The sequence below is a fragment of the Myxocyprinus asiaticus genome, chromosome 4 (assembly GCF_019703515.2).
Source record: "Myxocyprinus asiaticus isolate MX2 ecotype Aquarium Trade chromosome 4, UBuf_Myxa_2, whole genome shotgun sequence".
Classification (NCBI taxonomy): domain Eukaryota; kingdom Metazoa; phylum Chordata; class Actinopteri; order Cypriniformes; family Catostomidae; genus Myxocyprinus; species Myxocyprinus asiaticus.
Genome location: NC_059347.1, coordinates 58,589,981 through 58,662,069, shown reverse-complemented (window position 1 = coordinate 58,662,069; position 72,089 = coordinate 58,589,981). Strand labels below are relative to the sequence as shown.

At 36.1% G+C, this 72,089-nt stretch overlaps 2 protein-coding genes across 2 annotated transcripts in view; both read right to left on the bottom strand.

The window, feature by feature from the left end:
• LOC127440056 (BCL2/adenovirus E1B 19 kDa protein-interacting protein 3-like) overlaps positions 1-2,401 on the bottom strand; it is a 15,887-nt gene extending 13,486 nt beyond the window's left edge. The window contains exons 1-2 of the mRNA XM_051696438.1: positions 2,246-2,401; positions 250-385 (exon numbers count right to left, since the gene is read on the bottom strand). Of these exons, the coding sequence (XP_051552398.1) occupies positions 250-385; positions 2,246-2,288 (179 nt within the window). The 5' untranslated portion in view covers positions 2,289-2,401. The remainder of the gene's footprint in view (positions 1-249; positions 386-2,245) is intronic.
• A 15,248-nt stretch (positions 2,402-17,649) lies between these two features.
• LOC127440038 (RNA-binding protein Musashi homolog 1) lies at positions 17,650-71,502 on the bottom strand. Its single transcript, XM_051696414.1, has 14 exons — positions 71,392-71,502; positions 70,806-70,846; positions 70,061-70,142; positions 69,862-69,946; positions 46,221-46,262; positions 44,400-44,492; positions 34,441-34,489; positions 31,134-31,216; positions 29,454-29,571; positions 28,850-28,930; positions 26,426-26,482; positions 23,470-23,529; positions 22,998-23,143; positions 17,650-22,353 (listed from the first exon to the last, which is right to left on the bottom strand). Exons 1-14 carry the CDS (start codon positions 71,451-71,453, stop codon positions 22,312-22,314), a joined length of 1,041 nt encoding a protein of 346 aa, XP_051552374.1. The 5' UTR covers positions 71,454-71,502; the 3' UTR covers positions 17,650-22,311.
• Positions 71,503-72,089: the final 587 nt, after the last annotated feature.

The following is a 72,089-nucleotide window of genomic DNA, read 5'->3' as shown; positions in this document are numbered from 1 at the left end:
AAAAAAAAAAAAGGCAAAGTCACGGTTGCAGTAAGGCACATACAAACATTAAAATACACACTGTTTCAATAGTATAGCCACAAGACATACAGTAAACATTATATGAGGTCACATAATTTTCATGTGATCAAATCGCATGCTGAGATTACAGGGTTTACCGTTACATCTTCATGACAACGAAGTTGTAATACTGGATATAACTTTAAACAGATAAGGGTAGTAAGCGATTTTACACTTTATGCTACACACCTTTCAGTTTGACTACTCTCACACTCCAGCTGAGCTTCCAGCAGGATTCTCTCTAACTCCCCCTGCAGCATGGAGGTCGTTGTGTCCTGTGGTCCCGCTGGGTCATCTCTCTGACCCTCCAGCTCCACCCAAGACACTGAAAGAAAGAAAATGATGTCAGTAAGTGAAAATATCAAATAACTGACATGGACTGGAGGTCAGACATCTGAAGAGGTTACTTTGGATTAATATAATAGAGTAAAAATTTATTTATCACCATATGAATGCGGTCAGTGGGAATTCCATCCATCCGTCTGCCTGTCTCTTTCTATCTATCTACCTGTCTGTCTGTCTGTCTATCTATCTATCTTTATTACAAGGCTCTTTGGAATACTCTAATCTGATTGGTCAATAGTGCCATCTAGTGGTCTAATATTTCTCAGGAACAACCGCACATCCACAAATCAGACCGTTCATCCGGGTATTGCAAACTTTTGAGTTAACTTTCCTGCTTGTCAGATCACTGTGTGAGCTCTACATGTAAGCTAATAAAATAATTTAAACTAAAATCAATGTTTCATGTGCATTTATTTATTTACTGGCAATTAGTCTTGTAATAAGCTGGAATGAGCAGTCACACGGTCATTTGCACAGAAAAATCACCATCAGAACTCCAGTGCAAACTGGAGGTTGATTTCAGCTGTTTAGCGATTTCTTTCTTCTCACATAATTACATAATTTCAACAAATCAATATTTTAAGTCAATGTATTTATTTGTTTGCTAAGTAGCTGTGTAATAAGGGGGATAATATACAGTCAGCTGGTTGTTATCGCAAAATAAACCCCTTCAGGATGATACAAGAACACCCTGATCACTCTGTTGAGGTTTATTTTGCGATAACAACCAGCTGACTGTACATTATCCCTTACTTATTTCTGTCTATATTTCTTATTTCTATCTATATGTTTATCTATCTATCTATCTGATTGTTGACATAAACACGTGGAGAATACAGTGTTGCTTGCTGACCAGGCACTTGCTTACATAAGCATTTTATTTCTGTGATTAGCCAGTCACCTCTCTCGCTCTCGCTCTCTCTCTCTCTCTCTCTCTCTCTCTCTCTCTCTCTCTCTCTCTCTCTATCTCTCCATCTCTCTCTCTCTCTCCTTCCTGGTCTTTTTTATTTATTTTTTATTTATTTTTTTTGTTTGTGAGAGATGGGTGAAGGAATTGTGCCAATGCCCCAGATTTTCTACCATGTGGAAGTGTGACATAACACCAGACAAGGGCTGCGTGTCACGTATACCTAGTGTACTCTCCCCTGCGGACAGTTTAAGCCACTGATCAAATTATAAGAGCTGTTTAACTCTCTTCACAGTAATTGGCTTAGAGATACAAAACAGACGAGTCATAGAATTTATTTACACCACAATGTAATAATAACAAAGAATTATGATGTAACATGCACTGAAATATATGCATTGTAAACACCTATCTAAATGGCAACATTTTACACTTTGAACAAAAGTGAATCTGTTGTTTCAAAAGAATAAATTAGAGTAAAATAAATGTATATAATGTATTATAAAAATGCATACAGTACATACTTATATAAACAAAGACAAATATAAATATATAAGAGTCTGAAACATTTAAAAAAAATGTATTGTTATAAATAAACTCATAATTGCACATTCATTTAAACATTTTACAATTTATTTAACAAACTTAGATTGTAATTTTTAAATAATTAATCATTTTATAAAAATTACATTAACTGTGTAATTCTATTTTAACTATAATTTATATTAGCATAAAATATTTTTAATAAAATCAATTCAAGTATAAAACAAATCATTTTTAAATAAAATTATAAAATAATTGCAATTCTAAAATTAATTCAAATAAATTTATATTAAAATGTAGAAATATATATAGTATGCCTAGTAAATTAAATGTGCACCATCACAGGTTACAACAACAAAGCGGTGTTATGTAAACATGCATTTGTCTTACTGTGCAGAGCATCATCCGGTGATTGAGATCCTGAAAGAGCCATGATGGGACAGATGAGTTCAAGAGGAGACCCACTGAGTTCAGCTCCTCACTGTGTCTCTGTTTATTTAACAGCTCTCTCTCTCTCTCTCTCTCTCTCTCTCTCTCTCTCTCTCTCTCTCTCTCTCTCTCTCTCTCTCTCTCTCTCTCTCTCTCTCTCTCTCTCTCTCTCTGTGTGTGTGTGCGTGTCGGTCATTGAGCGGCAAATGTTGCCAGTTTTCCTCCAGGGGGCGCTCAGTGGCATTCAAATCTCATGATGTTTTTGTATTATTAGAGACATTCATACACCAAAAAGTACAATTTTGTGAAAAGTTCATTATTATTAGAAGTACCTGATATTGAAATTGAAATACGACTCAAAAATTTCTATAAAATCAATTAGGGAAAAAAAATAAATAAAAAAAAATCATATCGACTGTCGTTGGTTCTGACCAGCTCTGAGAAAAGCAACAGTTACCACGTGACAATACCGTATATGCGCTATTTATACAGCGGTCTGGATAATAATTTACATATTAATAATTATATTTATTAACTTTAATACAATTTAAAACGAAAATATACAGTGAAAACCTGACCAATCAGAAACAACGCCCAGGCCGCTATGCTCCGCCCCGCTGGTTCGCCTATTTATTGTTCTACAAGATTCTGTTTCTTTGACGTACAGTAATCTCTCCTCTCCCCGATTTGTTTCAAAAGAAGGTAAACACAACCCCCTCCATTTCCATATGTGTCTATTTCGGTCTAAACTGGACCAAAACGCAGCCTGTTAAAGAGTTGCTCTATATATATATATAGTGGTATATAGTGGTCAGATAATCTCAAATAACACTTTGTTGTTTCAGTAACAACAAAGTACCATGGTAATACCACTTTTTGACATAGTAAAAGGCTACCCTGGTTTTTGGTCATGGTAACATGGTCAAGCCATAATTTTGTTGGACATGTGTCTTGGTCAGTGTTTATTGGTGAAATGCATGACGTCAATGTGTTTTATGAATGACGTTATGCAGCTCGTACGTCATTGAGCGGCTGTTCAATATACCAACACGAGGGGGAGACAAAACAATTTACAATGTTTCAGGCTTTATTGTAGACCTTGAGTAACACTCATCTCCAGTGTCTGTAACTTGTTTTTTATTTTTGCAGTTCCCACTATTCAATAATCGTATCATCATTATGGTCTAATTATGATCTATACCATGACGGTGAATGATTAATATAGGCCTATCATGGTATTTGCACTCCAAGGTACTTCAAAGACATAGTGACGTCATCACACTACTAACAAAAATAAATTAAAAAAAAATACTGCTTAAACTAGCCTACACTGGCTTTCGCTGGTCTTCCAGCCTGACAACCTGAAAGGGGCCGAAACCTCACTAAAATCAGCCAAATGAGACAAGCTAACAGCCAACCAGCCTGGGATGTTTGTTTTGTTTTGTTACTTAGCGGGGATATTTGTTTCATTTTATTTTATTTTTTTATTTTATTTTTTTATTTTATTTTTTTAGCAGGGATACACTTACCAGCTTAGGGTGTTTTTTTTTTTTTTTTTTTTTTGTCTCAGCAGGGATATTTGTTTTGTTTTGTTTCTTAACAGGGATATTTGTTTTGTTTTGTTTTGTTTTGTTTCTTAGCAGGGATATTTGTTTTGTTTTGTTTCTTAGCAGGGATATTTGTTTTTAGTTTAGTTTCTTAACAGGAACATTTGTTTTGTTTTGTTTTGTAACAGGAACATTTGTTTTGTTTTGTTTCTTAACAGGAATATTTGTTTTTAGTTTAGTTTCTTAACAGGGATATTTGTTTTGTTTTGTTTCTTAGCAGGGATATTTGTTTTTAGTTTAGTTTCTTAACAGGAACATTTGTTTTGTTTTGTTTTGTAACAGGGATATTTGTTTTGTTTTGTTTCTTAGCAGGGATATTTGTTTTTAGTTTAGTTTCTTAACAGGAACATTTGTTTTGTTTTGTTTTGTAACAGGAACATTTGTTTTGTTTTGTTTCGTAACAGGAATATTTGTTTTGTTTTGTTTCTTAACAGGAATATTTGTTTTTAGTTTTGTTTCTTAGCAGGGATATTTGTTTTGTTTTGTTTCTTAACAGGAACATTTGTTTTTAGTTTTGTTTCTTAGCAGGGATATTTGTTTTGTTTTGTTTCTTAACAGGAATATTTGTTTTTAGTTTTGTTTCTTAACAGGGATATTTGTTTTGTTTTGTTTTGTTTCTTAGCAGGGATATTTGTTTTGTTTCTTAGCAGGAATATTTGTTTTGTTTTGTTTTGTTTTGTTTCTTAGCAGGGATATTTGTTTTTAGTTTAGTTTCTTAACAGGAACATTTGTTTTGTTTTGTTTCATAACAGGAATATTTATTTTGTTTTGTTTCTTAACAGGGATATTTGTTTTGTTTTGTTTCTTAACAGGAACATTTGTTTTTAGTTTTGTTTCTTAGCAGGGATATTTGTTTTTAGTTTAGTTTCTTAACAGGGATATTTCTTTTGTTTTGTTTCTTAACAGGGATATTTGTTTTGTTTTGTTTTGTTTCTTAGCAGGGATATTTGTTTTGTTTTGTTTTGTTTATTAGCAGGGATATTTGTTTTGTTTTGTTTCTTAACAGGAATATTTGTTTTGTTTTGTTTCTTAGCAGGGATATGTTTTGTTTTGTTTTGTTTTGTTTTGTTTCTTAGCAGGGATATTTGTTTTGTTTTGTTTATTAACAGGAATATTTGTTTTTAGTTTAGTTTCTTAGCAGGGATATTTGTTTTGTTTTGTTTCTTAGCAGGAATATTTGTTTTTAGTTTTGTTCCTTAGCAGGGATATTTGTTTTGTTTTGTTTTGTTTCTTAGCAGGGATATTTGTTTTGTTTTGTTTTGTTTCTTAGCAGGGATATTTGTTTTGTTTTGTTTCTTAGCAGGAATATTTGTTTTGTTTTGTTTCTTAGCAGGGATATTTGTTTTGTTTTGTTTCTTAACAGGGATATTTGTTTTGTTTTTTTAGCAGGGATATTTGTTTTGTTTTGTTTCTTAGCAGGAATATTTGTTTTGTTTTGTTTCTAAGCAGAGATATTTGTTTTGTTTTGTTTCTTAGCAGGGATATTTGTTTTTAGTTTAGTTTCTTAACAGGGATATTTCTTTTGTTTTGTTTCTTAACAGGGATATTTGTTTTGTTTTGTTTTGTTTCTTAGCAGGGATATTTGTTTTGTTTTGTTTTGTTTATTAGCAGGGATATTTGTTTTGTTTTGTTTCTTAACAGGAATATTTGTTTTGTTTTGTTTCTTAGCAGGGATATGTTTTGTTTTGTTTTGTTTTGTTTTGTTTTGTTTCTTAGCAGGGATATTTGTTTTGTTTTGTTTATTAACAGGAATATTTGTTTTTAGTTTAGTTTCTTAGCAGGGATATTTGTTTTGTTTTGTTTCTTAGCAGGAATATTTGTTTTTAGTTTTGTTCCTTAGCAGGGATATTTGTTTTGTTTTGTTTCTTAACAGGGATATTTGTTTTGTTTTTTTAGCAGGGATATTTGTTTTGTTTTGTTTCTTAGCAGGAATATTTGTTTTGTTTTGTTTCTTAGCAGGGATATTTGTTTTGTTTTGTTTCTTAACAGGGATATTTGTTTTGTTTTGTTTTGTTTCTTAGCAGGAATATTTGTTTTGTTTTGTTTCTAAGCAGAGATATTTGTTTTGTTTTGTTTCTTAGCAGGAATATTTGTTTTTAGATTAGTTTCTTAGCAGGAATATTTGTTTTTAGTTTTGTTTCTTAACAGGGATATTTGTTTTTAGATTAGTTTCTTAACAGGAATATTTGTTTTTAGTTTTGTTTCTTAACAGGGATATTTGTTTTGTTTTGGTTCTTAGCAGGGATATTTGTTTTTAGTTTAGTTTCTTAACAGGAACATTTGTTTGGTTTTGTTTCGTAACAGGAATATTTGTTTTGTTTTGTTTCTTAACAGGAATATTTGTTTTTAGATTAGTTTCTTAACAGGAATATTTGTTTTTAGTTTTGTTTCTTAACAGGGATATTTGTTTTGTTTTGGTTCTTAACAGGAACATTTGTTTTTAGTTTTGTTTCTTAGCAGGGATATTTGTTTTGTTTTGTTTCTTAACAGGGATATTTGTTTTGTTTTGTTTCTTAACAGGGATATTTGTTTTGTTTTGTTTCTTAGCAGGGATATTTGTTTTTAGTTTAGTTTCTTAACAGGAACATTTGTTTGGTTTTGTTTCGTAACAGGAATATTTGTTTTGTTTTGTTTCTTAACAGGAATATTTGTTTTTAGATTAGTTTCTTAACAGGAATATTTGTTTTTAGTTTTGTTTCTTAACAGGGATATTTGTTTTGTTTTGGTTCTTAACAGGAACATTTGTTTTTAGTTTTGTTTCTTAGCAGGGATATTTGTTTTTAGTTTAGTTTCTTTACAGGGATATTTGTTTTGTTTTGTTTCTTAACAGGGATATTTGTTTTGTTTTGTTTCTTAGCAGGGATATTTGTTTAGTTTTGTTTTGTTTCTTAGCAGGGATATTTGTTTTGTTTTGTTTCTTAACAGGAATATTTGTTTTGTTTCTTAGCAGGGATATGTTTTGTTTTGTTTTGTTTTGTTTCTTAGCAGGGATATTTGTTTTGTTTTGTTTATTAACAGGAATATTTGTTTTTAGTTTAGTTTCTTAGCAGGGATATTTGTTTTGTTTTGTTTCTTAGCAGGAATATTTGTTTTTAGTTTTGTTTCTTAGCAGGGATATTTGTTTTGTTTTGTTTTGTTTCTTAGCAGGGATATTTGTTTTGTTTTGTTTTGTTTTGTTTCTTAGCAGGGATATTTGTTTTGTTTTGTTTCTTAGCAGGGATATTTGTTTTGTTTTGTTTCTTAGCAGGGATATTTGTTTTGTTTTTTTAGCAGGGATATTTGTTTTGTTTTGTTTCTTAGCAGGAATATTTGTTTTGTTTTGTTTCTAAGCAGAGATATTTGTTTTGTTTTGTTTCTTAGCAGGAATATTTGTTTTTAGATTAGTTTCTTAGCAGGAATATTTGTTTTTAGTTTTGTTTCTTAACAGGGATATTTGTTTTTAGATTAGTTTCTTAACAGGAATATTTGTTTTTAGTTTTGTTTCTTAACAGGGATATTTGTTTTGTTTTGGTTCTTAGCAGGGATATTTGTTTTTAGTTTAGTTTCTTAACAGGAACATTTGTTTGGTTTTGTTTCGTAACAGGAATATTTGTTTTGTTTTGTTTCTTAACAGGAATATTTGTTTTTAGATTAGTTTCTTAACAGGAATATTTGTTTTTAGTTTTGTTTCTTAACAGGGATATTTGTTTTGTTTTGGTTCTTAACAGGGATATTTGTTTTTAGTTTAGTTTCTTAACAGGAACATTTGTTTGGTTTTGTTTCGTAACAGGAATATTTGTTTTGTTTTGTTTCTTAACAGGAATATTTGTTTTGTTTTGTTTCTTAACAGGAACATTTGTTTTTAGTTTTGTTTCTTAGCAGGGATATTTGTTTTTAGTTTTGTTTCTTAGCAGGGATATTTGTTTTGTTTTGTTTCTTAACAGGAATATTTGTTTTGTTTTGTTTTGTTTCTTAGCAGGGATATTTGTTTTGTTTTGTTTCTTAACAGGAATATTTGTTTTTAGTTTAGTTTCTTAGCAGGGATTTTTGTTTTGTTTCTTAGCAGGGATATTTGTTTTGTTTTGTTTCTTAGCAGGGATTTTTGTTTTGTTTCTTAGCAGGGATATTTGTTTTGTTTTGTTTCTTAGCAGGAATATTTGTTTTTAGTTTAGTTTCTTAGCAGGGATATTTGTTTTGTTTTGTTTCTTAACAGGGATAATTGTTTTGTTTTGTTTTGTTTCTTAACAGGAATATTTGGTTTTAGTTTAGTTTCTTAACAGGAATATTTGTTTTTAGTTTTGTTTCTTAACAGGGATATTTGTTTTGTTTTGGTTCTTAACAGGGATATTTGTTTTTAGTTTAGTTTCTTAACAGGAACATTTGTTTGGTTTTGTTTCATAACAGGAATATTTGTTTTGTTTTGTTTCTTAACAGGAATATTTGTTTTGTTTTGTTTCTTAACAGGAACATTTGTTTTTAATTTTGTTTCTTAGCAGGGATATTTGTTTTTAGTTTTGTTTCTTAGCAGGGACATTTGTTTTGTTTTGTTTCTTAACAGGAATATTTGTTTTGTTTTGTTTTGTTTTGTTTCTTAGCAGGGATATTTGTTTTGTTTTGTTACTTAGCAGGTATATTTGTTTTGTTTTGTTTCTTAACAGGAATATTTGTTTTTAGTTTAGTTTCTTAGCAGGGATTTTTGTTTTGTTTCTTAGCAGGGATTTTTGTTTTGTTTCTTAGCAGGGATATTTGTTTTGTTTTGTTTCTTAGCAGGAATATTTGTTTTTAGTTTAGTTTCTTAGCAGGGATATTTGTTTTGTTTTGTTTCTTAACAGGGATATTTGTTTTGTTTTGTTTTGTTTCTTAACAGGAATATTTGGTTTTAGTTTAGTTTCTTAGCAGGGATATTTGTTTTGTTTTGTTTCTTAGCAGGGATATTTGTTTTGTTTTGTTTCTTAACAGGGATATTTGTTTTGTTTTGTTTATTAGCAGGAATATTTGTTTTTAGTTTAGTTTCTTAACAAGGATATTTGTTTTTCTTGTCCTGTTTTTGTTTTATTTTTCAGCACGAATACACATACCAGCTTAGGATATTTTTTTTCTACTTTTTTCTTTTTTGAGGGATACACATATACCATGGTATTTATGGCATTCCAAGGTACTTCAAAACATGTTGATTTCATTACTGTGGCAGAAGACACGTGTTTGAAGATTTGCCTAGAGAATTAACTCAACAAACACTAATAATAGAGAAGCTCAAACTGGGTTAAATATACAGAGCCAAGAGGACAGTCTGTTTTTGTTTTTTGTTTTCTTAAGCTGTGTTCTCTGTTCTTTAATAATCCTTTGTTGTGCCACTGCAGATTTAAATGTTACACTTCTGTTTGGAATACAGGCAATTACCTGGTAGACCTTTACTTCTGTTAAACCAGTAAACTCACCTCGTGGACAAGAGAACAGTGTTCCACTGTGTTTGATGACTGGAACACTGCATAAATCAGTCAGCATTCAGTTTAATAAAAAGGCAATGGCAAAAACATCTACAAAGAAACAAAGGAAACCAAAAAAAAAAAAAAAAGGTGCTGAAACAAATAAACTATTTCTAGTACATAAGTTTGTGTTTGATTGTGTGTTAATTTCTTGCTCACCTTCGTTGCTAAAATCACTTTGATAGGATCAGGCACAGGTGTGGTCATATCCAGGGCACAGTTCTAGTTCTAAAGTTCTCAGGTGACTTCCTATCTGTTTACTTGAAGATGGAAAGGAAACATCCGTTTGTCTGTCTAAAGAACACCTGTTTTGTGAGCTGCTATGTTCACTATGTGGCATTTGACCTCAAGATTGTTGCTCTAGATCATGTTGCTCTAGCCTCAAGGCAAAGGTGGGAAGTTGAGAAGATTATTGACGGCATTATTCATTGACTGATTTATTTTTTTAAGAGCTAAACCAGCAAAATTCTAGGAGAAAATGAAAAGCATCCCAGACAAAATGTACAGGACAGTATCGGACAGCTAGAGTCAACCAGTTAGAGATCCTTTGTTTGTCTTGACAACCCATCAAATTTCAATATAAAAGGAATCGGCAAATGGCACATCTCTGTTATGATCCATAATAGAGAATTGTGTTGTGGCGATTGAGTTTCCATATTAGAGTTGAATGGATCAGTTGGTCTTTGCTTCCAGAGTGAATCACATGAACACTGTTCAAATATCCAGGTCATATTTCACCCCAAAATCAACAGAAAAAAATATGAACTTTTATTTAGCAAGAAAAGAAAGTAAAACCTAGAACCAATAAGATTTTCTGCATGAATATTATTTGCATGACAATCAAGCACATCTTTGTCCGGACATCTTAATTATTTAATTTTCATAAATGTTGATGTTTTTTTGTTTTTTTTCTCTCACATTACTGTGATAAGAATTTGGAAGGAAATGTGCTTAACTGTCATGAATAAAATGCAGAACACCTTAATGATTCTAAAACAGAACCATTTTCTTTATGCAAAATATAATTATTTTTTATTTTGGGGTGAAATATGACTGGGACTTTAAATCTGTTATTGACAATTTGTTTAAATGCTTTGTGAACTTCAAGCAATTGGACTGAAAATGGCCTACTTAGTTCAGTTGGCATCAGTGATGTTTTCTAGCCTGTATTGAGTTGCTGTGAGTCTCCAGATCCTCCAGACCGTCATATGTTCTCACACTCATCGTGTTCCTAACCTGAGCCTGAGCTTCCATAACGACTGTCTCATTAGAACAGTCCTGCATCAGTGGCATGCAGTAAATTAAATCTAACTTAATATAACAATAATAATAATAATTAATGTTCAGAAATGTCATGGGTTATATATTTTCTTGTCAATTATACTCAATTACATGTCATTTATTATTAAGCACAACTAAGAGTTATACTACCAGAATTGACCTTGTTATCTATTACAATTATTAGATTTATTTATTTATAAATAACAATAATAATTATCATGTACAATAACACATTTGACATTTCAGTTGTCTCAAGTGTCACCCACACTGGTCTCAGCCTGTTTACTGGGTTCAATTATATTCTTTTAAGCGTGCACACAGATGCTGATTTGAGGAGTTTGAGGACCCGCTCATGTTTATCAGCACAGGCATTGCTGAGTCAGCTATCTGTGCCATGTGTCCCTGCTGGCGGAATCATGCTGGGCAAACCAGAGGCCCCTGACACTTCAGCATGCGACTGGGATCCAGCACTATATATAACACAGGGGGGTTGGGGATCCCCCTGGAATCGACGCACCAATATTGGATCTTGAAAAGTGTGTGTTACATTCCAGAATGGTTGCGGAGCAGGAGTTTAAAAGTAAGATGGATTTGTCAGCCAAAATCAAAATAAATATTTATGTCCAAATTCACTATTTTTGACAATACATAAACAATACAGACTACAGTATTATATATTTTCAAGCTCAAATACATATGGAGCCTGATCTGTATGTTCCATAAACACAAGCATTTGTTATAAAAAGTAAGACATTTAATGTTTGCAACCTGGTTTCATAGAGTTACATTGCTATACCAAAATGTTCAAAATAATTTTTTTATGTGCCTCGTTGTGTGCATCATGACAGTTTCATGGTGAAATGAACAGTAGTCAACACGTGAGCCGAAAGTGTCAAAATGACATGGTTGCTTCAGCGACAGCGTTTTCATGTCACATTTGCTTTTATGACAATGTCGGTTAGGTTTAGGTTTAAGGTTTAGGGTAGGAAGGAAGGAAGGATTTGATGATTTAAACCTGTTTGGAAGAAAATTTAACTCGCTTTTAGCGCCACTCAATGGACATTTCAACTCGGAACTGCCACAAAACATGTAAGGAACCGTGTAATATAATTTTGCTAAAATGTCACGTAATTTTTGTGAGATTGTTTCACCAAAAAGCACAAAAGATAATTATTTACATATTTAGTAATTCCATTCATCTAGCCCACTTGAACTCATAATATTCACTGATTTTAAAGTGCATATATTGAAAGTGGTGGATTATTAGTGTTTCTGTCTGTGAACTATGATGAGTTCAGTCCTTGGGCTTCTCATTGTTTTCTTGACAAAGGGATTTTTTATGCCCCTATTGTGTTAGAGAACAAAAAATAATAAACAGCAATAGCATTTAATTTTATAAAGCCCTGCCCTTCACCTCTCTTTGTACCTTCTCTATATAAGCAGATCTGAGGAGAGCCGATGTCCAGTCATCAAGTCCTTGTTTGGGTTTATACCGAAAACCTCAGTTTCAACTCTTAGCGATTCAAGAGACAGGCTGAATGGGCCTCCTCCCCTTAGGAGACATCTGACCAAACTAACATCATCCTAGACTTTAAAAACTATTAGTTCATAAAAACAAGAATGAGATACATGGTGTAGTCACCACCAAAATATATATACTTGACACAGTAAACAGGATGTTACCGTGGTAAAATGCACCACAGAGAAGATGGTGATGATGAGAAGACCAATGGTTATGGAGGCGATAGGGAAAATTGCTCTCTATGTCTCTAAACGCCTCGAGCCCTCATAATCTCCCTGATCATAACTGTTTCTGAACTAGAGAGAGAGAACATGTACGTTATGATTAAGATCATTTAGAAATACAAAACTTGCAAGCCTCACACTCTTTCTGTTTGTGTGTGTGTGTGGGCGGATTTGGGTGGTTTACGAGGACTTTTTTTAGGTTACAAACTGGTAATTACAAGGGTATTATGCTATAAATGTGGTTTATGAGGACATTTCTAGTGTCCCCATAATTCAAATCGCTTTAAAAACATACTAAACAATGTTTTTTTTTTGTTTTTTTATGTAAAAATGCAGAAAGTTTTATGTGAGAGTTAGGTTTAGGGGTAGGGGATAGAATCTATAGTTCGTACAGTATAAAAATCATTATGTCTATGGAGAGTCCCCATAAGGATAGCTGCACCAACATGTCTGTTTGTCTGTGTGTGTGTGTGTGTGTGTGTGTGTGTGTGTGTTATGCCAACAGAGATTTAATCCAGCTAAACAAACAGCTGCAGTCATCACACTAAACATCTCTCTTTTACTCTGGTCTGATCATAAGCACATACACACAAAGAGACATACAGTATACTGTATATACAGACACTGTTTCAGCCTTGCAATATAACTAGATCAAGAACAAAAAATCAATTTTTCCCTTTTGAACATAATGTGATATAATGTGAACATATAGTGACATCATAATTTTAAGCTACTGTGAAGTTATAATTAAAACATACAGAGATGTCATAATTTATACATATTGGCATTTCATTATTTTAACATACTGTTATCATAATTTTAACCTACCGTGACATCTTAATTTGAACATACTGTGATATTGTAATTTAAACATCCTATGGAGCATAATTTTAACCTATGACATCATGATTTAAACATACTCTGATCTCGTAACGTGAACATAATGTGATGTCATAATACAGGGGTTTTTACTTTTATTTTTAATTCCAAGGACCCCCAATTACGACGATCCCTTAACAAGGGACCCCCTTCCAAAACAAAAAAAAAAAAAAGGCAGCAATATATTTTCATGTATAAAGACCCATTTATACTGTGTGAGAAAAATAGTAAGCGTGATATTGTTAAATAATTAGAAATCATTATGAAATAATAATAATGTAAATAAATTATTACATTTAATATTAACTTAAACATTTGATTTTATATTGTTGATAGACAATAGATAGAAATGAAATATCTAAAATAAATAAATATCTGGAAAATATTTACTTTCTATTAAGTTGAACACATATCTTTTTTTTTCTATCCATTATTAGAGTAATGTTACATTCAAAAAAACCTGAAGAAAAACATTTTCAATTCAAATCCTTTTGTAGTCCTTAAAAAACAGAATAAAACAGTAATAATGTATAATATGGTAAATGTTAAATTTTTAAAAATGTTAAAAAAAAATTCTGAAATTTTCCACAGACCCCCAGTGCTCCCTTGCAGCCCCCTGGGGGTCCCCGGAACCCAGTTTGAAAACCCCTGTCGTAAAACATTGATGTGAAGTCTTGCTGAACAAGAAATGCATAGAGAAAATGTACAAGATGGTGAAGATACAAAATAAAATGGCACAAACTCAATCATTATTAACCAATACAGCCTTCATGACAGAGATTAATATGACAGCGGATTAAATCACAAACTATTTCCTATTTTAGTGCAGACCATCAAAGCACACACATAGGCTACTTTAAGAATAGAGTCCAGCCAGATATCATTGTCGACTCACCATAACAGAGAACACCAGGGCCAGAATGTTGACGGGGTTGGCCGGGGAGATGCAGGTGAGGATGGTAAGTAGCAGGTAATTTCGCAGAAGGACACGGGGTCGTAGAATCGAACCAGCTCTGATATAAATTCACACTCCCTTTCAGAGAGCCCGTCACATCAGATTGCGAACCACCCAGTGCCATGTTAGCAGGCGAACACCAATGATCCCAGGTAGAATAAATGGTGTAAAATGACACCAAGATGGCCCATCAATGTAGACTAATAATAGAGTCAAATGCAGACATGCCGAGAAATCCCCAGTGGAAAATATTATTTCTTAGGAAAAAAAAAATAGACACAAATGAGACAATTGTTGAAAGACATTAGAGTACAGTACTTTTTTGTGGCTATACTTTTGAAATAATGTGTATTTTTCTGTTTATGTAGTGGCCTCATTCACTTCCAATGTAAGTGCCTCACAGTCTTTGCTTTTAAAAGAAAAACAGGGACGAGTCAAAATAATTTTTTGTGGAAAGCAACATTGTGCCACAAATGCTGTTGAAGGTGCTGTAAGCGATTTTAGCATTCTGAAGCTTTCACGTGACTGGGCTATTGAATTTGTCACGCTCCCTCAATCCAAAACCCTGCCCTCCAAAGATAATTTTGAGACCAAAACCCAGCAAAAGAGCAGCATTGTTTGTACCTGTGGCTGTCAAATTCAAGTGGCACAATAGCGCCCTCAACTGACAAACATTATGAATCACAGCCTCAATGATCTGCTTCAAAAACAACACTATGAGAACGAGCAAAATGATTGACAGGGGAAAAGCGCCAATATCCGTGGTGCACGGACACATTTTTGTTTGCTGTTTACAAAGTCTACAGGTGTCACAGAGACCGGTGTGATGTCTCAGGACATTTCATTAATATCTTTAAGGGAGTAGGAACATGTTTTGCATGCTTTTCCATGAAAAAAAACAATCGCTTACAGCACCTTTAATTGAGCTTAATTTTTTTACTGAACCTGGAACGTTAAAGTTAATGATATCATTAGTATAAGAAAATTCCTACAAGTCAAGAGAAACCAGCGCAGTGGTATGGTGTGTTTATGTGTGTGTGGGTTTGCATGGGCGAGTGAGTGGTATTGGGGTCACAGAGTATCAGGTGTGTGTTATGGGGCAGATATGGACATGGACAACGTCTGTTGCCAAGTCTTGGTGCCTTGGTGTTATGGTCTCTGAATAATTGATGCATTATCGTTTGTAAATTTAATTAAACTGACAACAAAATATTTAAATATCTACATCTGCAAGTTACTAAATTGTTATGTTAAATGTTACTTAAAAGACCTATAGCCATTTTAGCTAACTTGTTAGAGATCAAATGGAAACTTAAAATATCTACTAACACTTACTATTTCAGGGGGAAAACAACAACAACAACAAACCACCTCAAACGCTGTACAAATATGATGTAAGTTTCAGAATTTTAGGTCTGTTGACATAAAAGCTTTGTTATGTTTTTAAATGGTAAATTGTTAATTGCCTAATATATATATATATATATAAAAGAAATTGAATATTTCTATATCAATGTTGTGATTCTATTTCTATTTATGAAATGTTGGAGGCTATAGCTTGGCGTATCTCAGGCCATTTCCACACTAAACCGTTTAAGTTTGAAACCTCTGTTCTCAGTTATCTAATGTCATTGTTTTCCAAAGTACAAAGAAAATAAATAAATACATTTACGCATTTCAATTTCATAACAAAATTCAAATTGAGTAATATTTAACAAAATACGATAAAAGTTTTATTAATTCAATTTGATGGAATTTTATGAAGCTGAAATGCGTGAATCTTAAAAATAGGCTAAAATATTTTCTGTGTATGTGGTTAAGGAGAGCGTGTTTGGAAAAAGGAAAGGGGAAAGTGCTGTTGCAGTGTGAAGAGAGGCATAAACTTCAAAATCAATGCATTTCACACAGAAAAACGGAAAATGGAGACTTTTGAAAACCTTCTCTTGCTCTGCATACTTTGGAAAATGGAAACCAAGTTTTCAACCAAAAATGTATTCAGCCCAAATAGGTCTGTTAATCGATTAGTTTTTTGTTTGCTAATTTATTGCAGTTTTCTGTGATTAATCGTGAGTAAATTACGGCACATGATACATTACAACAAACATTAAAAAATCATCATAAATACGTATATTTACTTTATACTTTGTCTGCAAGAAATAGGTTAGTCATAATTTATATTAATTATTTAAATATGTACATTATTATTGTTATTTTTTTGGTGGATAGAGTTAATTAGAATACAGATATTAATCTTTGATACAAGTACATGTATACGGCATCAAATCAGTGGACATGTTGTAATTACAATTTGGTCAAAATCCTCTACCGTTTTCCAGTCCACTATTTTTAATATTAGGATCAAATGGTTAGATTCAATTCATATCAAACTTCATTGGCAAGAGAAACTTAAGTGTACATTGCCAATGCATTATTAGACACTATAAAAACAGATATAAAACACATTGAATGCTGAAGTTTAATTTATTGACGTCCAGGTCTATCTCAGTTTCGGTATCGCTTTCAACACTGGTTCAGATGAAAGTACAAGTGAGCATTTTCGGAGATACAGCAGCTTGCCCGTATCTCTTGCTCACCTGGTTCACTGCTTGCGGGTGAAGTCTCCATTCTCCATACATTAAATCCGTGCCCGTGTTTATAATGCTGTGTTTATATATGCATTTATTATGTACAATGTACAAAGGTGCCTGGGTTTGTTCCTGGCAGGCAGCAGATGCCCTAACCCCACAGGCTGAGTAGCCTGGCAGAAACAACTCGAGACCCCTTTCTCATATTGCGTAAAGTTTCAGGAGGTAAAACAAAAAATGGATACTGCATTAATTGTGTAATTTTTTTTAACGCATTAAAAAAATATAAATCGCAGAAATTAATGCATAAAATGTCAGCGCAAGTACGCATTGCATTCTCAACGCTGCCACAAGAGGCGCTATAGTGAAAATAGTGTGAAGTGTCCGCTTCTATGGCGAGTATTCTCTTTCAAGTCAACTACTGTCATGTTGGAGCAGTTTGTAGTGCATATTGCTGAGCAAGTCAGTATATTTTTAGCAACTTGAATAATAACACATCCATTTTTTATGGCACAAACTTGTTAAGGTAACTCTATGGGCCCCTTAAGTACTGAGATTTGTTACTGCCACAGTAATGCAAGAATGTGCATTAGGCCAAAAAACCTACTTTACTCAAGTAAGCGGACACAGATGGGAGTGCTGAAGCCAACGCATTGCCAATGCGCGGCCCGGTTGAACATATGTAACGTGCATTCTTGCGTTACTGTGGTGGTAACAAACCTCAGTAATCAACGGGGTGATAGAGTTACCTTCCCAAGTGAAACATGACAATCTCTATCCACACTGAAAAACATGATAACAGAGCCCATCAAATTAAATGTTTTTAAATAATTTATTAGGATTTTTTTTTTTTTTTTTTTTTCAGAAGTGAAAAATAAAAAATACAGTAAAGAGACAGTGGATCAGCATATTTGAGCATCAGTTCACAGTGTTGACATGCTGCTCCATAGTAACGGGGCAGAGCACCGCCCAATGACACTTTCCAGTTTCCAAAGCCCCGCCCCTTTTACAAATCATCCAAACAGGTATCGTAACATGTAGTGTAAAAATCTGAAAAACTTTCAAGGGGTTAGAAAGGGTGTTGAAAAATATAGCTTTTATTCTAAAAAATAATTCTTAATGCCACATAATCGCAGTCATATTTGTACCACCATTAAAAGCGTACATTATTACGAGTTTAAAAAATAACTTATTGCTTTTTGTTGGTTAAATAATTACAGTGTGTGCCGTGCAGTAGTTTTGTGAGGTGTCCCTGTCAGTCGGAGGTTAACCATGGTAAACCACAGTTGTGACCACTGCTCCAAAAAGAGGCAATTGGAAGACTGTACATCAAAATGTAAATAAACAACAATAATAATAAAAAAGACCGAATTATCAATTGCAAGTTTTTCTTAAAAGTATTTTTGTTGCATGTGCCAAATGAACTCAAATTAGCCTAAAATCACTCAAGTTATTAATCAACTGTAATTTCGTTTTCTCTGAATGACTCCATCTGAGCTGTGATGTCAACTGTACCTCTCCATTTCTGACAGAGACAAACAGTTTTAAAGGTGGCAGTTGAACGCATGTAAACAAGCTATGTGTACATCCATACATCAGTCTATGCTGTGCACAGGAAGCAATAGTACACACACATTGACGCGTGTACACAACAACTTACACTCTCACCGTTGCGCATACACACATGTGCATATCCACATACAACCAGAATTAACAGAAACAGGATAAAAATTTAGATGTAACAGCGCTCAGTCTCCTTTGCTTGGTAAATTTGTCCTTCATTTCTTTAAAAACAGCATTGTACCATCAAAAACACAAAAAAAAAAAAAAGAAAAGAAAAGAGAGGGACAGAGAGAAATTTACAATGTATATATATATATATAATATATATTTCCAAAAAGAGCATGAAGAGAAGCCAAGCAGCCTTGCCCTTCCAAATGAGGCTACTGAATGGATTTCAGACCCATAATACGGTCCGTTTCATTATTCCAAAAATGCAACAAATTCTTTATTCTTATTGGAAAACACAACCTGATTTTCACAAACGTGTTTTAACACCTCATAAGCGACAGCCAACATCAAAAACATAGTTTCCGATTCGTTTAAATTTCAGCCTAAGCTGGTTTACTGGTCTTAGCTGGTCTCCCAGGCTGGTCTGGTTTGCTGGTTTTAAATGAGTTTTGGCCACTCGTCAGCCTGACAAGCTATACTAGATGTAAACCAGCTTGGACATGCTGGGAGATCATCTTCAATCTGCTAAGACCAGTAAACCAGCTTAAGCTGGTTTCTTTTTCACTAGGGAAACATGAGGATTCATATATATATATAACCTCAAAAACTGAAGTACTTTTTACAACCAAAAGGTCTGGGTAATTCAGAGCCCAAAGAAAATTTCATTTAGAAAGTTTGAAAAAGCCTTAAAGTGTTTACGTTATAGAAATGTAAGTTTAAATGGAGGAAAACAAAAGAATTGCACCTGCACTGTGGAAGCAAATGAGCTGGTTACCATATTTGCAAAATACATTCTACATATTGCATTTCATGTCAGAGCAAGTTCTGGCCAATTGTTTAGGCACAAAGTAACAAACAATTTCCTGGGTTCATCTTGAAAAAAAAGGTCTAGGGCTCTGTTCCAAAACCTTGTTCGCTGTCTATTGCCTACATAGGCAGCTGCCTTCTAAGGCAGCATCTGAAATGGAAATGGAATGCTCTACTTCAAGTAATAGTCCAGGTTCAATACAGGTTAAGCTCAATTGAAAGAATCTGTGGCATAATGTTGATTAACAGAAAATAATTTCGACTTCAGAAATCGAGCTTACAGTGAGGAACTTACAATGGAAGTGAATGGGGCCAATTTTTAGAGTGTTTAGAGGCAGAAATGTGAAGCTTATATTTTTATAAAAGCACTTACATAAATTCTTCCGGTAAAACTTGTGTATTATTTGAGCTGTAGTTTTTTTATATCTTCATTTTTACGGTCATATTAGGGATTACGGCGTGACATCATCATCGCAATGAAGTTGTGAAACTGAACATAACAGAAAAGGTTAGTAAGTTTTCGTCTCATGGCTATACTTTTGAAACAGTATTTTAACGTTTACGGATTGGCCCCATTCACTTCCATTGTAAGTGCTTCACTGTAACCCAGATTTTTTTTAAAGGAGGGGCAAGTCGAAAATTTTTTTGTGGTAATCAACATCATGCCTGAAATGCTGCTGATTGAGCTTAACTTGTATTGAACCCAGAATATAACATAAAGGCCAAAGTATACTTCGGTTTTCCGTGTGCCAATACGTCTCACGCACAGTCTGCGTGATGCAAATTTCGCCATTAGGACAGTATGCCTTGACTGTCCGCTTGCAGCATTGTTTTTCTAGACATACGGGCATTCTGCATCTTTGCGCATCGTCGACGCATGCACCTGGTGTTGACTGTGCTAAAAGAGTATCAATAAGCAGACATAGTGCGTAATGCGTCAAACTCGATGTTGAAAGAGTATAAGTTGAAAGGCGAGTGCTCAACCATGCGCAAGACAGAATGGCAAAGTAACAAAGTAAATTGTAGAATTTAGGCAGCAACTCGGGAGACTCGACTGACAATTTAAAGTTTCTTTCTTAGCTAAAAGAGGTAGGCCGATATATCAGTTTTACCAATTAATCGGTGCCGATAGTTGCTTTTTGGAATCGTTATTGGTAAAAATCTATGATGATAGTTGCCGATAGTTTTTTAATAATTTCTTAATTTCAAAATAGGAGTCCCCGGTATGTTTCAGGCTTGATTAAACTTATATAAGTCCCGTGTTATGCACCAAATCTTCATTTTTTTTGGTTATTTTTGGGATTTTGGTTGAACAATAAACTGCATCTGGAATTTTGTTCATTTAGGAATCTTTGTCTGTGCCCTTTAAAATAAGGAAAGAATAATTTTTTTTTTTTTTTGACATTCTATAAATCAATTTTAAAAGCTAGCGGCCGATTAATCGGTTATCGGCCCACCTTAGTTATTGGTAATGACAAAATCCACTATTGGTCAAACTTCAATTGCAACCATAAAATGCTGGCTATACAGGCAGCTGACAAGGTTTTGGAACAGAGTCCAAGTGAAAGAACTATCAAAGAAGCAAATTAGTGCAGCGGTGCAGACTCGGTTATAAACAGTTTCAGAATGCTAAGTTTCAATGTGAAGAAAAATGTTTGCAGTTAAAAAAACAAAAAAACAAAACAAACAATCCCCCCCACCCCCAGTCCATCATTTAAAGACCCCTCCCAAAATCCATGCAATATATACAGTATCTACAAAAAGAAACCAAACATTGAGTCTCAACATGACCGGAACAAAATTCTATGTAAATTGTAAGTAAAAAAACAAAACTAAAAGCCATTCTTATACACAACAATGAGCATGTTTACATGCACACCACTATGCTGATAACTACCAAAAATCAGCTTATCCAAAAAAATCTGACAAGGCAAGAAAACCGTTTACATAAGAGTTGAAATCATCAGACATTCTGTGCTTTTGACACCAAACAGTAAACAATCATGTGCACATCAATTGCGCACACTGGATAAACTGGTAGGAATGCTGGTTAAAATGCTTATATGCAATGCAAAATATGTGCAAAATTTACCAGTTGTCTATCGGTTTATGCTGAAACCATTTCGAATCTTACGGCATTTCCATGACCACATGTGTTGTAAAATCATGCGTGTGTAAGAATGGCTTTACAAACAATTTACACTGCTCGTGTTTCATGTTTGAAATCCAATGTTTTTTTTTTGTCTTGTAAAAAAACAATTATTATACGAAAAAAAAAAATAATCAAACCGATTCACCTTACGACGATTCGTAATAATATTACAAATGATGTGTATTTAAAAACGACCAAAATATACATTTTTTGTCCTGTCTTTTTGTTTTTGTTCAGTAAATTTGATTCTCACGCATTTGTTCATGGTTGTTTAGATTTGTTAGGAACCTTAACGCATAATAAACATTAAGAAAACAAATCCCGATCTTTTCAGTTTTGTTTCTCTGTTCCCTCTCTCTCTCTTTCTCTCCATCACTCCATTCATTACAGCATGTGTACGATAAAAAGATAGAATACAGTGAGCAAAAACATTGTGACAAATTCGGAAAAACGGGTCCAATAAAATCCCGGGGAAACAAACTTCCTTGCACGTTTCTCTGAGTACATTCAAAAAATATTGTTCTGACAATGTTTTTTGCTTCATTTTTTGTTTCAATAGATAGAAGGCAGCAAATCATGAACGAGTCACTGAAAACATTACACGTCAAAAATAAAACGAGCGATGAGGAAAACAAAAAGGTGATGTTAGTAGAGAATAGAGGAAATGAAGTGGAGAAAAAGGCCTAACTCCAAAGTGGAGTTGAGAGGGACCGCAACCGCTCATGGGTTCGTCCCATATGACGTTGCGTCGTCAGCAGTGGTCGCGTTTCACAAGCTCGTGAGTTACACCTCCCATGCTGGATGCTGATTGGATATCCCTCAGTGGTAGCCATTGGTAAAGGTAGTTGCAATCAAAGGACCCTGGGTGAAGAGACAGAATGTTCCAGGTTCAGTACGGTATTTGCGGAGGGCTATTGCTTACCACAGACAATAACAATTCCTAACAAAAATCACATTTACAGTAAAGCTCGTACAATGGAAGACTACAGGCCAAGGCATTCCAGACCGGAATATCACACTCTTATTTTGTTAAAGCGCTTATGTTAATCCTTTCATACAAAAAAGCTTGTTATTTGAACTGTCAATTTAAAATAAATAGTATAAATTGTTATTTTAATGGCAGTACTACTTTTCTAGGCGGATGAACTTCTGATTATGCTGATTATAACGTCCCTTTCTGGTGTCCTTGTGCGTATCGTGCAGAAGTTACCATGTTTACTGGCTTTACATAATCATGACAGGAGTTGATATATTGGATCTAACTTTACAGAAACAAGGTAAGTAAGCAATTTTATCATATTAGTCTCATCTAAACGCATATACTGTAATTTAAAGTTTTGTGGCTATTGAAACAGTTGGTATTTTAACGTTTATCACAGTGCAATTCCTTGCCACATAGATCTTCATTGTAAGTGTATAACTGTAAACGTTTTTCATTTTTTTGTTAAAACTGAGGGACGAGTTGGAATTATTGTTTATATGTTTATATGTCCGATTTTACCAACCCCAAGCCCATGTCCGAACCCTGTGCTGGGGGCGGGGCTTGCCGCACTGATATAGCTGCTGACTCCTGTATCCTGATTGGCTGCTGCATACAGGTCTGCCATTGGCCCGGGACTGCTGGTGCCCAGGAAGCGTGAGGGGGTGGAGCCTACAGCAAAAAGTCATTCACAAGGTGCGTTTGCCACATTAAAAAACGATGCTAAACTAACTTGAACTGAAATCTGATTTATTTACTGTATATGTTTCATCTAAGAGTATAATTAATTAGGAACCGACACAAAGGAAATTCAAACGCACTTATAATGTATTTAAATGTACAAACTTTTGGAAGATAAAAAGTATTATTTACATCAGTAGAAACTAAAGCCCGAGGTAATTTTCCTTTTTACATGCTGGTCTATATTTAAGTACAAATAAAACATCAAACATATGCTAATGTCTTAATCTCCATGCATGTGTTTAATTGTTCAGTACCTCTGACAACTGCTGCAGCTGCGGCCGCTGCCATTGGTCCATAGGCTGTCAGTGGAATGGCTGCAGAACAAAGAGAGAGACACACAAAACGTATTATATCCTGTTTGTTTTTATAAATGAATTCAGCAATAATTAGTTTGTAACACTTAACTATAAGTTTGTTTTCATTAACATTAGTTAACACAAAAATTAACATGAACTTATGGTGAACAACAACTTTACAGAATGTATTCATTTTGGTTAATGCTAATTGATATACTAATACATTCACTGATACATATAAAGTAGTAAAACATTTTTCAAAATAAATATTATACATGTTAACATTAGTTAATGCACTATGAACTAACAATAAAAACATTTATATTTTTCATAATTTCACATTTACCAAGTTTAATAAATGCTGTAAAAAATATTGTTCATTGTTAGTTCTTGACAACGAATGCGTTAACAAATGTTAACAAATATAAACTCATTGTAAAGTATTTCCAATCCATTTTTGATCATTAACAGATACTTCACATATCCTTTTTTAACATGATTAAACAAATTCTCCAATATCAATTTCTTCATAAATAACTTTTGTTCTCTAAAAGTAAACATTAAATGAAAATTGACTCAACTTATTTTCTTCATGTTGCTAGTCTTATTGTGCTTTTATTGTTATTTTTCATGATTCAATCAAATCCTGGTGGATAAAATCATGTCCCACCTTATTTTATTGCCCATTTTATAGTCACATTATAGATGTTAAATGCACTGTGAACATCGTCAGCATTGATTTAGCTAATTTATGCCTCTCATCCACACTGGAACGGAATTTTCCTCCACCAAAAATGGAGGGTTTTGAAAACGCTCTCAATTACGGCATACTATGGAAAACTGAAAACTACAAACTACATTTTCAAAGGAAAGCTAATATGATTTTCAAAAACGCTCTCTACTACCACATACTTTGGAAAATTATGACATAAGTAGGGGCCTTTTTTTCCAAATTCCATTTTATTTAAATGTTTTTAAATTCTGTGTTTTCTGTTTTATTTTTCAGAATTCTGTGTTATAAAGTGTAATTAATTTTTTTTTTCTTTTTTTTTTTCAAAACTGTCTAATCAAATGCATTCATAGAGCTTTAATCAAATGAAAACAGAACAATTACTTTTCAAAATACCATTACATTATTATACACAACACTGGAGTTTTTATCACAGTATTATTGAAATCTTTGATGAAAACTTATATTCTGTACAAAAGCACTCTTTCTTGTGAAATATTGATTACATTTTGGTTTATCATTATTATTATTATTAGATTAAAATATTTAATTTTACTATACAGTAATAATATATTTCTGTCACAACTTCTTCAATTACATAAGTCTAGTTTAATTGAGCTTTTACTTTGGTGGAAAGCTGAATTAAGCACTTTTTAATCTGTTGTTTTTGAGGACAGCTTCACACCCCCGGATAAGCAGTTCGCTATATGGCTTCATGTGCTTCTTAACCGCAAAAGGCTGTGATTTAACTATAAAAATATACTGTACAGTCTGCATGTGCTGCGCACTTTAATGTTAATAAGCACACTGCTCTCTGTCATCTACACACATAGCAAGCGTGATGATGAGGTTTTATCGGTATATGAGCGGCTGGCTTCACATATTCACTTTAAAGTGTGCGGGACATTCAGACTGGGTATTTATTTTATAAATGTATGGCACCTTGGGTGAAACCCGCTTCAACATGCCCCCAATGGGGGGGGGGGGTCTGTGTGGGTGCCTCGTACCGCTCCCCCACAAGATGCTGCCCTTTCGCCCATGCCTAAATCCGCCACTGCAACCTAGTCTCATAGAAAGAACATTACTATAACTACATTTTTGCAAACTGAGTTTAACATGCCACAGTTTCCTGCTAATTTAACACGAGGGGCTACAACAACTGTGCGTTTTATTCACTTTCACACAAATCACAACTACAACGGCAGATTATGACTTTATAAACATGTATTTTTTGCACTACTACTCACACACTGCTATGTTATGATCTCAAAACACTTTTACTATAAGGTATCATTTGAAAAATGATACATTTTAACACTTGTATTACAGACCCATCTACATTTACACACTTTTTCCAATTGGATTAGATTCCGTGGTAGCTCACCTGATAGAGTGTTGGATTTTAGACTAGGAAGAGGTTTGAGCATAGCCAAGCAAACGAGTTGACACGTGAGACAAAAGTGTCATAGATGCGTCAAGAAATGATGTGGTTGCTTCAGAAAATGTGCTAACTTTAAGTAACTAACACTATCAATTAGGTTTAGGCTTTGGTTAAGGGTAAGATGTCTGTGTTGTTCACTTCTCATTTGCTTTAAGAACACTATTGGTTAGGTTTAGGTAAAAGTTTTAGGTTAGGGAGGTATGTTTTACTCATTAAAACCTCCATCTAGAATTCACCTTATAAACTTTGTCTGATTACGACATCATTTCACTCACTTTTGGCACCCCCTGCTGGTCATTGCACTGGAAAACCGCAGCAAAATGTGTAATGAAGCACGTAATTTTGTTTTGCAAAAATGTTGTCATGGTCACGTAATGTTCATGAGATCAGGCTGGCCCTACATTTGGAAACTGAAAGTGGATTTTCCAAACTAAAACTGATACATTTGAATTTGAAAACGCATTGATTTTGCTATGTTAATGCCTCTCATCCACACTGTAACAGTGTTTTCCTCCACTCCAACAGAGTATTTAGAAAACACTTTCCATTACCGAATACTATTGAAAACAATGAACGTTAGGAAATGGATTAGTGTGGACGTGGCCTTAGTCTGATTGTTAAGAGCATCAATTTAGACAAGGGGAAAAAAAAACATTGACTCAGTGTGTTTGTGTACATGTGTACATGTGTTTGTGTCCACATGCACACAGAGAGCTTCTTGTAAAGCCAGAGGAGCAACAAACCTGTGATCTCAGGGGGGTGTGAGGAGGTCAGAAGAGGTGTCCGCTCTAAATGGAACTCTAGAACAGAAACGGCACAAGAGAGGTTTGTGAATACACATGTCGTAAACAAACACACCAACACACACACAGAGTGTTTTTCCACATGTAGTCCTATCTACACAAAAACACACAAGTCCACCATGAAAGGAGTCTTTCAAATGAAGAAAACACACATGTATGTGCACAGAAACACACACAGGGAAGCAACTTACAGCCAGGTGTACGTAGCTGCAACAGACGAGAAAGGATTGAGAGAGATTGAGGTGCAGAAGGACACAAGGAACAAAACGCACAAGTAAAAGAAGAGAAACGAGGGGATGTCATTAGAGCACTGGTCTTATAGTGTTAAATATGGAGCTAGAAACTCCGAGATTACAAATGAAGGTTAGTATCAAGGACAGAATGAAATGCTTCTCTCTGAAATATTTGGTTGTATTACACATCAAAAAGCATTAACTACATGCTGTTCTACTAAGAATAAAAATATATATATAAAAAGATTTTCTTAAAGCTGACATGTTTGCGATGTTAAAATACTTTCTCGTATCCCAGCTTAATATGCAGAGACAACTATAAGAAGGTCATTTGGTTACTTTAAGGTTAATTTCCACGACAACTATAAACACTGTGTCTCTGTGGCGCTATAAAAATTCCTCGGTTTGATCGAGTGGCCCTTTCAGCTTGACACAACAACATTGACTCAACCAATGGCGTGAGGTTGGGGAGGGACTACAGATAGGGGGCATATTCAGAAAGCTGTTTGAAAACAATTTTTATTTTTGCAGTTCCATTTGATGGCGCAGAAATTACACACTTCAGCTTTATTAAAGACTTCTTTTCAGATTATATTTACTGAATTAAGTTTATTTTTCTTAACCCACTGGGCAAATTGTAATTCTTGTAAACATACTGTACACCTTACAAAAGTTTGTTAGATTTATTGGACCCACTTTATATTAGGTGTCTTTAACTACTATGTACTTAAGCATTTGATAGAATGTACTTGTTATGTACATGCTAGTTGTTACATTGAAAGTACTTGCATTTAATACATCTGTAGTTACACTTTTAACCTTACCCCTAACCCCAACCCTTACCCTAACCCCTAATCCTAAACCTTCCCTGACCCTTACCCTAAGCCTTAATCTAAACCCTACCCCTACTCCTAAACATACCCATATCTCCAACTAAGTAGCAGCAAATGTGAATCTTATGAAAATTTTGCTGTTTGCAGATAGAATAAGAAAAAATGAAAAATGATGCCATGAACGTGCAACAGACGTCAAGGTTTTTACTGAAAATATGACTTAAATTTTGTGTTCTCACCCAAACCTATCGTATGTTAATGTAACCGGTCCTGCTCAACCCGCTCCGAGCGGGATTCGAACCGGCTTCAGCCAGCATGGGAGCTCCTCGCTAATGAGGAGGCTAAAGGTTCCGTCACTAGTGCGCCTCTTGAGGCCAGGGGAGTGATGTTTACACATACCGCACCGCTATCATGTACCAGCTGGCTCCCGTTACACTCACCCCCCTAAACATCACTCCCATCCGGGCCACGGCACCACTGTAACCGGTCCTGCTCGACCCGCTACGAGCGGGATTCGAACCGGCGTCAGCCGGCATGGGAGGCGGGCGCACTAACGAGGAGGCTAAAGGCTAAAGCCTTATCTTGTTTTTAAGGTGCACTCAGTAATTTTTTTGAATACTTCGTCTTGGACTTACACTGACACTTAGGGTTGTGGGTGCAGCATCATTCAAACGCAACAGTTTGCAGTTACCGATGCCATTTTTGTAATTCACTATTCAAAGTCGACCATGATTAGTTTTGTCAGTGAGTGATAGTGTCCAATAAGAGCGGTTAATGAGATTAAGCTAGTATTCAGCTGGTCATGTGATCCTAACATGGCGGCCTCTATGAGGGGACTCACTCCATGTAGAATCAAACAGCTTTTATGAGGTTACTGATATGACTGGTGTCTTCATCTCATGTGAGTGCTCATGATTTTAGATAAGTTTCAAAATTACAATTCATTTCTTCGGGCGTCAGATTTTTTTTTAATGAAGAAAAACTTACTGAGTGCACCTTTAAGGATGTTAAGATATTTTTACTGTAAAACAAGACAAAAAAATATTGACTAAGAGGGTGTTTTTTGCTGTGTGAAATCCCCTGAAATCTACTAGCAGCTTGAAAAACTATGATGTCTTCGCGAGCATTTCACTAAAATAAGCAAGTATCAGTTTCTCAGGATTATTTTCATATTCATTTGCACATCCCATTTTGTCATGGCCCAGGGTGACTGGATCGCTGAATTGTGTTTACCCATATTAATCCACTGAATGAATGAGAGCATTTTAACCAGTGTTCATACAGGAAGTTGGGCTTACCGGGGAACTGGTAGGTGTATCCCGGTGCAATTCCGGTGTAGCCACGACTGGCATAGGTGGCGGCTTGGAAACCTGGGTAACCTGAAAATGAGGAGAGACAGCGTCGTCTTCAGATACTTTTATAAAATAGTCTTCTTCAACAGAGCTGACATCTATAGACCTTTTAACACTGAACCGAAACCAAATTCAAAAAGGAGGCACAATGTTAATCTCAGGCCACATCCACACTAATCCGTTTTCATTTAAAAACTCAGTTAGTTTAGTTTCCTAACGTCATCGTTTTCCAAGTATGCGGTAATGGAGAGTAGTGGAGGACATTCGGTGGAGTAATTGCTGCTCTAGTGTGGATGAGAGGCATGAACTATCCCTTTATTCAAATGATAAAAGTTTTCTTTCCTGCTTTCATTCAGAAAGAAAAGTCTACAGTAATATTGAGATATTGAGACTGTTTTCACAAACACACTCTAAATGTGCAGTTCTCTTTTGTTAACAACAGGTGGCGCCAAACTCTAATAAGACTGAACAAAATCGCTACGCTGATCCTGTATTTACTCATGTTTTGGAGTTCACAGAGATTAATCACCTTCTCCAGTTTTCAACTCACCCAGCATGCCGATTCCCAGCATGAAGGCATCCATGCCGTAGGGCATCACCCTGGAGCGACCCCGTGCTGTTCCTGTTGGTGACATCACTTCCTTCGGCTGCGCCTTTTTGCATTCAACCTTCAAAGAAAGCCAGAAAAGATGATACAGAAATACTTCACGGACATGAATCACAAGTGTGTTTTACACATAATCACACACATTCACACCAGGGTCAGAAATGAACCTGCGCTCGGCACAGAAATACCACTGAAAGAAACCCTTGATATTTCAAACGTGTTAAAAGTGCCCTGATATTTAAAATATGGGGACAAAAAATGACCCTGTAGTTCCGCTGTTTTTATCAGTTATGAAACATTTAATATGCTCCAATAATCATGTTGATGAAGCCAAAATACTGTTATTCTACAAACCTGGTTTGGTCATTTTTTTTTTTTTTTTAGGTTTTTTTTTCCTTAACCGAAAGCAAAATTTCTAACACTAACTCCTACAGCTTTCAAGCTACATCCACCAAACTAAGTACAGACCTTCAGTCTGTTCCGGAATAAAGTGCTAAGTCTTTTTGAACTGATTGGACTTATGGTTTTCGCACAGCTGACAATTACAAATTGGAAAGATCCGTTAAGGATCTTGATAATGATTTGGGTCGGATTTATTGGAAAACTATGCAAGTTGCGCTCTGTGAAATTTGATCAGCCTCTGAAGTCGTCGCTGAGCGCTGCTGAGAGATGGCGAGCGGCGGCAGCAGTGTGCGTACCTTCATAGAAAACAGTTGTTTGTAATTTTAGAACGCGCCATGTCGTCCGCCAGACGCGTCTAGTGCGCGACCCCCTTTAGGCTTACATTGATAGAATTTTCAAACTGGGCAAATGGAAGGCTCGTTAATTCAAACTCCAACTATAATTTTTTTTTTAAATGTAAACAAACCCACAAAAGGCTTTTAATCTACTTAAAGTGTCTCTCTCTCTCTTCCAATCTATCTCTCTCTCTCTCTCTCTCTCTCTATATATATATATATATATATATAAATTTACATTTATGCATTTGGCAGACGCTTTTATCCAAAGCAACTTACAGTGCACTTATTACAGGGACAATCCCCCTGGAGCAACCTGGAGTTAAGTGCCTTACTCAAGGACACAATGGTGATGGCTGTGGGGATTGAACCAGCAACCTTCTGATTACCAGATATGTGCTTTAGCCCACTACGCCACCACCACTCCATATCCACATATATATACAGTATATCCATCGGTTTTTCTGACTATTTGACAGTCTGTCGGACTATCTAGCTAGCTGGCAGTTTGTTTTACTGTGATGTCTGTCTGTGATCAAGCTTTTAAAACTAGTTTAAACTTTAAGACGAGGCTTTTTCAAGCCAACATCAAAGTCTGTCTTGACAAACTTTACCCATCTAGTTTAAAATGTATTATAATAAGAGTATTAATTGTGTTCTGATATTTTGTGCATTATGTAGAGCTATGTGTATTGTACAGTTATTAGATTTTATAGGAAACAACCATAATTGTTCAGATTTCAATTAATAGATTAATTTGAAACTTTTGACATAAAGCTGCACAAAGTTACAAAATGCACATGGTGCAAGTATTGCCCTCTAAATAACAAGGGTAATTTCGGACACTGATACACAAACTGTTCTTTCAAAAGTGGGACACACTCACCATCTTGTTGTTGATCTCATGAAAGTGGATCTCGCAGACCTTTTCAACCACGTCTTCATTCTCAAAGGTCACAAAGCCGAAACCTGCAGAGCAGACAAATGCACGTCCAAGTCAACCTAGACATGCTTCAGTCAATCACAAACAGGACTTTCAAACTTAGTTTTCCTCGTAGGTATTTTTGTCTTGTTTTCCAGTAAAAATATCTAAATATCCTTAAAACAGGATACATTTACTTGTGAAGCAAATCTGCATTAGAACGCATAAGATATTACATAAGATGTTTTCAGAGAATGTAGCCTGAAATAAATGTATTTTTCTTACCCCATTGTCAAACTGTTTTTCATCTTGGTTTAAGTATAAACCTCATTAAATGTTGTTAGATTACGACTTACCCTTTTTAACTAGAAAATTTGCCAATGGGGTAAGAAAAATAAATTTATTTCATGCTATGTTCTCTGATAATTAGTTTTAAAATCTTGCAATTTTGCTTTAAAAGTACATTTATCTTGTTTTAAGGCTGTTTAGGTGTTGATTACAATATAGAACATGTTGTGTCCAATCGAATCTTGACACCACTTTTCCGTTTTACTTTGTCTGCTCTCTCTCTCTTTCTCTCTCTCTCTCTATTCACTTTTGTTGTTTACATCAGTTCATATTTTCAGCTCTTTCTCCCAGGAGACTTCGCCCTCACCTGCTGAGTGTACCTGTCCTCCTAAAGGTCATTCTTGAAAGCTCTGCCCACTCATCTGTCACTTTCTCTTAGACAAAACCACAAACACCGCCCACCTGCTTTCATTGCTCAGGAGGAAGAGGATTTCACCTCTGAACTACAAACAAGCTCACCTAAACTAAACCTCTCGTACCCTACATAATCTTTACCAATGCCTCTTAACAGAGAGCCAAGGAGAGGATTGTCTCAATTGTCTCTTCTAGACTGCAATGAGATTCAATGGAGAGCAAAAAGAGATTTTGCTGATACTTAAGTCAAACATAACTGAGAATTTTAATTTAATGTCCTGAGCTATGAAAGAGTAACGTTTGAGCAATAAAATATTCCTTTAGTAGGACCAAAGACGAGACAGGACGAGAAGTCGTAGGAAATCGTAAGAAACATCATAAATAAGATCTTTTTAATAGCTCAATTGTTTCTCCTAGGCTGCAAAGAGACTGAATGGAGTGCATTGTGTTGACCGTCCCATCTGTTTTTACATCTAAAGAATTTGAGAAACATCTGAGACAAAGTTGATCCTTAAGTGAAATATAACTGAGAATTCTGTTAAGTCTCTTGAGCTTTAAAAGAGCAACATTTGGGCAATACAATTTTTCTTTAGTAAGACAAGATGCCATAGGAAACAAATAAGATCTCTTTAATATCTTAATTGTTTCTCCTAGACAGCAATGAGATTAGATAGAGATCAAACAGAGACTTGTGGCAACAACAATCGTATTTCTTTTGTTTTTATTGCTCCAGAAGAATTTTAGGAAAAGCATCTGAGACAAAGTTGAGACTTAAATGAAATATAACTGAGAGCTGCATTAAGCCAACTAAATCTTCGTTAAGTAAAGGAAAAGAGAGGAGACGAAACAAAATGAGAAGAATCTAAGACAAAGTTCCCTCAGCTATAAAAGAGCCATATTTGAGCAATAACATTTTCCTCTAATAAAAGAAGAGACAAGAAGAGATGAGATAAGATGAGGAGACAGGAAGAAAAGAACTCGAAACAAGAAAAGAACAGAAGAGATGAGGAGAAATGAGAGAAGAGGAGGAGACAGGAAGGGAAGAGAAGAGATGAGAAGAGACAACACAAGAAGAGAAAGGAAAATCACAAATGAGATCTCTTTAATTTCTCAATAGTTTCTCCAAGACTTTTTTGAGACGAAGTTGATAAAGTCTCCTGAGTTATGAATGAGCAACCTTTGAGCAATACAATTGTCCTCTAGTAAAAGAAAAGACAAGAAGAGAGACAAGACAAAATGAGAAGGATAAGAGATAAGAAGAGAGGAAAAAAAGAGAGAAAAGACGAGAATTGAAAGAAAAATCACAAATGAGACTGCAATAAAATTGTCCTCTAGTAAAAAAAAAAAAAAAAAAGATGAAAAGAAAAGAGAAGAGACAAGATAAGAGAGAAGAGACGAGAAGATATAAGAGACAAGATAAGAAGGGAAGAGGCAAAAAGAGCAGCCTGATCTCACAGTGAATTCGGAAAGAGTAGATCGACTTTTCTTCCGTCAAAATCGGTATCCGTTGACCGAAATTTCGAAACACTGCCCCCAGTGGCCAAAACGGTAGATGTTGTAGGGCATATGGGCACGTATGAGCTCCATTTATGTCCAGAATAGGTCGCCAAAAGCTAGTAGTGAAGCAAGTTGTTTTCAGCTTTACAGGACGTTATACAATGAAGAGAAAAGCATATATTTATAGATTCTATCCCCCAACCCAAACCCAAACCTTACCTTAACCGTTAGTGGAGTAAAAAAATTATGTTAGAGGAAAAAGTGAAACCTCAGAATCATGCTCGTCATTGATTATTCAAACATGGTTACTGCAGCTGATGCAACGCGCTGCCAATCGCGCCGGGTGGAAAGGTAAACAAACTGAAACCACTGCAAACATGTCTGATAAGAATGCTGCATGTCAGCGCATCGGCATACAGTCACCGATCCTAGAGTACGGAAACAATTGGAAACATCATGCCGACTTTGATCATGTTGAAAAGAGACAAGAAGAGACTCGATGAGAAGATATAAGATGAAAAGAGAAAAGAAAACTAGACGAGAAAAAATGAGAAGAGAGAAGACAGGAAGAGATGAGATGAGATGAGAAGAGACAAGACAAGGCAAGATGAGAAAGCAAAATCACAAATGAGATCTCTTTAACAGTTCCAGTTTCTCCAAGACTTTTCTGAGATAAAGTTGATAAGAGTCTCCTGAGTTAAGAAAGAGCACCATCTGAGCAATACAACTGTCCACTAGTAAAAGAAGAGATAAGAAGGAATGAGATGAGGTGAAAAGAAAAGAGACGAGAAGAGAAAGAAACACAACAAATCAGATCTCTTTAATTTCTCAATAGTTTCTCCATGACTCCTCTGAGGCAATGTTGACACTTTTTAGTCTCCTGAGTTAAGAAAGAGCAACCTTTGAGCAATAAAATTTGCCTCTGGTAAGAGAAGAGAAGATCTTCTAACAGCGGTTCCTCAATGACTGTAAGAGCATGTAGACACTTGACTGTTGTTTTATAATTAAATGACTCAAAGAGGCTTTGAATGAGAGTGTGCATTTGCGTGTGCGTGCCCAAATGGCGCCTTACCTCTGTGCCTGTTGGTGGTTTTGTCAAACATTAGCATGGCGTCATCAACCTGCAGACAAAACACACACACACAAAAGAGAGGGATGAGACACTTGAAGCCATTACACAGCATGAGGCTCCATTGTGAAGCTCCAGAGAAACAGAGAGGGGTAGCAGATGGAGAGGCCGAGCAGGGAGGGGGAACGGAGAGAGAGAGAGAGAGAGAGAGAGAGAGAGAGAGAGAGATGGACAGAGAAAGAGAAGAAAAAGAATATGGATGGGAGGGAGAGAAAAGGGTGAGACAAAAGAGGTGAAACTGACGGCTGCAAACAGGAGGGAAAACACTGAAAAATTAAGGTTCTTTTGCAGAGCATTAACCTCTTCTTATCAAGAACCATTTTTGGGTTTTGGAGTTGCCATATAGTTCTTTGGAGATTGAAAAATGTCTTGATGTTACATTATAGGTTCTTCACATCGTAATATTGGTTTATGGGTTCTTTAAAGCAGTGCTTCTCAACTGGTTTTGTTTCAGGACCCAGATTTCAATTGAATTTCAGTGGTTTTATAAGAATGAAGATATGCAATGCAACCTATCCATGTTAGCATCGGTCTAATCTGGCTAGTTTCCACCAACTAACGATGAATCAGAGTTTGATTTGACACATAACTGTTATGACAAACGTTGTGGGAAGCATTATTTCCTCCATTTTCTTCCTGAAGAGCTGACAGGCCTAATCACTTTGCTATCCTTCTTAACTATGCATGATTATATGTTTATTCAATTTGTATACATTTGCATATTAGCATTGTTTTCACTTCTGTCTGCGACCCTATCGGAACAGACCAATTTTTGGGTCGCGACCCGCCAGTTTAAAGCAGCACAATGACTCTTTTAAAGATACAACCCACAGAAAGTTTTCTAAAGATCTAGAAAGATAAAAGTTCCTTGTAGAACTTCTAAGTTTCTCATATGAGAACTTATCCTTCTCATATTTTTAAGATTTAAGGTTACTGTTGATGGTGATCAAATGGTTTGTAGAGGAAACATAAGTACATCAGGACAAATGACAGTGGAGTGAGATTGTTCCGCGAAAACGAAGATGTAAACATAACCCTCGTTCCTTTCATTAAACATCAATGTTCATCGGCCGCATCATACCCGAATAGCCTGACTCCTGATATCTCTCATTCTGTGCACTCCCTCCTTGGGGGGGGTCTTTTCAAAAACTCTCTGTCCTGTTCCCCCTTTCTCTTCAAACCCTCTCCAAAGTTTACTATTCCCATGGAGACTGTGACAAGAATTTCAATTAGAAGCATTGACCCCCCTTTCACTTCCCTCGCTTTTCATGAATAGAACGGAGAGGGAGAGAGAGAGGGAGACAAGAAGTTGGACAATAGCTGTTACGAGTGGCAGTGAAAAAATCAATTTTGAGAATAGAGTGAGAAATAAATTTTCAGTGATGGACAGGATAAGACAGGTGCAAAAGAAAGAGCCCCAAAATATAATAATCATGAAGAAAAGAGTGAAGTGAAGAGAAAAAATGCAGGGGAAATTTGTCTTGTCGAACTTTTTTTTTTGGTAACTATCTGCTAACATTATCATGAACTAACAATGAACAATAAATTATTTACAGCATTTATTAATCTTGTTTAATGTACATTTATCAAAACCCTATTGTTCATTGTTTGTTCATATTTTAATATGATAAAGCATTAACTAATGTTAATGTATACAACTTTTAAAGTAACCAAAGTTAACCAGGAGTCATAAATGCTGTATTTTCATTGTTAGTTCATGTTCACTAATTACGCTAACAAATTTTAACATATACAACCTTACTGTAAAGAGTTACCTTATTTAACTCTTTCATTCGATTGGTGCTCACATTCTACAAAGGACCACATTTTACCCACATACAGCCACAAATGTATTTATTGAAGTGATATAACACATGAAAGCACAGTAATGTAACTATGTAACCCATATATTACATAGGTACAGCCCTGAACTTCTCTTCTCTGTATATTTGGTTTTTATTAATATTCGTTGTGTTGTATGCATTTTATTTTCTTATTCTTTTCATTCATTTTATTTTTACTGTTTGTTTTATTCTAAGCATGTTAAAGCACATTTATGTTTTCTGTAAAGCACTTTGTAAACACAGTTTTAAAAGGTGTCTTATATATAAAGCCTTACTTAGAACTGTGTAAATGCTGTACTATAAATCACTATATTCAAACGTGAAGTGTGTAATTTTGCCATAAGCATCACCAAACTATAATAATGTCTGTTTTCAAAAGTATTTCTCAAACAACCCCAAAGCCGCTGTTCAGAAAACAGGTAGATGTCTGGTTTGTCTAAAATCCAGAGGTTGACATCACAGGCCTGAATTCGCTCATGGATATTATCTCGCTGTATTCATAACACAACTACACCATTTGTTTGAACTCCACACAGTCTGTAACACGAGCATCATGAAGCGGCTCCAAACTTTCTCTTTTCTAAAGTCCTCATTCAATGACGAAACTGCTGACGGCTTTCTCCTCACGATTATCATGTCATTTGTGTCTGTGTGAGAGTTACTAATGGCAGAACGGCACCAGTCGAAGCCCTCGAGGGTCACGTGGCACGCTGTATTTATGTGACCGTGTGGCACTTTTGGGTGCCACCTGGTTGAATGACCATGGGAAAGGTCAAACACTCTTAGTGTGGATGGGCCACTGTCAAGCTCACACTTACACTCTGACATTTAACTAAAACCCTCTCTTGCCCCCCTCCTATTGAAACCTGCACGTATCCTGCCCTTCACTGAGTGAATCCCACACACACACACACAAACACACACACTCCTCCTCATCTTGCAAATCCAGTGACACCGCAAAGTCAAGAGAAGACAGCTGCGTTAGCTGCGTTAGCATTATGTCCACTGAAAAGTGACCAATGTGATGTTTGTAAGGTAGAAAACTTGTTCTACTCAGCCGTTAGTTGATAGTTAACAGAATTAGGAATGCAGCAGTACCAAAACCCAAAATATTAGCTGATACTAATTGTTTTTATGGCAGAAAACTGAAACGATAGATGATATTATAATTCTTAAAAAAAAAAAAAAAACATATTTTTTTCTTTTTGGTGGGTGGGGGGTGGGGTGGGGCGGTGGTTCACAATTATAAAACAATTAAATTACAGGGGGAAAAAATGTAAAAAAGACGTTTAAATGTTTAAAATGCTTAACTGTGTATAAGTATAGTATAAAATGAGTTCAATTAATGCCAAGGCAAATAAAGTTAAATATTTCCATTCATCAAAATGTATTATTTAAACTTATGAATTTGTTTACTAAGTTATTAAAGTTAATTATCCTCATTCAAGTTCACATTTATTCCGAATTCATATTATGTACATTATTTAAAGATTATTTTATTCAGTTTGATGGAAATTTGTGATAGAGTTGAAATGCGTAATTCATAAAAATAGACTGAAAAAAATAAAAAAATAAATAAAAATAAAAATATATATATATATATATTTTCTTTTTATTTTTTTCAGTCTATTTTTAAGATTATATATACAGTATTTTTTGTTTGGCATGTAGTGACCAATAGAATGTGTACAATTTACGCATTTCATTTTCATAAAATTCCATCAAACTGAATGAGTAACCTTTAACAAAAAAAAAGTTACATTTGTATTCATTTAATTATGTCAAAAATTGCACAATTCAATTTGCTGGAATTGTCTTATTAAATTGAAATGCGTAAATCTTTAAAATAGGCTAAAATCATTTTTGAGTGTATGCATCCTCTTGATACGTATTTTTATTTTGTAAAAAAAAAAAAAAAAACGTTTGATCGAAACCAATATGATCATGATTTATTTTTCAAATGTTTAAGAACTGCATGACAAAACAAATAAAGAAAACAGATTATACTGGTGAGAATCTTAAAAATATGAAATCCAGAGAAAACTGACTATAAAACTGCCCCAATACAACTGAAAATACTTCAAGTCAAACTGAGATTAGAACACAGCTCTAAGAGTCAAATGAAAACAGAAATGTTAGGGAACTTGTCTGGAGACGCATTTGTTTACTCGATTAAGTGTAAACACACAGAATAAATGTATTTAGTCTATCATTTCTCATCAAATTTCGCTCATGGATGTAACTCCAAGTGTTGCATTTTGTGTTTTATTAAACAAGACGATTGGTTAGGTACGATCTCCCATCACGTCAAACTCAGTTCACTGGTACCACTTCCAACTTTTAATTTTTCAATCGGGCCTGCGGACAAAAGGTCCAGTGAAGCTCGGTAATCGACGCGAATCTCATTTGTGAATGGAGAGACTAACTTTTCCAGTCTGTCCGTTCCACTGCCTCTCTCTCTCTTTCTCTCAGTGTTTCATTATGTCCATTGTTGTGGGGCGGGGCTCTTGGACTGCAATGTACTTTGCTTTTGTGAAGCTGATCATATTCCAACCATTAGGACGGTGGTGAACAGATCAGGACAATACAGGCACAGAAGTTTACCAAAAAGGCCCTGATGTACACCACCGTGCGAACACATACATCAGCGTGTGTGTAGTATAGTTTTTTATTAAGGATTTGGACTTTGATTAAAAAGGAGTGAGTAGGAAATGCAAAGCAAAACATTTTCCGTAAATTCGTTCACGCATTTATAGTGAGTTCAACTGCAATCAACTGAACAAACCTCTAACCCTAAGCATTGGCCTGAACTTGTATTGGTGCCTAACTCATCGTAATGCACATGTATGGTATTTCAAAAAATTTGGAGATCGGACTTACGATTTTCATCAGATTGATCATAAAACAGACATAAAAAACCGATTACATACACTGAAAGACGGACCCAGAATATCATATAGACTTGGGGGTGGGCTCTTTGACTTGGGCTAGTGAGCACGCACCTAGTAACCACCCAGAACACCCTAGCAACCACCAGAATACCCGAGCAGCCACACAGCTGCATGTACTGTATGAATAAAGTAAACAACCTCAATTTTGATTTCATGTTGCCTTTAAAGTTTCCTGAATGCAAGTATTTTCCAGTTGGCCAACAGGTGCACAAGGTGTTGGCACTCACCAATACACATTTGTGCCTGTGTTAGTAAATGTGTGTGTGTGCGATCACAACACCACTAAATCTACACATGCATTTACATATTTAAAAAAGAACCCACATGCAGCTGATGTCACATTGAGATGTGTGTGGACACAATAGGCCCAGTAGGTCACCGTGGAAACAAGCTTGAGAGGGTGGGGGGGCAGCAGCTGTTGCATCAGATTAGTTAAGATTCTGAAACCCTCCCCCTTCACTAACACCACCTTCACATCCCTCTCTCTCTCTCTCTCTCGATCCACTGCGATAATATCACTCAATATGAGGGTGATCAACCAATTAGAGACAGTTTTGACTACCTCAAAGTTTGTAAAAAAGAAACTTCTAGAAACTGTTTATTCAATCTTAAAGAGTACATAATGTCCGTTAGTTTGATATCATCTAGTGCACTCCTAAAAGTTGACAAAACTAACTTCGCAAATTAACGGATTTAAAAATCACACTCTTTCTCCTTTAGGAAAACAGAGCCGAAACGTTCTATTTCAAGAGGACATTATTCAACACAGGATAATAAATTGTGCACGTCAAGACAATTAATGGGTTAACACCTAGCATTGCCCTAGCAACTACTCAGAACAGCTTAGCAACCAGCTAACAACACCCTAGCAATGCCCTAGAAACCATTCAGATCACCTTAGCAATGGATTAGCAAGTACTGGCAAAGTTGTCAGGCCAATTTCAATATTATTTGCACAGGCAAACACCACTCACATTTTCTAAAGAAAGTATAACAATCTAGTATTATAATCAGCTATTATAATCCACCCTTTAAAACAAATGTATTTTTTGGTTTGTTTAGATTAAAATTCCCCAACTGAGGGACGGGAATCAAAAAGAATTTAACGATTCCAGTTTCGATTCCTCTCAACGATTCTGGTTCCATAACGGTTCCATTAATAATTTTGGTAAAACTTTACAATAAGGTTCCATTTGTTACCATTAGTTAACAACATTAGTGAACACAAACTAACAATGAATTATACTTTTACAGCATTTATTAATCTTAGTTAATGTTAATTTCAACATATACTAATACACTGTTAAAATAAAAAAGTTGTATTTGTTAACATTAGTTAAAGCACTATGAACTTACATGAACTAACAGTGAAATTTTTTATTTTTATTAACTAACATTAAGAAAAGATTAACAAATGCTGTAAAAAAAAATAATATATATATATATTGTAAATGGTTTGTATATGATACCTAATGCATTTACCAATGTTAACGAATGGAACCTTGTTGTAAAGTGTTATCTTAATTCTTTTAGTACTTAAGAAATATTTTGTAATAGGAAATGCAATTCTTATTGGATTTACTGCCTTCAGAAGCCTGTTACCAAATGATGAGATGCAGATTTGAACAGAACAGATATTTAAAGATAGTTCATGCATTCATACATTTTTATAAAATACTAATTACAAAAAACCTCTTTGCTTGTTACTGTATCTTTAACTTCAATGTCATGTCAACAGCTGTACAGTAATTACTCTGATTTAAGTCTTATACATATAACACAGCGGTTCACTTTGATTTGAACGCGACAAAATTAATGCGGTTCATTAAATGTATGATTCACTAAGAAAAACTGTCTTTTTAATGACTATGGCTACGTTCACACAGATCTGATTTTTTAGACGATGTCACTCAAATCCGTTTAGTTTTTTGTAGTCTGAACAGGACAAAAACACATTAAATCAGATTTTTACAAGCCTCATCCAAACCACATTCGTAGGTGGTTTTCACGATGAGAAAATATACTGCGCTCTGAATGGCATAATTAATGCCTTCACAGGGCACTTCAAATTTAATACAATAATGATGGCCACACAGTAGGATCGTTACAAACAGAATTTTCAATAAAAATGACTTCAAAATTGAGTTCAGCCAGTTTTATTACACATTCCCGCCCTACAAAACGCTCACAGTGGAAGGTAAACAGGGCATCGAGATCATCACTTCTGAATGAAACACACACATGTCATTTATATGTTACAGGGCAGGCAAAGCACTGCAAACCTCTTATAATAGTACAGACACCGGCTTAACTTACCCAACGAGATGCGCTAAGGTGCAGTAACCCATACTGGTTGCGAGAAACCACAACGCAATGAAGTATTGAATGTCACGCGAATATGGGACGCTTGAGCATTTTGAGCATTTCATCACAGGACGCGGGGTCCTCATCTCACCATCCAAACTTTTTATGCTTTAATACGGGACACAAAGCCTCCAATACGGGATGTTTCCCTCTCTGCTAAAATACAGGACCCCAAGATAAAAGGCATCCCATATGGGACGTCATAATTTCAGCCAAAATACAGGACGTCTCCACTAAAACGGGCAGCAACAACACTAGCAGTAGCTAAGATTACATATGCCACCTCTCCCATTTTTAAGCCATTGTCTGTGAAGAATGTTCATATTTGGATACTGCCCCCATGAAAAGCATATTCAATGGTAAAACATCCATCGCTAAAATCTCATGCATGGTGAATATACGCAAGTTTGCTGCATTACCATGACAACTAATGTGGACGTGACAGCAAAAGCGACTGTAGTTTGAACAGAAAAAAATCTGATCTGGCCACATATAACTTGCAGTTTGAACAGTCACTCTAAAAAAATCGGATTTGAGGAAAGTAGCACTGTGTGACTAGAGCTTTAGATTGAAAAGAACTGGCTCATATGAGTTATTCATTCATGAATTAGACTACACTGGTCATGCTGTAGATTCAAATGAACCAGTTCAGAAGAGTCATCCGTTTGGGAATCGGACTACACTGGTAGCGCTGTATGTTTCACGCTGTAGATTTAAAAGAACCGGCTCATATGAGTCATTCATTCATGAATCAGACTACACTGGTCACACTGTAGATTCAAATGAATCGATTCATGAGAGTCATTCGTTCTGGAATCTGACTGCACTGGTAGAACTGTGCATTCCACGCTGTTGATTAAAATGAACTGGCTCAGAAGAGTCATTCGTTCGGGAATCGGACTACACTAGTAGCGCTGTATGTTTGCACTGTAGATTTAAAAGAACCGGCTCATACAAGTTATTTGTTCATGAATCAGACTACACTGGTCACACTGTAGATTCAAATGAACCTGTTCAGAAGAGTCATCCGTTCGTGAACCAGACTACACTGGTAGCGCTGTGCGTTTCGCACTATAGATTCAAAAGAACTGGCTCATAACCGCCATTAATTCACGAATCAGACTAAACTGGTCACGCTGTTGTTTCAAATGAACTGACTCAGAAGAGTCATTTGTTTGGGAATCGGACTACACTGGTCGCGCTCTATGTTTTACGCTTTAGATTCAAAGAACCGACTCATGAGGGTCATTCGTTTTTTGAAATCTGACTACTCTAGTAGCACTATGCGTTTCGCGCTGTAGATTCAAAAGAACCAGCTCATAAGAGTCATTAATTCACAAATCAGACTACACTGGTCACACTGTAGATTCAAATGAACCGGCTCATAAGAGTCATTCATTCGGGAATCGGACTATACTGGTCACACTCTAAATACAAATGAAATGGTTCAGATGAGTCATTTGTTCAGAATCAGACTACTCTGGTAGCGCTGTATGTTTCGCACTGTAGATTTAAAAGAATCGGCTCATAAAAGTAATTTCTTCGGAAATCGGACTGATGTAGATTTAAAAGAACCAGCTCAGGTTACGCTGTATGTCAGACTACTGTAGAATAAAAAGAATCCGCTCATGACTCAGACTACAATGGTAGCATTGTGTGTTTCACGCTGTAGATTTTAAAGAACCAGCTCATTCGAGTCATTCGTTTGGGAATCAGACTACAGTGGTCACGCTGTAGATTCATAAGAATCAGCTCCTAAGAATCATTAGTTCAGAATCAGGCTACACTGATCCAAATGAATCATTCTAAATAAGAACCGGTTCTCTGTTCCCAACCCTATGAATCACTCATAAATGTATAAGAGTAAACAGTCCTGACCAGTTGTTTTTACTTGTTCTAAAAGTTTGATTAGTTTACAAAAATGTCATAGGACGCCCACTTTTCAAGCCACTCAAACTCCAACTTCCCTTTGAAGTGTATTCTCTCCTTGTCTCTCTCTCTTCTCCTGCCCTTGGCCCACAGAGGGCACACCACCTCTATCACTTGCCCCCTGTCTCTGCGCATACACTGTACTCTTTCTTTGCACTGCAGTCCAGTATTCAAGTTCGGTGTGCCACTCGCACATTAAAGAAATAGTAACTATAACCAAGAAACCAATTCTTCACCAGACAGAATATGACACTAACAAATGAAACAAGTGGAGACACAGAGAGCATAAAAGAGATCTCATGCATTCTTGGGTATTAAAACCCACAAGTAGCATTAAACAGTGGCCCATTTGGACACTTAAGCCACACTTAAAAATGTTTCAATGTCTTTGTATTATAAAACAAACTGTTAGCAAATGACACTTGGTTTGATGCTTTGTTACTTCATGAAATTCATATATTTTTAAAAGTGACTTTAGACAAACTACAACATTCACAACTCAAAACTTCCTCCAAATGGCTCATTATGAAATCATTATGATGTCACAACCATGAGCTCATTAACATATTTAGAAACTTGGCCTGCTTTGACGATCAAAATGTGAACTACTTCGGTGCGTGAACGTAAGCCAATCATAACAGAGGTCATTAATACACTGAAGTCTTAAAAGGTGCAGTATCCTGTTTATTGTCTAAGGGCCAAAGAGAGTGGAAAATTATGATGTTTTTGATATAAGAAACTTTGACATTATGAGTGGACGTCAAGGAGAGAAATAGCATGCTCAAGAATTGGCCTGTTGGCCCGTTTAACTTACCTTTCCAAACTGGTCGAAATACTGCTTCACATCTTCAATGGTGGTGTTGACAGAGAGTCCTCCAACAAAGATCTTCTTTGTTCTTGTCACCAACTGACAGCACAAGAGGAAAGACAATGGATTAGACAATGAGATAATTAATCAATGCTTAAGGAGTGGAGCTACAGGACATGGTAAAACTAGGGTACTATTTCATTTTAATTACTTTCAGAACAGTGCAAAAGTTCAGGGTTCCCACACTTTTAGACAAATTCAACTCTATGACTCTTCCAGTAGGGATGGGACAATATGGTTATCTCATGAGGTTCATGATTCGATATAATTGCAATTCGACACAGTAACACTTAAATTAGAGGTAGACCGATATATCGGTTTTACAGATTAATCGGTGCAGATAGTTGCTTTTTGCAATTATCGGTAATCGGCAAATTTTTTACTGACAGTTGCCGATATACAGTATATAGTATATATAATTTGATAAATAGCCTACTTAGCTATGGAGCATTGTAACAGAGCCAAGTCTCAGTCATTTCAAGTGTGTGTGTGTTTTGGGCTTGTTTATAGTCCCGCTTTATGAACTAAATATTATTTTTTTTTATTATTATTACTGGGATTTTGGTTAAACAATAACTGCCTCTTGGATTTTATTCATTTTGAACTTGTGTAGCCTCTATGTCTGTGCCCTTTATACAATAAATTGTATACTGTATATAATAATGAGCTGACAATGTTTAAAAAAAATGTGTACAATTTACAAATAATAACATAAAGTTTACATTCATTTGTATAACAAGCGCTAAAATAGTACTGTCACTTTAACAGTTCAATGTGCATCTCGCACAGGTGTTCCGGTTTATTAACAAGAGAGAAGGCTCTCGGTTTATCACATTTGTGCTATGTGTGATTAAGATTAAAATTAATACTTCTTTTTACTTTTTATCTAACTGTAAAGGATATTAAAAGACACATTATTCAATGAAAGTGGAGTGTGTGGATCTCATCTTTTTATGGATACACATTACACTGAAAAAATATTCTGTTTTAATTTCAGGCACTTTTCTTTTTTCTTCTCTCTCTCCCCTTTTTCTCCCCAATTTGGTATGCCCAATTACCAATGCACTCTAAGTCCTCGTGGTGGCATAGTGACTCGCCTCAATCCAGGTGGCGGAGGACGAATCTCAGTTGCCTCCACATCTTATCACGTGGCTTGTTGAGCGCGTTACCGCGGAGACATAGCGCTTGTGAAGGCTTCACGCCATCCACCGCGGCATCCATGCACAACTCGCCACGTGCCTCACTGAGAGCGAGAACCACAATATAGCGACCAAGAGGAGGTTAACCCAACGTGACTCTACCCTCCCTAGCAACCAGGCCAATTTGGTTGCTTAGGAGACCTGGCTGGAGTCACTCAGCACGCCCTGGATTCGAACTCACGAATCCAAGGGTGGTAGTCAGCATCTTTACTCGCTGAGCTTCCCAGGCCCCCAATTTCAGGCACTTTTCAACAAAATACTGTGATTTTCCAGGTATTCCAGTACTTAAAATTCTAAAAGCTAAATTCAAGCACTTTAAGCACTTCAAGGACCTCGAACAATTGCATGAACAGGAAAAAATATCAGAAAACATTTGAGAAATATCAAGTTTCGCCTCGATTTGGTTCTTTATTTTTTTGGATCACGATTTATATCAAAATTCAATATTTCACCCAATCCCTATTTTCCAGTCATTCATAATTACTGGTTAATTATTTATCAATTTAAAAACACACATATGACATCACAGCACCTGTGATGTTCACCTGATCGAAGACATGGCACTCACCTTAGGCTGAGCTCGACGAGGGAAGGCCACTTTTGGGTCAATCTGAGACACCGAAAGAGAGAGAGATTTGTTTATCATGTGAATAACACTTCTTTGAATCCTAAGAAAGGGAATAACATGCATGAGAAATATTTCCTGAGAGGATGACCAGTTGACAGCCGTCAGTCAGAGTCTCCCAAACGTTTATGGATACTGACAATTTATGGAAGCAATTATTCAGACATTGAATAGAAATTTGAGCCAAATAATATATGTAAAGTCAAGTATTTTGCTCTGGCTAAATAGATTACATGTAATGTTTTTTCCAAAAATATGCACCATGAATAAGCTTTTGAAACCTCTTCTTTGTTTAATGCTATAGTATATTTCGAGGGTGTTGTGATTTACTTAGTATTTCAGAAAGCACTGCTACAATGTCTTTGTCAGACTCTAATTCACAAAAAACAAAAGTCTTGCAAGCACAAATTGGTCAAAAGTTAAAGCTATCATAACGGACAAATCCTCTCAAATATTTCAGGAGGAATTATGTGGAATTTCCTGTGTGAAATCATCTGACCACTTTAAGTTATGTGAGAAATAACAGATTGGGGAAACTGAAGAAAACAAAATCCATCAAGAAACTTTATTTAACATTTATGCATATTTGATCTGTCTTCTGTTTTAATTATACAATATTGTTTATAAATATTATGTCCATGTACTTCAACCTTTTCATGAGTAGGGTCTAAAAGCAGTGCCCCCTGGAGTGAGTTATTTTTGCACGTGACACTGCACAGCCGGTAGAGCTCAGCAGAGTGTAGAGGAGAATGTTTTTATTTATTTTATTTTAATTTTTGATTTCTTGTCATAACAAAAAAACAAATACTGTATATAATGTAGTAAACATGTGAACAAATGGGTTATGTCTGCTGTACTGTATTTGTGTGACAAGTGCTAATGTAAACAGACTTGGCTGCATGCATCGGATAATCACACTCGATCAGCATGTTTTCACTGTGAGTGTACGACTTTTAAACTGTTATTGTGGTGCCTTTGTGATAGTTTGGCTGTCTGTTTCAGAAAACAAATGTATTATATGCCTGAAAAGACTATTTGAGTTGCAGTTTGTGTGAATGGAAACTGCATAATGCACCTAATAAGTAGACGTGGCTGCGTGCATGGGAAGATCGCGTTTAGATATGATGGCTGTGCATATACAAGCTGTGAACTATTATCATGGTACTTTGGTGACAATTAGGCTGTTTGTTACATAAAATAAACATATTATGTGCTCGTTTGTTTGACGAATGACAACCGCTACTATGTAAACAAATGGCAGCACACATGGTAGGAATGCGTTGATGTATTGCCTGTGCGTATAAGAGCTGTAAACTTTTTATCGTGGTACTTTGGTGACAAGTTGGATGTATGTATATCAATTCAAGTTATTCTGTGGTTTAAAAGACTGTATGAGTAACTGATTGAGCAAATATAAATTACAGATGCTTGACTAGAGCAGCCTGTGTCAGTGTGAAAGCCGATTTCAGTCTGACAGCTTGTAACGTAACTGGCTATTGCAGAAACACATATGTGTGACGCTACTCTGCGGGGCCTAGTTATTAACCGTATGAAAGGGTTCAACTTTAAATCTCGTTTTTAAAAATAGCAACTGTAATTATGATTAGATATTAATGATTGTAATAATAAAAAAAAAATGTTTGTTTACCTAATTCTTTGAAAAAGTTAAGAAAAGTTTTCCCACAAATTTTTCTCCTCTTAACCACTTTCTACACTGGACACATCGACACGAACGTTCTAAATAATTTTTTGTGTCATTGGCAGTAGTAGCACCAGTGCGTGGAGTGCAAAATAGAACAGGACCCCTGTTTACTGTTGACTGGACACGGCGCAACAGACGCTTCCATTGCAGATGGCGTCATTGAATAAAATGGTGTTCTATTGCTTTTCACGTGATGCACCGCTAGCATCAGGTGTAGACAGGGTGTTAGAATTCAGCCATATTTAACTTCCACATTCAACATTTTTTAACAATCAGCAACAAATATCAGCAACTACACTGTAAATTGAACACTAGAGGTAGACCGATATTTTGGTTTTACCGAATAATCATATGGATAGTTGGGGGGGTGGACTATCAGTTATCGGCAAAAATCAATGCCGATAGTTGCCAATAGTTTTTCTTTTTTTATTCCTCCATGTTCCTCTGTGGCCAGCGCTAGAGGAGTCTACAGTTAGAACGGCTTGATTCTACAGTATAACAAATACGCACACTAATCTGCATCTTGGATTTTATTAATTTTGGACTCTTGTATCCTCTATGACTGTGCACGTCACAGTAAGGAAAGAAATGTTGTTTTCTTTTTTTACATTCTATAAATCAATTTTTAAAACTATTGGCAATTAATCAGTTATCGACCTTTTCCACCACCGTAGTTATCGGTATCGGCAAAACCTACTATCGGTCGACCTCTGTTTAATACCAACATGAGCACTACTAATCCCACTTAACAAGTCTATCTTCATCCTAATTCTAGAAACCATTTCTAGCCACCCCATGCCATGCTGTTATGCACATCCAGTAATCTAAATAACCTTCTACACCAACTAAATACACTCGTACAAGTAGCATACAGTAGCGTTCCATTGCAGCGTTCTATTAGAGCGGTCCAGCCAAACTCTACTCTATACTGTTGATCTTGCCAGTGTCAACATTTTTAGTACTATGATTTCAGTTCAAAGTCACAATACTACCCTAATAGTCACCTTATGATGCCAAACCTCGGCCAAACCTGTACACGACAAATATTGAACAGACACAAAATAAGAGTAGGTCAGAATGAAAGATATGTGAAATTTATTCATGCGAATCCCTCCAGAGACACTTTCCCATGCAACATCAGCACATCACTGGCTACTTTTAACCTTATTTCAAACGATTCCATAAAGCTTTTGGGGCCTTTAACACAGAACACGTTTTTGTGTTTCGTCTAGCTGTTTATGAATTGTTTATCTATGTAAAAGTGTGCTAGACAGACATTGTTGACCGCTGTGCCGCTTTTCGTAGTTTTTCAGTGTCTCGCACAGGAGTGCCATGTTTATATTTGCCGTGTCAGGTTAAAAGAACTTGATCTTTTAAAAACACAGCTTAAGACACCTGCATTCCGTTTCATTCAGCGTGCATTTAGGGTTTTTTAAACCCAAGAACGCGGCCGGTCTGAAAGGCCCTTTAGTTCTTATTTAGACGTCTTCAAAGATTGTGGCTTTTTATGGATTTTGCTGTATTTTATAATGAGAAAACCTCAGCTTTCAATGTGAGTATTACATTAATGTTACTGTAAATGTACCTTCTTGTTACATTTTATTTATCACACTTGTAGTATTGTGTACGCTAGCTTGCTCAATATTGCCTTAAAGCCAAAATCAACTTTTTTCTTTATACAGTTTTCCGCATATTGCTATGCCTAATTCCATTATCAGTGTACTCAACTGTGCACAAACATAACGGCACACGAAAAAACAAAGTGTACTCTAGCCTTAAAGGGCAAAGTGTACTTTGCACAGACCACATGGCTTAAATTTCTTCACCAGCACAGTATGTGTGAACTGTTCGTGTGCTACCCAGTTTTTCTAGACTCGCGGAAAGATTAAGAGTATCACAAAACAGCTGTGCATCAAACGCATCTCTATGGGCTCATAGTCAAAAAAAGAATACTTCGGCAGGTCGAGCGCTCAACTGTGCACGAAACTGATTGGCAAAACAGAGTATACCCAGGCTTTTTGTATGTACTGTAACTATGTTACATTTGTGCATGCCTAATAAACAACTATGAAACTAACTAGATTTTTACATTTTCTGAAGAATCTGTGAGTTGTGTTTTCCTGTGTAAAACACTCCACCACAATGCTAGGGTGTTGTGGATGGTTGCCAGGGTGTTGCTATGCAGACTAACTGCAAGCAGAGGTTAAATTGGGCCGGAACGGCACTCTGGCACCTTCGATTAAAAAAAAAAATGCTTGTTTGTCAATCCATGTATGTAAATAAAGTCTACGTGATCTGTCCAGCCGGCTCCCGCTTCCTCCTTGATAGGGAAGGCAGTGAGATCTGCCACAGCTTCGTTCTAGTCAGTTGCGGACGCTGGTAGAGGCAGCATATTCGAGAGCAGCATGTGACCTCGTACCCCCGCATATCTAGATGTGCGATCTCGGATTCAAAGAAAATCGCATAGTATGGAATCAGCTGCTCACCCTTTTCTTAGATACACTGAAATGCAGTCGCGATTTTGCTTTGTTTTGATGAAAAGCTGTATACAGGAAGGTGATTTGAATCCGGAATCACTCGCATCCAAAGCAACATCAACATAGATCAAAAGGCCACTCAACCAACACTGTTAAAGGTTTCGCTGTTATTTGTACATTTATGTATGTACTCCATTTTTGTTCATTCAGCATTTATTTGTTATTGTGTGTGTGTGGTTTTTTTTTTTCCTTTGGAAATTCACTAGTGAAAATGATTTTTTTCATCTCAGGTGTTTTCATCTGATTTTTATAAAATGAATAAAATATATTTGATATCATTCTTAATCAAGTTTTTTGTCATCTAATGTAAAAAAATAAATTAAAAATAAATAAATAAACCAAATATTCTATGCAATTATGTATTTTCACAATTAAGCTGAATAATGATATACCTAAGTAATGACAGACAAATCATATAACAAAATCACATTCAAATGAATTAATATGAAAGAAAAAAAACTTGTAGCAATACCGTACAGGCCTATTAATAAATCCATATTTGGACAAATATAACGTTTTTATTCAAACTTTATTATTTCAAAATATATATATTACATTTTTTGTTTGTGAGGGGGAACATCACCTGCGATTTTAGGGTTCCCCCACCTCCGAAATCCCATTTTAACCCTTTACAGCAAGCAGTGTTGGGGAGTAACGGAATACATGTAACGGGATTACGTATTTAAAATACAAAATATAAGTAACTGTATTCCACTACAGTTACAGTTTAAATCATTGATAATTAGAATACAGTTACATTCAAAAAGTATTTTGATTACTGAAGAGATTACTTTGCATTTTATTGTCATTTGTTTCATTTAATATTTAGTCCTTTCAGATGGAAAACATTTATACATATAAATACATATATGATGCGATCCAAAGTGCATTTGAACAGCGGTGAAACACTTTCTTATGATGTGTTACATTCATACGAGCAGACAGAGAAGTAAGTTTGAAGTAAGTTTGGAGCAGAAGAAATAGAAATAAACCTTGTATAAATTGTCAGCTTTACGCTAAGATAAAATGCTATTTCTAGCCATTTTACATGCACATGTTACCAGACACGATCATATTTTATTATCAAGAAAATTCACGTTGGATCATAATTTCTTTTTTTCTAGTAAGACCTTTGATATTAGGGCAAAAATCATATTCTTGATAATTTTTGTATTGTTTTCCTGTAAAAATATCTAAAAATCCTTAAAACAAGATCAATTTGATTTATCTTGTTTCAGAAACAACACTGCATAAGATATTTCAGTTTTTCAGAGAATGTATTTTTAACATGTGTATTTTGTCTTACTGTACTGGCAGAGTTTTTATAGTCAAAACAAGTGAAAAAATCTACCAGTGCTGAAGAAGTAATCCAAAGTATTTAGATTACATTACTGACCTTGAGTAATCTAACGGAATACATTACAAATTACATTTTACAGCATGTATTCTGTAATCTGTAGTGGAATACATTTCAAAAGTAACCCTCCCAACCCTGACAGCAAGCATGTTAATAGTAATAGTGATGCTTGCTTACTATCTAATGTAATTCATGCAGTTTTGTAATTTAAAATAACTGACTATACTGCTGTTTTGCTTCTTGTGGATTCTATGTCCTTTATCTGAAGATAACCAAGGCTTACAAAACGACGTGTAGTGGCGCACGAGAAAACACTGCTGCAGTTTTTGTTATCACAGAGTAAGGACAAAATGATAGTAACACACAAGTGTGTGGTGTTGAAGGCTACTCCTTTTACAGGTTACTGGAACAGATCTGTTTCCAAACATTCAGAGAAACAATCGTCTTTTCAGGCCTGAGGGCCGGCAGAGCCGATTCCACAATCCAATCTGCCCTCAGAGCGAAGAGGGAGGACATACGGAGAGAACACGGAGAGAAGGAACAAGGGGAGAGATGGAGAGAGGCAGAAAGGGGGCGAGGGCAAATTAATGAGTACGAAAGAGTGAATAAAAAAAAGTGAATGAAAACGAGAGAGAAACAGAGAGTAAGAGAAAGAGAGCAATTCATCTGTGTCTGTGTGTGTGTGTGTGTGTGTGTGTGTGGGGAGGGGGGGTTTGGGTGTTTACGAGGACTTTTTTTTAGGTTACAAACTGGTAATTACAAGGGTATTACGCTATAAATGTGGTTTATGAGGACATTTCTAGTGTCCCCATAATTTAAATCGATAAAAAAAAAACAAAAAAAACATACTAAATGATGTTTTATTGAAAATGTAAAAATGCAGGAAGTTTTTTGTGAGGGTTAGGTTTAGGGGTAGGGTTAGGGGATCGAATCTATAGTTCATACAGTATAAAAATCATTATGTCTATGGAGAGTCCTCATAATGATAGCAACCAACATGTTTGTGTCTGTGTGTGTGTGTGTGTGTGTGTGTGTGTGTGTGTGTGTGTGTGTGTGTGTGTGTGTGTGTGTGTGTGTGTGTCAGCAAGAAGCCTCCTCTGCTTTCATTAATTATGAGGACAAAGATGTACCCCAAACAGATGGGACGGAGAGAGGTCCATCCCCTCACGGGACACTCACACACACACAGCTCGCCTTTCATGCCACACAATGATCAACAAATCAAACCAAACTACACAACTATACTTCTTGTAGAATCTTAAAGAAATATTTCACCCACAAATAAAAACAATCTATCACCATTTATTCACTCTTATGTTGTAAGGATGCAATTATCAGACTTAAGATTTTTAACTAGCAGGTGATAAAATGGATGAAAAAAATCCAATAGGCTTACATTGAAGGAGGGACCTGAGCTAGGGTTGCACGTTTATGATGAAAATCATAATTGCAGTTTATTTCCTTTGATAATGTAATTGCGATTATTCATTTCGATTAATAGAATTTACATTAAAATACTTACTTTGTGTGGGGCAGTTGCATGCCATATTTTTTATTTAGGCTATGCATCAAAACAACTTGAGAACTATGTTCCTAAATTGATTTAATATTTTAATTACATGAAAACCAAATTTGGAATAAATTGTATACAGTATAGTGAGCATTACTGATATGCCTTTAGACTAATTTAAACACGTCAGATTTGCCTTTTCATTCATGCACACAACGGCCCAAAAAATATGTTGTAAATAGAAAATTTCGACCCAATGGGAGTACACCTTTCTGGAACGCTGTAATTTAAACTTTTCACGATTAAATAATTGCGATAGCTGTTATTGTAATCTCGATTATTTTCTGATTAATTGTGCAGCCCTAACCCGAGCCATTAGAGATCAAAATATCAGAGACTTGGGTGTGGGCCAATAAGCAACCTCCTAGCACCCTTGAAAAACACCCCATGAACCCCCTAGTAACCATCCAGACAAGTACACTTTTGCAACCATATAACAATGCCCTGGCAATGCCCTAGCATCATGGTGGCGACTTTTACATTGGCAAGCACCACTCACATTTTCCCCAGAACTCTTTTTCTATTTTGCAACCAACAGTGTGCAAAGTGTGCAAAAAAAACTTAATCAAATAAGATCCTGTTTGAATAATATATATAATCTGGATGCACAGTACTGTATATTGGTGATCATATTGTCTCAGACAATGTTAGTATGGGACTGAGTCATCAAGGTCACTGTGCATGAGTGAACAATGGCAAAGCAATTAGCTAACGATGCTCGTTAATGAGGCTCAACAACCCTACACCATGACCAAGATGGAACAAAGGTGAGAGTGTGTATGTGTGCTAGCACAGTGCAAAATCTCAGGAGAGGCTTTGGCTTCAGCTATGTAGCTGCCTCGGAAATGCAATCAAGTTTATTTTCCTCAATCCGATTAGTTGCTTTGGCAATCCATACTAATTACAGCCAGGGAATTGTGTAGCGTTGCACTTCTCCATGCTGTCAGCATTTGAGAGCTAATCTCCACAATCTACCGCCAAACCGAGCAGCACAGTAGTGTATCGCCAAACACACAAAAACAGTTTGCATCACTTTCACGCATCAATGAGTTTATGTTTACATGCACCTTCTCACACTGATTATGCTTAAGCCGGCAATGTGTGTGGACATCCTTTATCGGTGAAATGACATACAAGGCGTAAGAATAAACCGATCGACACAGGTAGATTAGCATGCATGTAAAATAGAGGTAGACCGATACATCGGTTCCGATAGTTGATTTTTGGAACTATCGTTATTGGCAAAAATCTATGGCGATAGTTTTTTCATCATTTCGTCATTTCAAAATAATAGTCCCAGGTATGTTTCAGGCTTGTTTATACTTAAACGTCCCATGTTATGCACCAAATCTTACTTTTGGGATTTTGGTTGAACAATAAACTGCATCTGGAATTTTATACATTTAGGACTCTTTGTCTGTGCCCATCATAGTAAGGAAAGAATAAGACTTTTGTTTTTTTACATTCTATAAATAAATTTTCAAAAATTATCGGCTGATTAATCAGTTATCTGCCTTTCCCCACCACCTTAGTTATCGGTATCGGTAATATCCACTGTCGGTTGACCTCTAATGTAAACACCCGCATCATTACCGGCTTATCCGATATACGCACATGTTGTGTGCATGTTTCTTCACATTTTGACATTAAAAGTAGAGGATAAAGTGATTATTCAAAGCTCATGTAAACAGTTTTTTTCTTTTTTGTTTTGCCTGATTTTTTTAAATAAGCTAATTTTTGGGAGTTATCAGGGTATTGGTGTGCATGTAACGGGTTCAATGACGCACTCAAGCACTCAGATGCGACCCTCTTCCGAATAATTTTCAATTGTCCTTGAGTTGATTCTAGTGGCCGACCAATATGGATTTGTTAATGGCCAATGCCAATACAGATATCTAGGCATGGTGGCTGATCAGCGATATAATGCTGATATATATATATATATATATATATATATATATATATATATATATATATATATATATAGTGCAATTTAATGACAGTAAATTAAGTGTACATTAAATGGCTTAAATGAAATGAGCACTTATTTCACACAATATTATAAACAGAAATTTTTTATTATTGGACAAGTGACGACTGTTATCAATGGTGATCATCTCTAAATATAAGCCTGAGCGATTGGTGTACAGTACTGTGCAAATGTCTTAGGCACATAAGATATTTCACAAAAACTTTTGTCTTAAGATGATTATTTATATCTTCAGCTTTATTGAGTCAAAATGAAATATACATTTTAGACTCCCAAACATTCATTTTGCAAATAGAAAAGATAAGAATAGAAGAACAGGGAGCCCTGCAACAGATGTCATGGCTCCACAGAGACCCCCACCTGAACATTGTGTCAGTCTGAGATTACATAAAGAGACAGAAGCAATTGAGACAGATTAAATAGATAGAAGAACTGTGGTGAATTCTCCAAGAAGCTTGGAACATCCTATCTTCCAACAACCAAGAAAAACTGTGTCCAGGTGTACCTAGAAGAATTGGTGCTGTTTTGAAGGCAAAAGTGGTCACACGAAATACTGATTTAGCTTTTTTTTTTTTTTTTTACTGGACTTTGTATGACGTTAATTTATAAATGAAAACTATTCATGGCATTATTTTTGAAGAAATCCTCACTAGGCAACATTTTTCACAAATGCCTAAAACTTTTGCACAGTACTGTATCTCTAGTTTTTTCATGATACACACCAAAAAAAACAAAAACATTTTTATATTCAAAACTGTTAACATATGTCCAAAACATATTTGAAATTAAGGGGCATATGAAGTATAAACGTACATACCAAAAGTATATGAATTTAGGGCTGCACAATTAATCAAATAAATAACTGAGATATAATTCCATCTACCACAATTAACTAATCATAAAAGGTGCCAATTATAAAAGTCCATCTAGGTCTGCCCATGTTGCATCCAAATTTTTTATGTGTGATTTTATCATTTGGTTTTGCAGCGGTTAAACATTGTAACCAATCACAGATAAGTATGTTGCTAGCTTCTGTGTATAATTTTATAAAAATTTTAATAACAGGTTTGTTTTTCTAAGAGGGCAAATGTGAAGTTGAATGATAAAACATTAAATGATAAAACAGCAATAAAGTAATTCAGAAACAGTTCTCGGCATGTTTTGGATTTGTAGCCGACATAAAATATGGCATGCTGTAATATGAATGTAAATTCTATTAATCAAAACTAAGCTCCAAGCCATAAAATGACATTAGTTTTCTTTTCAAAAGGATGTGATTCTATATGTTTTCATTCCTTTTCTGTTTCTACTGCCACAACCTCCTTAAAAAAAGAATAATCGTTGAGTTTAGCAGATTTAATCACTGTATGATTGATATAACTTGTAAGTACATCACTAAACAAGCAGATTAGAACTGAATGTACAATAAAATTGAAACAATTTCAGGAATGACTGAACATACAGATTGCTTAATGCAACCATTGCAAATTTGAATGAGCAAAACTGGTATGTTTATTATGCAGAATATCTGCAAAAGCCTGGACACACTTGACTGAAAGTTTCTCATGATTTTAAGATATTTTGTTATAAAGGCTTATACTTAAATGCTTCACATTAGATAGGTAATCAAATATAAATTGTGCCTATGCATGCATTTCTTTACAAAACTTAGTTACATTATTTTATAGTTTTAAACTGATTTTTTTTAAGCAATTGTTCAGCATACTTCAATACTGTTAGAAAAGCATAAAAAAGGTGTTAAAAAAAAAAAATAACAAAAAGAAGAGTAGGTTTGTCCCAACATTTGACTAGTAGTGTATTCCAAGGTAATGTACAACACATCCAAAAGTCTCCAACAGTCTTAAGATCCCTTAGAAACATCCCACCATTTGACTACAAACACACACTTTTCTTCAAAACTTACAAATGAGACTCTCACACATTTTGAACACTAGGAAAGTGTTTCTTTAGATTGTTGGTGCTTGACTAACACTGGAGAAAATGACTGTCAGTACAACAGACGACCGTCTGTTAGTAGTTTAGCCTTATTTTTATGAGATTGGACAATATGACCTCTCATTTCCAGCACTCCAACACCCCTCTTTCAACCTATCCTCTTTCACTCTTTTTTTCTGAGGGCCCATAGCATGAAAAAACACTCTCAGCATGACACATTCTTCTGTTTTCAACATGGAATCTCCCAAACTCTCATTCTCTCTCATGATATCTTCATTTCTCCGCATGGATGGCAAAGGCAAGAAATACGGAAATCACAGAAAGACACAGAAATCTGTTATATTATAACGGAAAGCATAGAGAAGCTTTACTATCACATGCACAACTTTACAACCACATCAAATATAAAACAGCGCCTACTGCCATCTGCTTTACAGACTGCTGACGATTCTTTTGCAGTTTTTCCCGAATCGCTAAACACAGCCAAAAGGTGACCATGAGCTGTTTACACAATAGTCTTATCATTCAAAATAGGTTCCTCTTGTTGCGATTCCTCCCCATGCAGTCTTTCAGACCACGACTGAGTGACCTAATACCCCACAGCAACCCCCATGAAAACATTAACACAACAGAGGCTCAAATAGCATCCGAAAGGGCCATTTAAACCCATCAATACATCATTAACACAATTATTACAATTAGATACACACTGGTTGTGATAATTCTAACAGAAAACAACCTGTGTTATAGCCTAACTGTTATGGAGTTGTGCTTTGAAAGTAACATACAGTTGTGCTTAAAAGTTTGCATACCCTGGCAGAAATTGTGAAATTTTGGCATTGATTTTTATTTAAGGATAGTGATCATATGAAGCCATTTATTATCACATAGTTGTTTGGTTCCTTTTTAAATCATAATGATAACAGAAATCACCCAAATGTCCCTGATCAAAAGTTTACATACCCTTGAATGTTTGGCCTTGTTACAGACACACAAGGTGACACACACCGGTTTAAATGGCAATTAAAGGTTAATTTCCCACACCTGTGGCTTTTTAAATTGCAATTAGTGTCTGTGTATAAATTGTCAATGAGTTTGTTAGCTCTCACGTGGATGCACTGAGCAGGCTAGATACTGAGCCATGGGGAGCAGAAAAGAACTGTCAAAAGACCTGCGTAACAAGGTAAAGGAACTATATTAAGATGGAAAAGGATATAAAAAGATATCCAAAGCCTTGAAAATGCCTGTCAGTACTGTTCAATCACTTATTAAGAAGTGGAAAATTCGGGGATCTCTTGATACCAAGCCAAGGTCAGGTAGACCAAGAAAGATTTCAGCCACAACTGCCAGAAGAATTGTTCGGGATACAAAGAAAAACCCACAGGTAACCTCAGGAGAAATACAGGCTGCTCTGGAAAAAGACGGTGTGGCTGTTTCAAGGAGCACAATACGACGATACTTGAACAAAAATGAGCTGTATGGTCGAGTTGCCAGAAAAAAGCCTTTACTGCACCAATACCACAAAAAAGCCTGGTTACAAAATGCCCGACAACACCTTAACACGCCTCACAGCTTCTGGCACACTTAATTTGGAGTGACGAGACCAAAATAGAGCTTTATGGTCACAACCATAAGCGCTATGTTTGGAGAGGGGTCAACAAGGCCTATAGTGAAAAGAATACCATCCCCACTGTGAAGCATGGTGGTGGCTCACTGATGTTTTGGGGGGTGTGAGCTCTAAAATCACGGCAAGATAAATGCAGCATGTCATCAGAAAATACTGGCAGACAATTTGCATTCTACTGCGCGAAAGCTGCGCATGGGACACTCTTGGACATTCCAGCATGACAATGACCCTAAGCACAAGGCCAAGTTGACCCTGCAGTGGTTACAGCAGAGGTGAAGGTTCTGGAGTGGCCATCACAGTCTCCTGACCTTAATATTATCGAGCCACTCTGGGGAGATCTCAAACATGCGGTTCATGCAAGACGACCAAAGACTTTGCATGACCTGGAGGCATTTTGCCAAGACGAATGAGCAGCTATACCACCTCCAAGAATTTGGGGCCTCATAGACAACTATTACAAAAGACTGCATGCTGTCATTGGTGCTAAAGGGGCAATACACAGTATTAAGAACTAAGGGCTGGAATGAGACACACCCGGTCCCCAATCAGCCTGATGGGGCGCGCAAGGGATAAAGGCGGCCGGGGACGACAGTTCGAGAGAGAGAGAATTGCAGGCAGCTGTACTGTGTGTTTTTAGTTGTGTGTTTTGGTTGTGGTTTTTTTTGGTTAATAAATTGTTATTTAAGTTGTCAAGCCGGTTCTCGCCTCCTCCTTTCCACTGAACCCCCTTACACTGGTGCCGAAACCCGGGAAGGAGGAGGGATTCCCGTCGCAGGGTCCTCGACACTGCTGTCCACCCAGGGGAGCGCTGCTGCCGTCCGACGGGGGACGGAGTAGCCCGACCACCTGGACGCGGGGAACGGCCGCCGTCCGCGAGGCGAGTGGGGACGGGACTCCCCGACCGCCTGGAGCGAGGGAGCTGTTGCCGGGGGCGGAGGAGTGCCCTGCCGTCCTCCGGGAACGCGGAGGGGTCGAGAGAAGACCGCCGTCCGCGGGGGGAGGAGGGAAGCGACTTCCCGACCGCCTGGAGTGGTAGGGCCGCTGCCAGGGGCGGAGGAGAGTCCCCATGGGACTCTTTTTCTCTCTCTCCTCTCTCTCTCTCTCTCTGTCGCTCCGTGTTGGCCTTTCCCTCGCCATTTTGTGTTGTTTTTTCCCCTCCTGTCTCCTCCCAGGTCGAGGAAGGCGGGGAGGACCCGCCGGCAGTCGGGGCATAAGGCACGCCCCCCCCGTAGAGGAAGGGTGGGGGGGGATGTACGTCATGCCGGGGGCTCCCCGGCCTGAGGCAACGCCGGGAGGAGTGTAGAGCCGAGGAGGGCGGGGCCGGGCTGGAATGAGACACACCCGGTCCCCAATCAGCCTGATGGGGCGCGCGAGGGATAAAGGCGGCCGGGGACGACAGTTCGAGAGAGAGAGAATTGCAGGCAGCTGTACTGTGTGTTTTTAGTTGTGTGTTTTGTTGTGTTTTTTTTGGTTAATAAATTGCTATTTAAGTTGTCAAGCCGGTTCTCGCCTTCTCCTTTCCACTGAACCCCCTTACAGCAAACTTTTGAGCACAACTGTACATGACAATGGTTTACGATTAATGTCTTAGCAATCAGAATCAGATTGCTCTGTACACCATGTTTGCATAGGTTTGGAGCTTGCTTTAGTTGTGCAGCAAATTAACAACTGTAAAATTCACAAAGTTAAACTTAAAGTACAAATAATACTAAGTATATCAGAACATCAATACAGAGCGCCGATTGTAGGCTGTTCTAGAGTAGAGGTGTAAGCCGCAGCAGTATTTCCTACAGGATTTCGGTCAACCTCATAATCACGTTAGAATACCAACATTTCAGCAAATTTATTTTTACTTGGCTTATACATATCGCAGCAGTTACTCTAACACTAGAGGAGTTACAACAACTTTTATTTACTTTCACACAAATCTTGAATAAAAAATCTCAAGTGCCCCGTTCCTCACACAATACTACTTTATGACATCGAAACACTTTTACTAAAGCACATGATTTCTAACATTTACATTACAGGAACAACTACATTTACAAGCTTGTTTAAGCGTGGTGAAATTGCATGGTAGCTCAAATGACAGAGCATTGCACTTGAGCGTTGTGATGTGAAGGGCCGGGGTACGAGTCCTGAAGAGCACAGGACGCAAGTTGACACGTGAGCCAAAAGTGGCATAGACACACCACAAATATGAGGTGGTGGCTTCAGCAAGTGCATTTTTCATCTCACATTTGCTTTTCATTAAACTATCGGTTTGTTTTAGGTTTAGGGTAGGGAGGTAGGTTTTATTGATGTAAAACTCAATAAAGCATTAACTTTAAAAATTTTACTTGCTTTTAGTGCCACACAGTGGACATTTTACCTCGGAACTGCCGCAGTACGTATAAGGAACCGTGTAATGTAATTTTGCAAAAATGTCACCAATTATGTTATTTTCTTGAGATCAGGCTGATTTTGGTTTTACCCACAACCCCTGAAAATGGTCCGAACAACTTATACTCTTTTTTTCAACAAATTATTATGTGTTTTGTGTGTTTTTCCTTAAAATATTATTACACAAAAAAACACTGCAGATATATATTTTATTAAACATTGTCAAATGTAAAGCCAGTCAATAATAGACTGATTTATGTTTCACTAACCTTACAAATATGCATTTTTGACTCTACATCCCAAAAAAAAACACATCAACAGCAATGGTCTCTGCTCATTTTTGGAGTTGGATGTAATAAGCTGCGGCTCAGCTGAGATGTCATACTGATTACTTCCATGATTCATCCAATGATTCCTCTGTTTGATTTAAGCCACGTCTAAACTAACACATTTTCACTTGAAAAATTATTTATTTAGCTACATTTACACCTCACATCCACACTGGAGAGGCTCTTTCTTCCACCGAAAATGGAGACTTTGGAAAACACTTTTCATTACCGCATACTTTGGAAAATGATGAGTATTAGGAAACCAAAAAGGGAGTTTTTCAACAGCAGTTACGGCATAATGTTGATTACCACAAACATAATTATTCTGACTCATAACTCCATTTCTATAAAAAAGCAAAAATCTGGGTTACAATGAGGTACTTCATGAAGTGGATGAGTCAAAAGTATAGCCACAAGACGTAAACAATATGCGTGTTAACATGATTTTAGTTTGAGAAAATACTTACTAACCTTTTCTGTGTAAAGTTATATTACATTTTACAACTTTGTTGCCATGACAATGTAACGCCCTAAAACGTCCGTAATAATGACAATTAAAGGTGCATTCAGTAGTTTGGAGCTAATTTAAAACGTTTTACACATTAACAAATGAATTGTGTTTTTGTGAAGAGTGATCTGAATGGTGTGCACTCACATGAGATGAAGACTGTACTCATAACAGTTTTCTATAACAAAGCGTTTTTATTATACATGGTGCAGGTCACCCCTTCAATGTGTTTTGCCATGTTGAAATCACATGACCTGCTGTGTTTCACTAAACGTCGAAGAAGATAATCATCATGCTCATTGGCTGCCGCCTATGTAGATACGCATGTCTATGCTTATGTAGCACACAGTGTTGTTTGGTGATGCGAAGAGCGAAAAGAATACAATGGAACAAATACAACAGGAGATTCAGTAGCTGTACTGCCGAAGAAGCGATAGAAAGACCGGCAAAGGTAAAAAACTAGAGTAAACATCGGTACGGCATCTACGTCTTCATTCGTTTAGAGCAAAGTAGCTTGGCACAGCGATTGTTGTGGATTATGTGTAAACCAGTAAATGGAAAAATAAATAAATAAAATGAAATAGATAAAAAACGATTCTTTGTCTTCATTTGTGTAGTGCAAAGTAGCTTGGCACAGCGATTGTTGTGGATTTTGTGTAAACCACGATGTTGGTTTGCTTGGAAACAAAATGAGTTTGTAAAATTCAGTACTCATGGACATGCTAAATTTCATCATCAAAAACAATTCTAATCTTTCCTTCACTTCGACATTCTGCATCACTAGATAATGAGGTTTTACGCTAAGCAGTTCTCTAATAAAGATAATTTATTTAATTTTTTTACAATCTCAATATTACTAGAACAATTTTGATGATAAACTTTTGAGTAATTTTCTATATTTATCCTATGTTCTACATCTGTATGATCAAGTGGATGTCGCTAAAAACCTAAGCAGTTCGGCAAAGTTATACACAACTAGCTAACTGAATCATAGATATGAAATCAGCCAGTTAGGAGGTATTAGCCTGCTAGTGGCCACCTAACCCTGCTGTCATGTAAACATGTAATGAGGCTAGGTAGCCACTAGCTAGCTAGCTAGCTAGCTAGCTAGCTATCCTGCTAATATAATATTGTTGTGTACTGAACAAGACAGCACTGACAAAGAAATGCAGCTACCGACTGAACACAACAGCAACTCCGACATCAACACCATTGCTGTTTATTTATGCATTATTTAGTTAACCCTTGTGCAACCTTCGGGACATTTTTGTCTTTTTGGTCATTTTGGCTGTGTTAATGCCAACAGCATATATTTTGCCAAAGGTGTGTATTTTTGGGGGAATTTTGATATTTCAATCTCTGTGAAATATATATACCTATAATACATCTATAATACACTGTGTACACAAAATAGTTACACTCAGGACCTTCAGGAAAAAAATTTCCCCATTGAAACTCATTAAAACTGCAATATTTGATCCCAGTGCCATTAAAGCATAAAATCACGAATTATATGGTATTATGCTTTCATTCCGGAGCCCTGGCTTCAAAATTTACATTTTTAATATTTTCCACCAGATGGCGCCATTTTTCTCATGTTTAGCCTATGGAGTAAATACATGCTTTTTCCCTATTTTCTGTTTGCTGTATTATAGAGCACTGCAGGCCAACTGAATAAATGATGCAGCTAAAAAATGTGTGGGTGTGTTGGTATGGATGTCAGAGTGTGTTTTGTATGTGTGTATTGAGAAATTTGTGTGTGTGTAAAAAACAAATGTGGCATTATGTAAACAAACTGGCATTTAAAGGGTTAAAATCCTGAAAATTAATGAATATTTGGTAGATAGTGAAAGTGGAAAATAATAATATATAATATTTTTATGCCCGTTTTTTGACGCTGACATTTTTGTCCTCAAAGGTCCAGAGTTTTTTGGGGTTTTTTATCTGACACTGCACAAAAAATAATAATGCATCTAAATCAATGTTGTTGTTAATCACTGACATATCCCAGACTGTGATAATCCGAAAAAATTTCCCCTTAGCATTTAGTTTATGGAAAATAATTCATTTTTTGTGTTTTTATTTTAATTTTATTTTTTTCATAAAAAACAACAGTGGCATTATATAAACAAACTGGCATTTAAAGGGTTCAAATCCTGAAAATGAATGAATATTTGGTAGTTATGATCAGAACTGATGTTGGTTAAAAAAATTAACTAACTGAAAGATTTTGAAAAATTATTGAAAAATAAAATGAATATTTAATATTATTATGGCAGTTTTTTGACGCAGACATTTTTGTCCTCTAAGGACCTCTGAGTAACTTTTTTTAAATTGACGCACAAGGGTTGAATGTGTATAATCCACAGCGCTGTCATGTCAAAGAAAAATTGACACAGGCAAGAAAGTCTTTCAGTTGATGTAATAACTTATAGGCTACAGAAATTTCATCATGTACAGGTTACGTAGCTGACACGTTTCATGCCAAAACCTGGAAGAAGAGCAATGCAGGAGACTTAAAAACGAATGACCACAAGGAGAGTGAGTCAAACGTCCGCTGAAGACGATGAAATCGTGGCCAAAAGAGGTTTCACATCTTAGGATGTTGGATAAAACCTTAACTGAGTATACTTCTTGATCTTTAAATTAAAAAGGCAGATTACCCTGTGTTGCTTCCTTGTAAACAATTAATGGTGTTAAATGTATATCTTGATAAATATCGATATCAAACTATTTAAAAAAAATATTTGGCCATATCGCCCAACCCTAGGGACGAGTCAGAATTGCTCTTTGTGTGGTAATTATCAACATTATACCACAAATACTGTCGATTAAATTCAACTTGCATCGAACCTGTAATATTCCTTTAATGGCCGTGGTTATGAGTGTGCAACTTGCTCACTCTCAGAGAACCAACAAAGTTGTTATGGTGACAGAAGTCCCACGTGGCGACCAAACCCAAGAGGTGGCCCCGGTGACTAAAATGTTTCCAGGCTCTGTCTCAGTGCAGCAGTGGTGTTTAAGTCACCATTAATAGCTACAAAAACCCTTCCTCCAAAAACCATCTACAAAATGTTCCAAGCTATACCAGAGAATGCATCCAAACACGATTTAGTGGCCTCATTGATCAGTTCTAATTCTCTTACCTGAAAAGATGAGGAACAAGCCACAACACAGCCCAAATATTAATACAAACAAATACACAAAAAACTACCCCCCACACACACAGTTTGGAAGGGGGCGTCTGTGCCATCTTTGTATTAGAAGTCTGGCTGGTTTTGTGTGCAAACACACCCACATGCAATTCTGACAAAGAGCCACGAATGATGTCCTGGACTCACATATTCAAACACATCTTGGGCTCTTATTCAAACAGAGCTACTAGACAGCACGCCACTCCGTGCAATGTGGTCAAAAAGTTTGAGAGTGCAATATGTACGTGGTTACATTACATTACTGGCCTGCTTCATGTGGATTAACATCAGACCCTCATACAGTCTGTAAATTGTGATTAATATCTAATAACATAAAACGTTGAAAAAAGTACTCTCCATGTTTCCACGATGGTATTAGATGGAAATATTTTGATATATACCATGGGAGTCAAATGGTATGGTAAAGTACCTAAAGGAATACCATGGTATTACCATAGTTTGCATCAGTGGTTCACAACTGGTGGGTCACGACCCAAAATTGGGTTGCAGATTTATTCTGATAGGGTCGTGGAAATAGGGTCGCAAAAATAAACAATGCTAATAAAGCAAATAATAAAAGGCAAGTAACTATATAATAGTGCATTATTAGGATAGTAAAATAAATATGAAGAATAAATGCTCCTCATATCTTTTGTTGTTGATGTCAAACACTGTATATCCAGCCAAATTCTACAGTATTTTGGCGTAAATTCATCTGTCTCTTTGTTATTTGGTTAATATTAATATAATATTTGGCTTAGTGTGTGTTTAATATAATACGCTGGTGTTGTTATGCCTTTACAATATTGTAAATGTCCAAATCAGCTTACATCATGTTGATCATTTTGCATACTATGCAGTTAATATTAATTTAAAAAGGGACATTTTGTTTACTTATGTACGATTACTGCATAATCAATTGAGAACCACTGGGCGATATGTCTTAAAAAACTATATCTGGATATTTTTCAGCCTATTGACGATATTCAATATATATCTCGATAATTATGTATTTGCTCTAAAATGGCTCAAAAGTGTTTGTTTTGCTGTTGTTGTTGTTGTTGTTGGTATTTTTTTATCAGAGGAACCATCATTTCATCCAAACAGCCATTGTAGCCAAGTAGATTACATAAAGTAAGACATTAAATAAAAATCTAATAATTAGTTTTTCATTAAATAAACACAAGGGAGAATAAAATTCAATCATTTTCATTGATATGCACTTTATATTTATATTTCATACGCAATGATACATAGTAGCTTAATAAAAAGCATTATTTACCTTCAAATGTTTTTACTGTTCAAAGCTACTTCACTGACTTATTTTTGAAACCCCAGTTGAACATTGCATAATACTAAATTATTACTGTGGGACACGTCAGGTTGATTATTATAATAGAATGCTGAATTATCATTATTATTCTGATTATTAGATTTGCGTTATACAAAAGTAATATATTTCTTTCCTGTTTACTTCATCTTCACCTGGGGCTTTTATTTTTACACCAAAAGTGCTGCCGTATTTACCTCAACTTCACAAGGAGCTTTTATTTTGACACAGAAAAGGCAATGTGTATTTGACAGTTTACAATGTTCTGCATTTCCTGAAATGCTGTAATCTTCTTTTCTGTTATTCTGTGCCACATTTGTAGATTTGTATAATAACTTGTAACTGTTACTAACGTTTGGAATTGTGCAAATGCTTAAACCTGCATTACTTTGATTTCACAATGCACGTGAACTGATCTGAGAGCCCCTCAATGCAGGCACACAGATCAGCGCATCACTGGTTTGTTCTGAATCACACACAGACCATGTTTCTCTGTGTTTAAATCGCAGCCTTTTGTGGATTAATTATCACATATGACCAACTGTTATTTTGTTTAATTGTGCAGCTCTGAAGGATCATGAAATTAGTCTACTGATTCGCTCTTTATGAAAATTAATGGCCAGATGAAAGCATATTAAAATCAGCATGATATTCACAATATTGGTCAGATCTACATCATCAGCAAAATTATCTCGATTAAATTGTTAATATGCGATATATAGCGCCCAGCCCTACCACTAATGTAGACTAAAATTAGACACTCAAAAATGTTCTAGATGGTATAACCATAGTTTTCTACCCTAATATCAGTCCCAAAACTAACTAATTTTCTCAATTTTAAGAAAAAATGCTTTCCCACAGCATTCAGAATGTTGATTCTATTCTGGAAGATTTTTATGATTTAAATGCAAATGATAAAATGCAACTAATCATATAATCATGCAGTTAGAATAGCCAAATCAACAGGCCTATCTGTTTTTAAAAGGGAGGGGGAAATGCTCTCCATTTGTTTTGTTGTTGACGTCTAAGGCTTTGCGTCCAATTAAACAGTTTTGTTTTGTTTTTTTTGGCACAAACTCACGTTACTTGGTAATATTGCAAATAATAATACAATATAGTGTTGCCAAAATTACCGGTACTTCGGTACCAAGTCGGTACTAAAATAAAAAAGATGTAATGATACCAGTGATTCTACAGTACCGGTAGTACCGAACACCGACTTAATTCTTTACCCCCACACTGTCTTACTGACATACGACTGCTTTCAAATGCTCACATGCTTATTTGAGCGTGTGCTCTGTTGCTCCTTTTACACTGAAATGCACAACAAATCAAATTAAAATCATGATATGGCCTAGTGTGATTATTAAACCGCAAAATGCTGCAAGCTTAGTCTGTATGAGCTGCATAGACCGCTCATACACTGGAAACACCACAGACTATGAGAATCATTTGTGTTGTATGAGAGATGACAGAGCAGAGCACTAATCCACTCTGAAGCGTTATTTTTATATAATTGATATAATTACAGCATTTAACGATCACCACTGAGCCATGTAGCGAACTGTTTATCCGGAGAAGTTAAACTTCCGTCAAAATAAAAGCACGATTCATAATAAAAGCACGATTCATAATAAAAGCACGATTCATAATAAAAGCTAAACGCCTGAAATTGAAGAAATAGCAACAGAAATATATTATAACTGTATAGTAAAATGTAATCCTCACTGTAGAAATAATGATAATTATTCTTATTATGATAATAGATAATGATTAATGAATAATGATTTTAATAATAACAAAAACTAAGCAATATATCACAAGCAAAAGTGCTTTTGAACTGAATAAAAGTTTGTTAAAAAATGCAATGGCATGTTGACATGTAATTGTTCTAGTTTTTAAAAGTTTAAGCAATTTTTTTGGATTAGACACCATTTTGATAATGGAAATTAAATTAAACTATAAAACATGGAATTCTGGAAAAAATAATTTAAAAAATGGAAAAAATATTTGGGGAAAAAATAAATCAGATTTCAGTAGTGCCCTGCTTAAAAACAAACAAGTGTTAGAAACACTTGACGGAAACATGCATATCTTTTCATTTATTATTTACGTTGAAATTTAACTTTAGGCTAAAGGAGTGTGTTCAATAGCACGTTATCATATTAGCACATTTTTTTTCTTTGGTATCCAAAACCGTGAAATTTCACTGGTATCAGTACCGCCTACTGAAATTTTGGTACGGTGACAACACTAATACAATCTAATACAATAATTGTCTCTTGTGTTGGACTGGTCAAACACACTTCTGCTGCTGTTTATGCATTTAGAAAATTGATACTTTCCAATTTAGCTTATGCAGTTAATGGTCATATTAATACATTTCAATGTTCACTTTTAAGGATGTTTTGTTTATGTCTGTACGACAACGGTAAAAAAAAAAAAAAAAAAAAAAGAACTACTTATGCAGACTAAAAATAAATCACTCAAAAATGTTCTAGATGATATTACAGTAGTTGTCCATGGTTTATTTGTCTATTAATACTATGGTATTTGCAAAAATTATTAAATTTCACTGCCAGTCCCAAACGTAACCACATTTCTCAACCACTTACAGTTCTTAAAGTAGTTTTACCACAACATTTGGAATCCTGATCCTATTCCGGAAGATTTTAAAAAGTTTGAGCCTGCCCCGTTTCGCTCCCCTGGTTGCCATGGCGATGAAAAGCAAGAAAGAACGCTTTCATGTGGCGCGCGCTGCTGAGTGGTGGGACAGATCTCGCGCTGAATGCACGCGAGTACGCGCTAGTTAAAATTCTCTTGAAAACATAAACTACCACAAAGCACTGATCCCTTGAAAGTGCATATGTCTCGTAAGGGTGAATCCTAAGAGATTTTGAGGTGTCTCGCACTGCAACTGCTTCGAAAACAATGAAAAGGGAAGTAATTGAGCAGGTGGGACGACACACAGACCTACACACTTGCAAAAGAGCATGCTGGAACTTCTGGATTTTGTGTCTTTCAGAAAACACGTATGCAATAGGATGACACTGCTATGAAATATGTGCATAGATGCCATAAATGTTATCAAAAAAAACTCACTGTTTTCGAATCCAGCTCGTGTCTGTTTTGGGCCAAAACATTATCCACGCCGGCCTGGTCTACATAGGTGACAAATCCAAACCCCCTGTGCAAAAAAAATACACATTATGCATTAATAATGGAGTCACAAACAATCATGTCAGCAGTGTGGCGCGAGCCCGGGGATGCGTGCGTGCGTGCGCGCGCCTCCCCCTCTCACCTCGATCGCTTCGTAACCGGATCCCGCATCACCATACACTCCTTCACCTCGCCGAATTTACAGAAGTATTCTTTCAGCCCCTCTGGAGAAAGAAAATGCGATGCATTTAGAATATAACTCCAATTTCGCCTTAAACAGTGTACAGAAGCAACTATTAGTTTTGAGAGCGCCCATTTGTGTGATCACTTTGCATCAAAACAATAGTCCTTAATGCTTGCCCTTTGTAAACCTCTAGGAAAGATTATTATTATAAGTTAAACTGGGCATTTGAATAACAACACGGGTATCTAGTATACCCATGTGCTGTGCATGCACTAACAGAGACATTTTCCACAGGGCATGTTCGTGTTTATTCAAATACACTACAGAGCTTACAGTGCGCCCTTGCTTTCACCTCAAATCTCCACTATCTCATTATACATCCAGTGTAGATTGCGAGGAAGTACTTTAAGTGACATTACAGGAGCCCAGATAAGGTATATTATCTACTGATTTAGAAATAGTCCGATAAATGAACAAGGCTCGTGCGTGTTAAATGCATGCTTTGATTTCACGTTGCGTAAACTATTTGCTTTCTGTTTCTAGCTAAACAACCACATATCTAATTAAAGGAACATACACTGAAAGAAAAAAAAAATGATATGGGCTCGTATGCAATCATGTGCAGTGAAATCTGGCATTATGCACGAATGAGACTTTTAAGTGGGAAGTAGCACGCAGGACAAGAAAATCACGCATGTCTCACCTTGTGTCGTCTGCCAGCTCAGCCCGCCGATGAACATTTTGCTGAAAGGAGGAAAACAGTAAGCGAAAAGTCTTCAGAAACGTTATGGATTGTTGATGCACGTGGAAATACAGTAATGAAAGCAAAAAAAAAAAAACAAACAAAAAAAAAGACAATTAATAAAAGTGGAAAAGTGAAATTCGGCCATGTTGATGGTGTGATGGATGGATGGGGTGCCGTTATTTCCAATGCAGGCGCAGAGTTTATTTAAGTTAAATGAATGAATATCAGCCCCTTTTTGAACCGGGGACATAAAATATAACGATATAACACGATGGAAAGAATGTAACAGTTTCGAATGTAACAAATGGAAACAATGTTACAGAACGCGTCCTGTAAAGAGCGACCATGGAAACAATGTAACACACCGAGTGTCCTGCCTGGCTGTTACATTGTTTCCATTTTTCCTCTCTCGTGAAGGAACGCACGCTTGTCTCTCTTTAGTCTCCGGTAGTCGCTTTCCTTTCTCCAAAACTCCAAGGCTTATACATATCTCTCCAGTTCGCGATGAAAACTCAAGCGAAGCGTCCAGAAAGGGGGGCTTTACCAGGGGTCGTGCGGGGAGTCCTGTACGGACGACAGGCTGCTCTGACTCCCTTCCGTGTCCATTCCCGTGTCCTTCTGTTTCCCGGACTGCCAGCCGAAGAGGAGCCAGGAGTCTCCAACTCAAGAGCGGCTGGCCCGAGGGGGTGGGGGAGGGAGGGCCAGTCTGGAGGAGGAGGGGCCGAGCGTGGTTTGCGCACACTGTTAGACCCCGCCCCCCCTTCCCTCCCCCCTCCGACTCTCGTTGTGTGCCGCCCTTCTCACTCCTCGTGCTCTCCCACCTTGCGTTGTACAGGAGCAGAACCGAAATGTGGTCTGTCTGAATAGATAGATATATAGATAGACAGACAGAGAGACAGACAGACAGAGATTCTTATACAAATAAAAATTATAGATAGTTTTTTTATTTTTATAAAATAAAAAGATGGATAGATAAATACTTTATTATAAACAAATAATATTGTTATAATATATATATATATATATATATATATATATATATATATATATATATATATATATATATAAGGATATTTTAAAAATAATTATAGATACTGCAGGTAATTTTCTACAAAAAATGGACAGATGATTAATTATAAAATAAATGATAGACAGGCAGACAGACATAGATTCTTATGAAAATAAAAATTATAGATATTTGTTTATAAAAATCAAAAGGATAGATAAATAGATTATTATAAA

What these genes read in the sequence shown, in the direction of transcription:
- LOC127440038 (XM_051696414.1), bottom strand. Translation starts at nt 71,453, where the DNA reads ATGGACACGGAAGGGAGTCAGAGCAGCCTGTCGTCCGTACAGGACTCC. An exon ending in GAGCTGGCAGACGACACAAG is followed by an intron (nt 70,143 to 70,805) that starts GTGAGACATGCG and finishes TTCTTTCTCCAG; the next exon opens with AGGGGCTGAAAGAATACTTC. An exon ending in CCGGTTACGAAGCGATCGAG is followed by an intron (nt 69,947 to 70,060) that starts GTGAGAGGGGGA and finishes TTTTTTGCACAG; the next exon opens with GGGGTTTGGATTTGTCACCT.